This window comes from Bufo gargarizans, chromosome 5 (assembly GCF_014858855.1).
Source record: "Bufo gargarizans isolate SCDJY-AF-19 chromosome 5, ASM1485885v1, whole genome shotgun sequence".
Lineage (NCBI taxonomy): Eukaryota > Metazoa > Chordata > Amphibia > Anura > Bufonidae > Bufo > Bufo gargarizans.
In genome coordinates, this window is record NC_058084.1 from 256,481,948 (window position 1) to 256,554,036 (window position 72,089).

At 43.8% G+C, this 72,089-nt stretch overlaps 1 long non-coding RNA gene across 1 annotated transcript; it reads right to left on the reverse strand.

Moving 5' to 3' along the window:
- Positions 1 to 13,394: 13,394 nt before the first annotated feature.
- Positions 13,395 to 55,674, reverse strand: LOC122937767. Its single transcript, XR_006389913.1, has 3 exons — positions 55,584 to 55,674; positions 34,923 to 35,101; positions 13,395 to 13,478 (listed from the first exon to the last, which is right to left on the reverse strand). It is a non-coding gene; the product is annotated as an uncharacterized LOC122937767 (long non-coding RNA).
- Positions 55,675 to 72,089: the final 16,415 nt, after the last annotated feature.

Genomic DNA, 72,089 nt, shown 5'->3' on the forward strand with positions numbered 1-72,089 from the left:
ATGACATGCAGACTAATTCTCTGCTGACATGAAGACAGATTCTCTGTTACGGGACCTCCCTCCTCTGCCTGGGTGCTGGGCCTAAATATATGCCAATGGACTGTTGCAGTGGTGGCTGACGTGAAGCCTCATTCTCTGCTATGACATGCAGACTAATTCTCTGCTGACATGAAGACAGATTCTCTGTTACGGGACCTCTCTCCTCTGCCTGGGTGCCGGGGCCTAAATATCTGAGAATGGACTGTTCCAGTGGTGGGTGACGGGAAGCCAGATTCTCTGCTATGGAACCTCTCTCCAATTGATTTTGGTTAATTTTTATTTATTTAATTTTTATTTTAATTCATTTCCCTATCCACATTTGTTTGCAGGGGATTTACCTACATGTTGCTGCCTTTTGCAGCCCTCTAGCTCTTTCCTGGGCTGTTTTACAGCCTTTTTAGTGCCGAAAAGTTCGGGTCCCCATTGACTTCAATGGGGTTCGGGTTCGGGACGAAGTTCGGATCGGGTTCGGATCCCGAACCCGAACATTTCCGGGATGTTCGGCCGAACTTCTCGAACCCGAACATCCAGGTGTTCGCTCAACTCTAGTCCTAATCCAGACTAGGCCGCAATTCAATTTTTTTGGCCCAAAATGACAGTTTTTCCAATTATTGAATAGAATCACAGTATCTAAAGGGTGTATCTCACACATACTGATCCAGACTATGCCAAAATTACATTTTTCTGCCCAAAATGGCTGTTTTTAAAAAACTGAATATAACCACAGTATCTAAAGTGTGTATCTCACAATTAGAGTTGAGCAAACACCTGGATGTTCGGGTTCAAGAACTTCGGCCGAACTTCCCGGAAATGTTCGGGTTCAAGATCCGAACCCAACCCGAACTTCGTCCCGAACCCGAAACCCATTAAAGTCAATGGGGACCCGAACTTTTTGGCACTAACATGGCTGCAAAAGGCAGCAACATGTAGGTAAACCCCCTGCAAACAAATGCGGATAGGGAAATGAATAAAAATAAAAATAAAATAAATAAAAATTAACCAATATCAATTGGAGAGAGGTCCCATAGCAGAGAATCTGGCTTCACGTCACTCACCACTGTAACAGTCCATTGTCATATATTTAGGCCCCGGCACTCAGGCAGAGGAGAGAGGTCCCATAACAGAGAATCTGACTTCATGTCAGCAGAGAATCAGTCTTCATGTCATAGCAGAGAATCATACTTTACGTCACCCAACACTGGAACATTCCATTGTCAGATATTTAGGCCCAGACACCCAGGCAGAGGAGAGAGGTCCCATAACAGAGAATATGGCTTCATGTCAGCAGAGAATCAGTCTCCATGTCATAGCAGAGAATCATGCTTTACGTCACCCAACACTGGAACAGTCCATTGTCAGATATTTAGGCCCAGACACCCAGGCAGAGGAGAGAGGTCCCATAACAGAGAATATGGCTTCATGTCAGCAGAGAATCAGTCTCCATGTCATAGCAGAGAATCAGGCTTCACGTCACCCACCACTGTAACAGTCCATTGTCATATATTTAGGCCCAGGCACCCAGCCAGAGGAGAGAGGTCCAGTAACAAACAATCTGGCTTCATGTCAGCAGAGAATCAGTCTTCATGTCATAGCAGAGAATCAGGCTTCACGTCAGCCACCACTGCAACAGTCCATTGTCATAAATTTAGGCCCAGCACCCAGGCAGAGGAGAGAGGTCCCGTAACAGACAATCTGACTTCATGTCAGCAGAGAATCAGTCTGCATGTCATAGCAGAGAATCAGGCTTCACGTCAGCCACCACTGCAACAGTCCATTTTCATAAATTTAGGCCCAGCATCCAGGCAGAGGAGAGAGGTCCCGTAACAGACAATCTGGCTTCATGACAGCAGAGAATTAGTCTTCATATCATAGCAGAGAATCAGGCTTCATGTCAGCCACCAATGCAACAGTCCATTGTCAGATATTTAGGCCCAGCACCCAGGCAGAGGAGAGAGGTCCCGTATCAGACAATCAGGCTTCACGTCAGCCACCAGTGCAACAGTCCATTGGCATATATTTAGGCCCAGCACCCAGGCAGAGGAGAGAGGTCCCGTAACAGAGAATCTGGCTTCATGTCAGCAGAGAATCAGTCTGCATGTCATAGTAGAGAATCAGGCTTCACGTCAGCCACCAATGCAACAGTCCATTGTCATAAATTTAGGCCCAGCACCCTTGCAGAGGAGAGAGGTCCCGTAACAGACAATCTGGCTTCATGTCAGCAGAGAATTAGTCTGCATGTCATAGCAGAGAATCAGGCTTCACGTCAGCCACCACTGCAACAGTCCATTGTCATAAATTTAGGCCAAGCACCCAGGCAGAGGAGAGAGGTCCCGTAACAGACAATCTGGCTTCTTGTCAGCAGAGAATCAGTCTTCATATCATAGCAGAGAATCAGGCTTCACGTCACCTAACATTGGAACAGTCCATTGGCATATATTTAGGCCCCGGAACCCAGACAGAGGAGAGGTTCATTCAAATTTGGGTAGCCTCGCAATATAATGGTAAAATGAAAATAAAAATAGGATTGAATGAGGAAGTGCCCTGGAGTACAATAATATATGGTTAAGGGGAGGTAGTTAATGTATAATCTGGACAAGGGACGGACAGGTCCTGTGGGATTCATGCCTGGTTCATTTTTATGAACGTCAGCTTGTCCACATTGGCTGTAGACAGGCGGCTGCGTTTGTCTGTAATGACACCCCCTGCCGTGCTGAATACACGTTCAGACAAAACGCTGGCCGCCGGGCAGGCCAGCACCTCCAAGGCATAAAAGGCTAGCTCTGGCCACGTGGACAATTTAGAGACCCAGTAGTTGAATGGGGCCGAACCATCAGTCAGTACGTGGAGGGGTGTGCACACATACTGTTCCACCATGTTAGTGAAATGTTGCCTCCTGCTAACACGTTGCGTATTAGGTGGTGGTGCAGTTAGCTGTGGCGTGTTGACAAAACTTTTCCACATCTCTGCCATGCTAACCCTGCCCTCAGAGGAGCTGGCCGTGACACAGCTGCCTTGGCGACCTCTTGCTCCTCCTCTGCCTTGGCCTTGGGCTTCCACTTGTTCCCTTGTGACATTTGGGAATTCTCTCAGTAGCGCGTCTATCAACGTGCGCTTGTACTCGCGCATCTTCCTATCACGCTCCAGTGCAGGAAGTAAGGTGGGCACATTGTCTTTGTAGCGTGGATCCAGCAGGGTGGAAACCCAGTAGTCCGCACACGTTAAAATGTGGGCAACTCTGCTGTCATTGCGCAGGCACTGCAGCATGTAGTCGCTCATGTGTGCCAGGCTGCCCAGGGGTAAGGACAAGCTGTCCTCTGTGGGAGGCGTATCGTCATCGTCCTGCCGTTCCCCCCAGCCACGCACCAGTGATGGACCCGAGCTGCGTTGGGTGCCACCCCGCTGTAACCATGCTTCATCCTCATCCTCCTCCTCCTCCACCTCCTCCTCATCCTCGTCCTCCTCGTCCTCCAGTAGTGGGCCCTGGCTGGCCACATTTGTACCTGGCCTCTGTTGTTGCCAAAAACCTCCCTCTGAGTCACTTCGAAGAGACTGGCCTGAAAGTGCTAAAAATGACCCCTCTTCCTCCTCCTCCTCCTCCTCCTGGGCCACCTCCTCTTCCATCATCGCCCTAAGTGTTTTCTCAAGGAGACATAGAAGTGGTATTGTAACGGTGATAAAGGCGTCATCGCCACTGGCCATGTTGGTGGAGTACTCGAAACAGCGCAACAGGGCACACAGGTCTCGCATGGAGGCCCAGTCATTGGTGGTGCTGTTCTGTAGTGCGACTGACCCGTGCGTGCTGCAGCTGAAACTCCACTATGGCCTGCTGCTGCTCGCACAGTCTGTCAAGCATGTGCAAGGTGGAGTTCCACCTGGTGGGCACGTCGCATATGAGGCGGTGAGCGGGAAGGCCGAAGTTACGCTGTAGCGCAGACAAGCGAGCAGCAGCAGGATGTGAACGCCGGAAGCGCGAACAGACGGCCCGCACTTTATGCAGCAGCTCTGACATGTCGGGGTAGTTGTGAATGAACTTCTGCACCACCAAATTCAGCACATGCGCCAAGCAAGGGATGTGCGTCAAACTGGCTAGTCCCAGAGCTGCAACGAGATTTTGCCCATTATAACACACCACCAGGCCGGGCTTGAGGCTCACCGGCAGCAACCACTCGTCGGTCTGTTGTTCTATACCCTGCCACAATTCCTGTGCGGTGTGGGGCCTGTCCCCCAAACATATGAGTTTCAGAATGGCCTGCTGACGTTTACCCCGGGCTGTGCTGAAGTTGGTGGTGAAGGTGTGTGGCTGACTAGATGAGCAGGTGGAAGAAGAGGAGGAGGAAGTCGAGCAGGAGGAGGTGGCAACAGGAGGCAAAGAATGTTGCCCTGCGATCCTTGGCGGCGGAAGGACGTGCGCCAAACAGCTCTCCGCCTGGGGCCCAGCTGCCACTACATTTACCCAGTGTGCAGTTAGGGAGATATAGCGTCCCTGGCCGTGCTTACTGGTCCACGTATCTGTGGTTAGGTGGACCTTGCCACAGATGGCGTTGCGCAGTACACACTTGATTTTATCGGATACTTGGTTGTGCAGGGAAGGCACGGCTCTCTTGGAGAAGTAGTGGCCGCTGGGAACAACATACTGTGGGACAGCTAGCGACAAGAGCTGTTTGAAGCTGTCTGTGTCCACCAGCCTAAATGACAGCATTTCATAGGCCAGTAGTTAAGAAATGCTGGCATTCAGGGCCAGGGATCGAGGGTGGCTAGGTGGGAATTTACGCTTTCTCTCAAATGTTTGTGAGATGGAGAGCTGAACGCTGCCGTGTGACATGGTTGAGATGCTTGGTGACGGAGGTGGTGGTGGTGTTGGTGGTACATCCCCTGTTTGCTGGGCGGCAGGTGCCAACGTTCCTCCAGAGGAGGAGGAAGAGGCCGAGGTGGCAGCAGTAGAAGATTATGAGGCGGCAGCAGCAGAAGAGGTAGCAGGGGGAGCCTGAGTGACTTCCTTGGTTTTAAGGTGTTTACTCCACTGCAGTTCATGCTTTGCATGCAGGTGCCTGGTCATGCAGGTTGTGCTCAGGTTCAGAACGTTAATGCCTCGCTTCAGGCTCTGATGGCACAGAGTGCAAACCACTCGGGTCTTGTCGTCAGCACATTGTTTGAAGAAGTGCCATGCCAGGGAACTCCTTGAAGCTGCCTTTGGGGTGCTCGGTCCCAGATGGCGGCGGTCAGTAGCAGGCGGAGTCTCTTGGCAGCGGGTGTTCTGCTTTTGCCCACTGCTCCCTCTTTTGCTACGCTGTTGGCTCGGTCTCACCACTGCCTCTTCCTCCGAACTGTGAAAGTCAGTGGCACGACCTTCATTCCATGTGGGGTCTAGGACCTCATCGTCCCCTGCATCGTCTTCCACCCAGTCTTGATCCCTGACCTTCTGTTCAGTCTGCACACTGCAGAAAGACGCAGCAGTTGGCACCTGTGTTTCGTCATCATCAGAGACATGCTGAGGTGGTATTCCCATGTCCTCATCATCAGGAAACATAAGTGGTTTTGCGTCAGTGCATTCTATGTCTTTCACCGCTGGGGAAGGGCTAGGTGGATGGCCTTGGGAAACCCTGCCAGTGGAGTCTTCAAACAGCATAAGAGACTGCTGCATAACTTGAGGCTCAGACAGTTTCCCTATATGCATGGGGGTGATGTGACAGACTGATGGGGTTGGTTTTCAGGCGCCATCTGTGCGCTTTCTGCAGAAGACTGGGTGGGAGATAATGTGAACGTGCTGGATCCACTGTCGGCCACCCAATTGACTAATGCCTGTACCTGCTCAGGCCTTACCATCCTTAGAATGGCATTGGGCCCCACCATATATCGCTGTAAATTCTGGCAGCTACTGGGACCTGAGGTAGTTGGTACACTAGGAAGTGTGGATGTGGCAGAACGGCCACGTCCTCTCCCAGCACCAGAGGGTCCACTAACACCACCACGACCATGTCCACGTCCGCGTCCCTTACTAGATGTTTTCCTCATTTTAATCGTTCACCACAACAACAAAAATATTATTTGGCCCAATGTATTGTATTCAAATTCAGCTGAATATAAAGTTGAGGCCTAGTATTTAGGCGCTGGGTGACCGGTATAGATTTACTGACAGAATTAAACTTGGAAATGCACAGTAGCGTGTGTGTGAAGTTATTCTGAATGACCCTATGTGCACCTTGAATATTATATACCCTTTTAGGGATAGATTTCAAATAGCTCTGATACAGCAGAAACCACTAAATTATGAAATTGCTAAATTGGGAATTGTATTTCAACCCAGAACAAAAAATGTGCTTTGACGGACACTAAATAACTTGCCCAGCCAGAACAGTACAGCGGTAACGACAGATTTAGCGGGATATAAATTTTAGGCCTAGTATTTAGGCGCTGGGTGACCGGTATGGATTTACTGACAGAATTAAACTTGGAAATGCACAGTAGCGTGTGTGTGAAGTTGTTCTGAATGACCCTATGTGCACCTTGAATATTATATACCCTTTTAGGGATAGATTTCAAATAGCTCTGATATAGCAGAAACCACTAAATTATGAAATTGCTAAATTGGGAATTGTATTTCAACCCAGAACAAAAAATGTGCTTTGACGGACACTAAATAACTTGCCCAGCCAGAACAGTACAGCGGTAACGACAGATTTAGCGGGATATAAATTTTAGGCCTAGTATTTAGGCGCTGGGTGACCGGTATGGATTTACTGACAGAATTAAACTTGGAAATGCACAGTAGCGTGTGTGTGAAGTTATTCTGAATGACCCTATGTGCACCTTGAATATTATATACCCTTTTAGGGATAGATTTCAAATAGCTCTGATATAGCAGAAACCACTAAATTATGAAATTTCTAAATTGGGAATTGTTTTTCTACCCAGAACAAAAAATGTGCTTTGACGGACACTAAATAACTTGCCCAGCCAGAACAGTACAGCGGTAACGACAGATTTAGCGGGAAAAAAATTTGAGGCCTAGTATTTAGGCGCTTGGTGACCGGTATGGATTTACTGACAGAATTAAACTTGGAAATGCACAGTAGCGTGTGTGTGAAGTTATTCTGAATGACCCTATGTGCACCTTGAATATTATATACCCTTTTAGGGATAGATTTCAAATAGCTCTGATACAGCAGAAACCACTAAATTATGAAATTGCTAAATTGGGAATTGTATTTCAACCCAGAACAAAAAATATGCTTTGACGGACACTAAATAACTTGCCCAGCCAGAACAGTACAGCGGTAACGACAGATTTAGCGGGATATAAATTTTAGGCCTAGTATTTAGGCGCTGGATTACCGGTATGGATTTACTGACAGAATTAAACTTGGCAATGCACAGTAGCGTGTGTGTGTAGTTATTCTGAATGACCCTATGTGCACCTTGAATATTATATACCCTTTTAGGGATAGATTTCAAATAGCTCTGATACAGCAGAAACCACTAAATTATGAAATTGCTAAATTGGGAATTGTATTTCAACCCAGAACAAAAAATGTGCTTTGACGGACACTAAATAACTTGCCCAGCCAGAACAGTACAGCGGTAACGACAGATTTAGCGGGATATAAATTTGAGGCCTAGTATTTAGGCGCTGGGTGACCGGTATGGATTTACTGACAGAATTAGACTGGGATATGGCCAAAAAATAACCACACTATTGCTGGTTAAATGCACTTGGTGTGACAGCTTGACCAACCACACTACTGAGGGTTAAATGCACTTGGTGACAGGCGCAGCTTGCCCCTGATGTAGTATATGGCCAAAAAATGAACAGACTATTGCTGGTTAAATGCACTTGGTGTGACAGCTTGACCAACCACACTACTGAGGGTTAAATGCACTTGGTGACGGGCGCAGCTTGCCCCTGATGTAGTATATGGCCAAAAAATAAACAGACTATTGCTGGTTAAATGCACTTGGTGTGACAGCTTCACCCTGATGTAGGATTTAGCCAAAAAACAACCACACCATTGAGGGTTAAATGCACTTGGTGACAGGCGCAGCTTGCCCCTGATGTAGTATATGGCCAAAAAATGAACAGACTATTGCTGGTTAAATGCACTTGGTGTGACAGCTTGACCAACCACACTACTGAGGGTTAAATGCACTTGGTGACGGGCCCAGCTTGCCCCTGATGTAGTATATGGCCAAAAAATAAACAGACTATTGCTGGTTAAATGCACTTGGTGTGACAGCTTCACCCTGATGTAGGCTTTAGCCAAAAAACAACCACACCATTGAGGGTTAAATGCACTTGGTGACGGTCGCAGCTTGCCCCTGATGTAGTATATGGCCAAAAAATGAACAGACTATTGCTGGTTAAATGCACTTGGTGTGACAGCTTGACCAACCACACTACTGAGGGTTAAATGCACTTGGTGACGGGCGCAGCTTGCCCCTGATGTAGTATATGGCCAAAAAATAAACAGACTATTGCTGGTTAAATGCACTTGGTGTGACAGCTTCACCCTGATGTAGGCTTTAGCCAAAAAACAACCACACCATTGAGGGTTAAATGCACTTGGGGACAGGCGCAGCTTGCCCCTGATGTAGTATATGGCCAAAAAATGAACAGACTATTGCTGGTTAAATGCGCTTGGTGTGACAGCTTGACCAACCACACTACTGAGGGTTAAATGCACTTGGTGACGGGCGCAGCTTGCCCCTGATGTAGTATATGGCCAAAAAATGAACAGACTATTGCTGGTTAAATGCACTTGGTGTGACAGCTTGACCAACCACACTACTGAGGGTTAAATGCACTTGGTGACAGGCGCAGCTTGCCCTTGATGTAGTATATGGCCAAAAAATAAACAGACTATTGCTGGTTAAATGCACTTGGTGTGACAGCTTCACCCTGATGTAGGCTTTAGCCAAAAAACAACCACACCATTGAGGGTTAAATGCACTTGGTCGCAGCTTGTGCTGGCGCACCACAAGACACAAAATGGCCACCGATCACCCCAGAAAAAAGTGACTGACAAACGGTCTGGGCAGCCTAAAAACAGTGAGCAATTGAATTTCAGCAGCTCAATGATGCACAGCTGCAGATCGATCGATTAATGAAGTCCTTTGGAGAAGTTAATCTGCCTAATCTCGCCCTACTGTCGCAGCCGCAACCTCTCTCTACGCTAATCAGAGCAGAGTGACGGGCGGCGCTATGTGACTCCAGCTTAAATAGAGGCTGGGTCACATGGTGCTCTGGCCAATCACAGCCATGCCAATAGTAGGCATGGCTGTGACGGCCTCTTGGGGCAAGTAGTATAACGCTTGTTGATTGGCTGCTTTGCAGCCTTTCAAAAAGCGCCAAGAAAGTGTCACAAAAGCGCCAAGAAAGCGACGAACACCGAACCCGAACCCGGACTTTTACGAAAATGTCCGGGTTCGGGTCCGTGTCACGGACACCCCAAAATTCGGTACGAACCCGAACTATACAGTTCGAGTTCGCTCATCCCTAACTGTCACAAATGCAGCAAAGGTATATCTAGTTTATTTCCCCAAATCAGTGTTTTTTTAAAACCAGAATATAACAGCTGTATTTAACGCCTGTGTCTTGCACAAAATGGGTGTTTTTTTTTTTAAAGCCAGAATATAACTGCGGTATTTAAAGCTTGTATTGGACTGTCGCAAAGGCAGCAAAGGCCACAAATCTAGTGTCTTGCACAAAATCTGTGTTTTTTTTTTTTAATACCAGAATTTGCCTTAATACCAGAATTTGCCTTACATATTGGAGGCTGCATTCACATTCAATCATATAGATTACTTATGAGTGTTGACAAGTCAGGTGATGTCTGATGTCTAATGAGCTTTTGTTTGTATCTGAGGAAAAGGTTGTCTTGTTGTGTGTGATAGTGAAGCAGCAGTGAAGCAGTGAAGTTGCATTTGTAACTCCCTAATTTCTAATTTTTGGGTGCCTTTGAGAGCTTGTTCCTTCTGGTGCTGCTTTGATTTGTTTGGCGCCAATAAATTTCTGATGGTGGAAGCACTTCTGTATACAATTTTAGGTTTATTCGGGAAATATTTTTAATGGTGTGCGTCTTATATTAAAATGTGCCAATGTTTTTGTTGAACTTGTAGAATGACGACGTTTGTTGTGCGGAATAGTGTTATAAAGTGGATATCTTTCGGGGCTTTTTGTTATTTTTTGCTCAGTTCTAGGCATTCTGTTTGTGTTAATTGCAAGCTTGTATGATACTGTTGGGGTTAGAGATGGTCTTTCGGTTCGCCCAGCGGTCATTTCGTGGCAAACTTTACTCATTCGCGGTTCGCTGAACATGCGAACATATGGCGATATTCGCCGGCACCATATTTTTTTACATTGTGAGAACTTTGACCCGTGACACATCCATCAGGTGGTACAGGACAGCCAATTAAGACGTTTCAGCACATGGACATACCCCCTACCTTATAAATATCCATCAGGTGGTACAGGACAGCCAATTAAGACGTTTCAGCACATGGACATACCCCCTACCTTTATAAATAGACCTGATTTGGCTGCTATTTTACATTCTGTCTTTTGTCAGTGTAGGGAGAGGTTGCTGTGTGGAGCAGGGACAGGAGGTTAGAGTGTTAATAGTGACACAAATCGCTAGCTAATAGGTCCACAAAAGTCCTTTTAAGGAACAGAGGGATGTAATAACTTATAATATACTTTCTAATATAGAAAGCTTATTATAGTGGATTTGTATTGTGCAGCATTGTGACTTGAGATCGGTTCTGCAGCGATACTGCAACTACAAAGAGTGACAAACGCAATTAGAAAAAAGTATTATAACTCGTGTGAGAGACCAGTAGCCCCCAAAACCACATATTGAAGTGGGGTGTTATCTAAGAATATACTACTCAAATAGTGTCTTTAATTTGTGTGTTGCACAAATTTATCTACTTTCACTGCTTTACTTCCGCTACACACAACGAAAAAATTTAAAGGAAAAACTAAACTGGTGTGAAAGACCAGTGGGCCCCAAAACAACATATAGAATTGGGGTGTTATATAAGAATATACTACTCAAATAGTGTATTTAATTTGTGTGCTGCACAAATTTATCCGCTTTCACTGCTTTACCTCTGCTACACACAGTGAGAAAATATATATATATATATATATATATTTTTTTTTTTTTTTTTTTTTACTGGTGTGAGTATAAACCAGTTGACACCAAAACAACATATAGACGCAGGGTATTATCTACTAATACACAACTGGAGAAATTTTGCCGCTTTTACTGCGTTACCCCTGCTAGACATTTGAAGAGATCACCAAACTGGACAGTCGCAGACAGTGCCATCAGTGACATTGTACCTTTGCCTTCTTTCTGGATCGTGCATTGCGTTGTGTCATTGATCAAGCCGTCGAGGAGCAGGAAGATGAGGAAGTAGCAATGCTGGATGAATTCCCAGGGGAGGCTACTCCATCTGAGACAAGTCAACAACATGAGTCTGAAGAGGAGTCAGAGGAGGATGGTGTCGGGGAGGAGGAGGATCAAGAAGAGCATGCTTTAAACCTTTCTGGGATCCCTCGTGTTGTCCGTGGATGGGGGGAGGAGAACGAGGATGACATTATCCTGGATGATGAGCAGGAGCCAGGCCACTACAACACTTCCAGTTTAGTGCAAATCGGGGCCTTTAAGAGGGACCTCCGTATAAAAAGCATAAAGGGCAAGGACCAGTACTGGGTGGCAACGTATTTAGACCCCCGTTACAAACAAAAAATGGCGGAAATGTTACCACCATCACAGAGGGTTGTCAGAATGCACTTTGAACATATAAGCGTGCACGGTCGCGCAGGACTCCATCAGGTGTCTCCCCACCTTTTTTCACTTTTTTCACTTTATTATTACAACATTTTTTTCACTTCATTATTGCAACACTATTTTTATGTTGATAGTTTAGACTCACGTTTTGTAACACTGTGGATTTTGAAACATTATGGATATGGTTTAATTCACCCTTGATTATTTATACACAATTATTGGTTCTGTATGAACTTGTTTTGTCACTCATCTATTTATTTCATTTCATCACTAGGATACCGCTGCAGCACCATTTTATGTGTCTGCTCCTTCATTAATTATTGCAACGCAATATCTCAATTTGGTTCACACATGGTCGACCAGTTTTATATCATATGTTATTAATATTTTATGATTGCATGCTATTAATTCATTTTAGTGCATTATTTAAAAATTTAACCAATAAATCTGAGTATTTGCCATAGAGTGGGTTGTCAGAATGCAGCACTTCCAGGCCTTGCTTAGAGAAATGCTGCATTCTGCTTTTTTGGGCACTGACAGAGCAGTTTCCACTCACAGAGAAACTGTTGTGGGTACCAATACAACAGCGACTACAAGAAAAGGGCGGTTTGAAGATGTGTTCCCTTCTGATATGAAAACATTCTTTCAGCTGACCCATCGACAGCTGTGCTCCGGATCCAGCCTCAGGGAACACCTAGACCGGCAGGTGTCCGGCTACATCGGTTTAACGGCCGATTTGGACGCTCTGAGAAGTGATGAACCCCTGGATTACTGGGTGGGCAGGCTTGACCTCTGGCCAGAACTTGCACAATTTGCAATGAAACTGTTGGCTTGCCCCTCATCAAGTGTCCTGTCCGAAAGGACGTTCAGCGCAGCTTGGGGGATTGTGACCGATAAGCGGACTCGCCTAGCTCATGACAGTGTTGACTACCTCACATTTCTAAAAATTAATGAGGCATGTATCTCTGAGGAATTCAGCACATGTGAACAGTAGACCATGTTTGTTTAAAGTTCCTCATGACAGCCCATATCAGCCACCACCCATAACAATTTATGGTCCCTGTCTTCGGTAAATACAGCGGCATAAAATGCCTAATGTACCACCAGCAACAGAATACAAAGTTATTTGCTGTCAGGGGAATGCCCGTCGGCTAATTTTTGAGGCCTGCAATGGCCGACACTTACATATGTATCCTGTGAATGCCTAATGTACCACCAGCAACAGAATACAAAGTTATTTGCTGTCAGGAGAACGCCTGTCGGCTAATTTTTGAGGCCTGTAATGGCTGACACTTACTTCTCCGGACACACTTAACAGACGTGTGAATGGACCCTATATGTATTTGACATGTATTTACCGGCTGCTGTCAGTTCTGGCTGATTTAGGCCGAGCTATTACAGTAAAACCAAGCAATATTACAAAAAGCACAATACACGTTATAACTGTACAAACAATTTATATAAATTAGTAGAATCTTTATTTTTTTTTATTAAGGCAATTTCTCCAATAACATGATAATCTCATGCACGTTCTTCATGGCCTTGCGTTGCCTCTCCTCCATGCCCATCAAGCGCTCATTAACGGCCCGCATATCATGGAGATGTGCCCTTTGCAGTTTGGCCAATTTGGCCTTCCATGTCTTCATTCTTGTTTGAAAAAATAAATAAAAATTAACATTATTTGCAACTCTTATTAAACCTTTAATTTGTGGTGGATATGACTTTATGATCGCTTGCTATTACAACTTTTTGTGAGAAAAGCTGTCCATAATTTTAATTTTAAACAGTTGTAAATTTTTGTTTAAAAAGGTGTCCAACTAAGGGGTTATTTGGTATGATATTTTTAGACAGCTGGTTGTTACAGGTTCGGTCAAATCTACTATTTTTCCTTATTTTATAGTAAATTGTCTTTTACACAATAAAAGCATTGTTGAACCAAAAACAATTCATGTTTTACTGTCTCCATATTTTGAGAGCCAAATTGATTTTATGTGGCAACGGTTGGGTCTCATTTTTAGCAGAATGCACTGACCGATTGTTTTAGCTAGCTTGGTGTTGCACTTTTAGTGATGTTAGGTTGAATAAATTAATATTTTATTTTAATAAAAAAAAAAAAAAATGTAATTTAAATTGTTCACCGGGGTTACCACCCGGTGAACAATTTAAATAAAAAATGTTTTTTAAAAATTAAATCATATGATATTTTTATATAGACAGTCGATATGTAGACGGCAGTACAAAATATGTCTGTTTGTCTATTGTTTACCTTTTTTTTATTTTATTTTTATTTAAAGTCTTTATAATCATTATTTGGTATATTAGTTAGCTATATTTCAGTACATTATAATTTTATTTTGTGTGTTAGTTTCATGATAATTCATTTGAGTTTAATATTATTTATTTGTTAAATCAATTGTTTTAAAGAAGATTAAACAGTTATTGGCCAGTGTTCTTTTTTTGTATTACTATAGTGTATGTTGTTGCCTCATTGTTGGCCCTTTTAATGTTTATGTACATGTTATGGATACATAATCATATTGCTATGTGCACATATTTACCTTTCTGCCGGGGGCTGGTAATTATCTCCTCTTCCTCCGAGTCCTGAGATGGGGTGGTGCTGGAGGGTACAGCACTTTCCACCTCCTTCACGTCTCCCACATCTGGTGGGGGTGGCTCAATAGGCTATGAGGGTCTGGCCTCCACCTTCTCTTCCTCCTCTACCTCCACAACCTCCCCCGGTCGCCTTTTAAAATGTTCAGATTTTAGATAAACAACTCCAAAATCTTAAGAACATTTGATATAAAGCTATTCCAATATGGAGGGATCTATATATAATTGCAGTGGCTTCCAGCTTTATGATGCATAACTCAATCCAAAATTAACAATATGAAAAAAGACATCCCCTCCACAGTGTCTTGATGGAACAATAGGACAAGAGGAGACCCATGGGATGGGATTATCTCCTCAGTGTATCATAGGATGATATAATTCTCTACACCAGAGTCTGCTACTTCCCATTCATTTCTATGGGGCTGTGCACATGAGCGGTGATTTTCACGCATCACTTATGCGTTGCGTGAAAATCGCAGCATGTTCCATATTCTGTGTTTTTCACGTAATGCAGGCCCAATAGAAATTAATAGGGTTGCGTGAAAATCGCAAGCATCCGCAAGCAAGTGCGGATGCGGTGCGATTTTCACGCATTGTTGCTAGGTGACAGTCTATTCACTGTATTATTTTCCCTTATAACATGGTTAAAAGGGAAAATAATAGCATTCTGAATACAAAATGCATAGTATAATAGTGCTGGAGGGGTTAAAAAAAAAAAATATATTAACTCACCTTCTCTTATTGATCGCGTAGTTCCCGGTCTCTTCTTTACTTCTTTAATGATGAGCTGTTGGCTAAGGACCTGTGGTGACGTCAGATCACATGCTCCAATCACATGGTCTATCACCACGGTGATGGACCATGTGATTGGAGCATGTGATCTGACGTCACCAGAGGTCCTAGCCGGTAGTTCATCATTAAAGAAGTAAAGAAGAGACCGGAAACTACGCGATCAAGAGGAGAAGGTGAGTTAATTTTTTTTAAAAATTTTTAACCCTCAATTGATCACCTACTAAGCATTCTGTATTAAGAATGCTATTATTTTCCCTAATAATCATGATATAAGGGAAAATAATACAATCTTCAGAACATCAATCCCAAGCCCGAACTTCTGTGAAGAAGTTCGGGTCTGGGTACCAAACATGCGTATTTTTTCTCACGCGCGTGCAGAATGTATTACAATGTTTTGCACTCGCGCGGAAAAATCGCACTCGCCTCTTATCCGGGCCAAAAATATGACGCCCGTGTGAAAGAGTCCCTATTGCATTTATGCATTCACACCATGCTTCTTTAACCCCTTAAGGACACAGCCTTATTACACCTTAGGAACAGGCCATTTTTTGCAAATCTGACCAGTGTCACTTTAAGTGCTGATAACTAGAGTTGAGCGAACACCTGGATGTTCGGGTTCGAGAAGTTCGGCCGAACATCCCGGAAATGTTCGGGTTCGGGATCCGAACCCGATCCGAACTTCGTCCCGAACCCCATTGAAGTCAATGGGGACCCGAACTTTTCGGCACTAAAACGGCTGTAAAACAGCCCAGGAAAGGGCTAGAGGGCTGCAAAAGGCAGCAACATGTAGGTAAATCCCCTGCAAACAAATGTGGATAGGGAAATTAATTAAAATAAAAATTAAATAAATAAAAATTAACCAAAATCAATTGGAGAGAGGTTCCATAGCAGAGAATCTGGCTTCCCGTCACCCACCACTGGAACAGTCCATTCTCAGATATTTAGGCCCCGGCACCCAGGCAGAGGAGAGAGGTCCCGTAACAGACAATCTGGCTTCATGTCAGCAGAGAATCAGTCTTCGTGTCATAGCAGAGAATCAGGCTTCACGTCACCCACCACTGTAATAGTCCATTTTCATAAATTTAGGCCCAGCACCCAGGCAGAGGAGAGAGGTCCCGTAACAGACAATCTGGCTTCATGTCAGCAGAGAATCAGTCTTCATATCATAGCAGAGTATCTGGCTTCCCGTTACCCACCACTGGAACAGTCCATTCTCAGATATTTAGGCCCCGGCACCCAGGCAGAGGAGAGAGGTCCCGTAACAGACAATCTGGCTTCATGTCAGCAGAGAATCAGTCTTCATATCATAGCAGAGAATCAGGCTTCACGTCAGCCACCACTGCAACAGTCCATTGTCATAAATTCAGGCCCAGCACCCAGGCAGAGGAGAGAGGTCCCGTAACAGACAATCTGGCTTCATGTCAGCAGAGAATCAGTCTGCATGTCATAGCAGAGAATGAGGCTTCACGTCACCCACCACTGCAACAGTCCATTTTCATAAATTTAGGCCCAGCACCCAGGCAGAGGAGAGAGGTCCCGTAACAGAGGATCTGGCTTCATGTCACCAGAGAATCAGTCTGCATGTCATAGCAGAGAATCAGGCTTCACGTCACCCACCACTGCAACAGTCCATTTTCATAAATTTAGGCCCAGCACCCAGGCAGAGGAGAGAGGTCCCGTAACAGAGGATCTGGCTTCATGTCACCAGAGAATCAGTCTGCATGTCATAGCAGAGAATCAGGCTTCACGTCAGCCACCACTGCAACAATCCATTGGCATATATTTAGGCCTAGCACACAGGCAGAGGAGAGAGGTCCCGTAACAGACAATCTGGCTTCATGTCAGCAGAGAATCAGTCTTCATATCATAGCAGAGAATCAGGCTTCACGTCAGCCACCAATGCAACAGTCCATTGTCAGATATTTAGGCCCAGCACCCAGGCAGAGGAGAGAGGTCCCGTAACAGAGGATCTGGCTTCATGTCACCAGAGAATCAGTCTGCATGTCATAGCAGAGAATCAGGCTTCACGTCAGCCACCACTGCAACAATCCATTGGCATATATTTAGGCCTAGCACACAGGCAGAGGAGAGAGGTCCCGTAACAGACAATCTGGCTTCATGTCAGCAGAGAATCAGTCTGCATGTCATAGCAGAGAATGAGGCTTCACGTCACCCACCACTGCAACAGTCCATTTTCATAAATTTAGGCCCAGCACCCAGGCAGAGGAGAGAGGTCCCGTAACAGAGGATCTGGCTTCATGTCACCAGAGAATCAGTCTGCATGTCATAGCAGAGAATCAGGCTTCACGTCAGCCACCACTGCAACAATCCATTGGCATATACAGACGTGGACAAAATTGTTGGTACCCTTTGGTCAATGAAAGAAAAAGTCACAATGGTCACAGAAATAACTTTAATCTGACAAAAGTAATAATAAATTAAAATTCTATAAATGTTAACCAATGAAAGTCAGACATTGTTTTTCAACCATGCTTCAACAGAATTATGTAAAAAAATAAACTCATGAAACAGGCATGGACAAAAATGATGGTACCCCTAGAAAACACAGAACATAATGTGACCAAAGGGACATGTTAATTCAAGGTGTGTCCACTAATTAGCATCACAGGTGTCTACAACCTTGTAATCAGCCGTTGGGCCTATATATATGGCTCCAGGTAATCACTGTGTTGTTTGGTGATATGGTGTGTACCACACTCGACATGGACCAGAGGAAGCAAAGGAAAGAGCTGTCTCAAGAGATCAGAAAGAAAATTATAGACAAGCATGTTAAAGGTAAAGGCTATAAGACCATCTCCAAGCAACTAGATGTTCCTGTGAGTACAGTTGCACATATTATTCATAAGTTTAAGATCCATGGGACTGTAGCCAACCTCCCTGGACGTGGCCGCAGGAGGAAAATTGATGACAAATCTAAGAGACGGATAATCCGAATGGTAACAAAAGAGCCTAGAAACACTTCTAAAGAGATTCAAGGTGAACTTCATGCTCAAGGAACATCAGTGTCAGATCGCACCATCCGTCGTTGTTTGAGCCAAAGTGGACTACATGGGAGACGACCAAGGAGGACACCATTGTTGAAAACGAATCATAAAAAAGCAAGACTGGAATATGCCAAACTACATGTTGACAAGCCACAAAGCTTCTGGGAGAATGTCCTGTGGACAGATGAGACAAAAATCGAAGTTTTTGCCAAGGCACATCAGCTGTATGTTCACAGACGAAAAAATGAAGCATATCAAGAAAAGAACACTGTCCCTACTGTGAAACATGGAGGAGGCTCTGTTATGTTCTGGGGCTGCTTTGCTGCGTCTGGCACAGGGTGTCTTGAATCTGTGCAGGGTACAATGAAATCTCAAGACTATCAAGGAATTCTAGAGAGAAATGTACTAGCCAGTGTCAGAAAGCTTGGTCTCAGTCGCAGGTCATGGGTCTTGCAACAGGACAATGACCCAAAACACACCGCTAAAAACACCCAAGAATGGCTAAGAGGAAAAAATTGGACTATTCTAAAGTGGCCTTCTATGAGCCCTGACCTCAATCCTATTGAGCATCTTTGGAAGGAGCTGAAACATGCAGTCTGGAAAAGGCACCCTTCAAACCGGACACAACTGGAGCAGTTTGCTCATGAGGAGTGGGCCAAAATACCTGCTGAGAGGTGCAGATGTCTCATTGACAGTTACAGGAAGCGTTTGATTGCAGTGATTGCCTCAAAAGGTTGCGCAACAAAATATTAAGTTAGGGGTACCATCATTTTTGTCCATGCCTGTTTCATGAGTTTATTTTTTTACATAATTCTGTTGAAGCATGGTTGAAAAACAATGTCTGACTTTCATTGGTTAACATTTATAGAATTTTAATTTATTATTACTTTTGTCAGATTAAAGTTATTTCTGTGACCATTGTGACTTTTTCTTTCATTGACCAAAGGGTACCAACAATTTTGTCCACGTCTGTATTTAGGCCTAGCACACAGGCAGAGGAGAGAGGTCCCGTAACAGACAATCTGGCTTCATGTCAGCAGAGAATCAGTCTTCATATCATAGCAGAGAATCAGGCTTCACGTCAGCCACCAATGCAACAGTCCATTGTCAGATATTTAGGCCCAGCACCCAGGCAGAGGAGAGAGGTCCCGTAACAGAGGATCTGGCTTCATGTCAGCAGAGAATCAGTCTTCATGTCATAGCAGAGAATCAGGCTTCACGTCACCCACCACTGTAAGAGTCCATTTTCATAAATTTAGGCCCAGCACCCAGGCAGAGGAGAGAGGTCCCGTAACAGACAATCTGGCTTCATGTCAGCAGAGAATCAGTCTTCATATCATAGCAGAGAATCAGGCTTCACGTCACCCACCACTGTAACAGTCCATTTTCATAAATTTAGGCCCAGCACCCAGGCAGAGGAGAGAGGTCCCGTAACAGACAATCTGGCTTCATGTCAGGAGAGAATCAGTCTTCATGTCATAGCAGAGAATCAGGCTTCACGTCACCCACCACTGCAACAGTCCATTTTCATAAATTTAGGCCCAGCACCCAGGCAGAGGAGAGAGGTCCCGTAACAGACAATCTGGCTTCATGTCAGCAGAGAATTAGTCTGCATGTCATAGCAGAGAATCAGGCTTCACGTCAGCCACCAATGCAACAGTCCATTGTCAGATATTTAGGCCCAGCACCCAGGCAGAGGAGAGAGGTCCCGTAACAGAGGATCTGGCTTCATGTCACCAGAGAATCAGTCTGCATGTCATAGCAGAGAATGAGGCTTCACGTCAGCCACCACTGCAACAATCCATTGGCATATATTTAGGCCTAGCACACAGGCAGAGGAGAGGTTCATTCAACTTTGGGTAGCCTTGCAATATAATGGTAAAATGAAAATAAAAATAGGATTGAATGAGGAAGTGCCCTGGAGTCCAATAATATATGGTTATGGGGAGGTAGTTAATGTCTAATCTGGACAAGGGACGGACAGGTCCTGTGGGATCCATGCCTGGTTCATTTTTATGAACGTCAGCTTGTCCACATTGGCTGTAGACAGGCGGCTGCGTTTGTCTGTAATGACGCCCCCTGCCGTGCTGAATACACGTTCAGACAAAGCGCTGGCTGCCGGGCAGGCCAGCACCTCCAAGGCATAAAAGGCTAGCTCTGGCCACGTGGACAATTTAGAGACCCAGAAGTTGAATGGGGCCGAACCATCAGTCAGTACGTGGAGGGGTGTGCACACGTACTGTTCCACCATGTTAGTGAAATGTTGCCTCCTGCTAACACGTTGCGTATCAGGTGGTGGTGCAGTTAGCTGTGGCGTGTTGACAAAAGTTTTCCACATCTCTGCCATGCTAACCCTGCCCTCAGAGGAGCTGGCCGTGACACAGCTGCCTTGGCGACCTCTTGCTCCTCCTCTGCCTTGGCCTTGGGCTTCCACTTGTTCCCCTGTGACATTTGGGAATGCTCTCAGTAGCGCGTCTACCAACGTGCGCTTGTACTCGCGCATCTTCCTATCACGCTCCAGTGCAGGAAGTAAGGTGGGCACATTGTCTTTGTAGCGTGGATCCAGCAGGGTGGCAACCCAGTAGTCCGCACAGGTTAAAATGTGGGCAACTCTGCTGTCGTTGCGCAGGCACTGCAGCATGTAGTCGCTCATGTGTGCCAGGCTGCCCAGGGATAAGGACAAGCTGTCCTCTGTGGGAGGCGTATCGTCATCGTCCTGCCTTTCCCCCCAGCCACGCACCAGTGATGGACCCGAGCTGCGTTGGGTGCCACCCCGCTGTGACCATGCTTCATCCTCATCCTCCTCCACCTCCTCCTCATCCTCGTCCTCCTCGTCCTCCAGTAGTGGGCCCTGGCTGGCCACATTTGTACCTGGCCTCTGCTGTTGCCAAAAACCTCCCTCTGAGTCACTTCGAAGAGACTGGCCTGAAAGTGCTAAAAATGACCCCTCTTCCTCCTCCTCCTCCTCCTCCTCCTGGGCCACCTCCTCTTCCATCATCGCCCTAAGTGTTTTCTCAAGGAGACATAGAAGTGGTATTGTAACGCTGATAACGGTGTCATCGCCACTGGCCATGTTGGTGGAGTACTCGAAACAGCGCAACAGGGCACACAGGTCTCGCATGGAGGCCCAGTCATTGGTGGTGAAGTGGTGCTGTTCTGTAGTGCGACTGACCCGTGCGTGCTGCAGCTGAAACTCCACTATGGCCTGCTGCTGCTCGCACAGTCTGTCCAGCATGTGCAAGGTGGAGTTCCACCTGGTGGGCACGTCGCATATGAGGCGGTGAGCGGGAAGGCCGAAGTTACGCTGTAGCGCAGACAGGCGAGCAGCAGCAGGATGTGAACGCCGGAAGCGCGAACAGACGGCCCGCACTTTATGCAGCAGCTCTGACATGTCGGGGTAGTTGTGAATGAACTTCTGCACCACCAAATTCAGCACATGCGCCAAGCAAGGGATGTGCGTCAAATTGGCTAGTCCCAGAGCTGCAACGAGATTTCGCCCATTATCACACACCACCAGGCCGGGCTTGAGGCTCACCGGCAGCAACCACTCGTCGGTCTGTTGTTCTATACCCCGCCACAACTCCTGTGCGGTGTGGGGCCTGTCCCCCAAACATATGAGTTTCAGAATGGCCTGCTGACGTTTACCCCGGGCTGTGCTGAAGTTGGTGGTGAAGGTGTGTGGCTGACTGGATGAGCAGGTGGAAGAAGAGGAGGAGGAAGCCGAGAAGGAGGAGGTGGCAACAGGAGGCAAAGAATGTTGCCCTGCGATCCTTGGCGGCGGAAGGACGTGCGCCAAACAGCTCTCCGCCTGGGGCCCAGCTGCCACTACATTTACCCAGTGTGCAGTTAGGGAGATATAGCGTCCCTGGCCGTGCTTACTGGTCCACGTATCTGTGGTTAGGTGGACCTTGCCACAGATGGCGTTGCGCAGTGCACACTTGATTTTATCGGATACTTGGTTGTGCAGGGAAGGCACGGCTCTCTTGGAGAAGTAGTGGCGGCTGGGAACAACATACTGTGGGACAGCAAGCGACATGAGCTGTTTGAAGCTGTCTGTGTCCACCAGCCTAAATGACAGCATTTCATAGGCCAGTAGTTTAGAAATGCTGGCATTCAGGGCCAGGGATCGAGGGTGGCTAGGTGGGAATTTACGCTTTCTATCAAATGTTTGTGAGATGGAGAGCTGAACGCTGGCGTGTGACATGGTTGAGACGCTTGGTGACGGAGGTGGTGGTGGTGGTGTTGGTGGTACATCCCCTGTTTGCTGGGCGGCAGGTGCCAACGTTCCTCCAGAGGCGGAGGAAGAGGCCGAGGCGGCAGCAGCAGAATAGGCCGAGGCGGCAGCAGCAGAAGAGGTAGCAGGGGGAGCCTGAGTGACTTCCTTGGTTTTAAGGTGTTTACTCCACTGCAGTTCATGCTTTGCATGCAGGTGCCTGGTCATGCAGGTTGTGCTCAGGTTCAGAACGTTAATGCCTCGCTTCAGGCTCTGATGGCACAGCGTGCAAACCACTCGGGTCTTGTCGTCAGCACATTGTTTGAAGAAGTGCCATGCCAGGGAACTCCTTGAAGCTGCCTTTGGGGTGCTCGGTCCCAGATGGCGGCGGTCAGTAGCAGGCGGAGTCTCTTGGCGGCGGGTGTTCTGCTTTTGCCCACTGCTCCCTCTTTTGCTACGCTGTTGGCTCGGTCTCACCACTGCCTCTTCCTCCGAACTGTGAAAGTCAGTGGCACGACCTTCATTCCATGTGGGGTCTAGGACCTCATCGTCCCCTGCATCGTCTTCCACCCAGTCTTGATCCCTGACCTCCTGTTCAGTCTGCACACTGCAGAAAGACGCAGCAGTTGGCACCTGTGTTTCGTCATCATCAGAGACATGCTGAGGTGGTATTCCCATGTCCTCATCATCAGGAAACATAAGTGGTTGTGCGTCAGTGCATTCTATGTCTTTCACCGCTGGGGAAGGGCTAGGTGGATGCCCTTGGGAAACCCTGCCAGCGGAGTCTTCAAACAGCATAAGAGACTGCTGCATAACTTGAGGCTGAGACAGTTTCCCTGGTATGCATGGGGGTGATGTGACAGACTGATGGGGTTGGTTTTCAGGCGCCATCTGTGCGCTTTCTGCAGAAGACTGGGTGGGAGATAATGTGAACGTGCTGGATCCACTGTCGGCCACCCAATTGACTAATGCCTGTACCTGCTCAGGCCTTACCATCCTTAGAACGGCATTGGGCCCCACCATATATCGCTGTAAATTCTGGCGGCTACTGGGACCTGAGGTAGTTGGTACACTAGGACGTGTGGATGTGGCAGAACGGCCACGTCCTCTCCCAGCACCAGAGGGTCCACTAACACCACCACGACCATGTCCACGTCCGCGTCCCTTACTAGATGTTTTTCTCATTGTTATGGTTCACCACAACAACAAATATATTATTTGGCCCAATGTATTGTATTCAAATTCAGCGGGATATAAATTTGAGGCCTAGTATTTAGGCGCTGGGTGACCGGTATGGATTTAGTGACAGAATTAGACTTGGAAATGCACAGAAGCGTGTGTGTGAAGTTATTCTGAATGACCCTATGTGCACCTTCAATATGATCTACCCTTTTAGGGATAGATTTCAAATAGCTCTGATATAGCAGAAACGACTAAATTATGAAATTGCTAAATTGGGAATTGTATTTCAACCCAGAACAAAAAATGTGCTTTGACGGACACTAAATAACTTTCCCAGCCACAACAGGACAGCGGTAACGAGAGATTTAGCGGGATATAAATTTGAGGCCTAGTATTTAGGCGCTGGGTGACAGGTATGGGTTTAGTGACAGAATTAGATTTGGAAATGCACAGTAGCGGGTGTGTGAAGTTATTCTGAATGACCCTATGTGCACCTTGAATATTATATACCCTTTTAGGGATAGATTTCAAATAGCTCTGATATAGCAGAAACCACTAAATTATGAAATTGCTAAATTGGGAATTGTATTTCAACCCAGAACAAGAAATGTGCTTGAACGGACACTAAATAACTCGCCCAGCTACAGCACTAGGGACAGATTTAGCGGGATATAAATTTGAGGCCTAGTATTTAGGCGCTGGGTGACAGGTATGGGTTTAGTGCCAGAATTAGACTTGGAAATACACAGTAGCGGGTGTGTGTGAAGTTATTCTGAATGACCCAATGTGCACCTTGAATATTATATACCCTTTTAGGGATAGATTTCAAATAGCTCTGATATAGCAGAAACCACTAAATTATGAAATTGCTAAATTGGGAATTGTATTTCAACCCAGAACAAAAAATGTGCTTTGACGGACACTAAATATCTTGCCCAGCAACAACAGTACAGCGGTAACGAGAGATTTAGCAGGATATAAATTTGAGGCCTAGTATTTAGGCGCTGGGTGACAGGTATGGGTTTAGTGACAGAATTAGACTTGAAAATACACAGTAGCGGGTGTGTGTGAAGTTATTCTGAATGACCCAATGTGCAACTTGAATATTATATACCCTTTTAGGGATAGATTTCAAATAGCTCTGATATAGCAGAAACCACTAAATTATGAAATTGCTAAATTGGGAATTGTATTTCAACCCAGAACAAAAAATGTGCTTTGACGGACACTAAATATCTTGCCCAGCAACAACAGTACAGCGGTAACGAGAGATTTAGCAGGATATAAATTTGAGGCCTAGTATTTAGGCGCTGGGTGACAGGTATGGGTTTAGTGACAGAATTAGACTTGAAAATACACAGTAGCGGGTGTGTGTGAAGTTATTCTGAATGACCCAATGTGCACCTTGAATATTATATACCCTTTTAGGGATAGATTTCAAATAGCTCTGATATAGCAGAAACCACTAAATTATGAAATTGCTAAATTGGGAATTGTATTTCAACCCAGAACAAAAAATGTGCTTTGACGGACACTAAATATCTTGCCCAGCAACAACAGTACAGCGGTAACGAGAGATTTAGCAGGATATAAATTTGAGGCCTAGTATTTAGGCGCTGGGTGACAGGTATGGGTTTAGTGACAGAATTAGACTTGAAAATACACAGTAGCGGGTGTGTGTGAAGTTATTCTGAATGACCCAATGTGCACCTTGAATATTATATACCCTTTTAGGGATAGATTTCAAATAGCTCTGATATAGCAGAAACCACTAAATTATGAAATTGCTAAATTGGGAATTGTACTTCAACCCAGAACAAAAAATGTGCTTTGACGGACACTAAATATCTTTCCAAGCAACAACAGTACAGCGGTAACGAGAGATTTAGCAGGATATAAATTTGAGGCCTAGTATTTAGGCGCTGGGTGACAGGTATGGGTTTAGTGAGAGAATTAGACTTGGAAATACACAGTAGCGGGTGTGTGTGAAGTTATTCTGAATGACCCAATGTGCACCTTGAATATTATATACCCTTTTAGGCATAGATTTCAAATAGCTCTGATATAGCAGAAACCACTAAATTATGAAATTGCTAAATTGGGAATTGTACTTCAACCCAGAACAAAAAATGTGCTTTGACGGACACTAAATAACTTTCCCAGCTACAACAGGACAGCGGTAACGAGAGATTTAGCGGGATATAAATTTGAGGCCTAGTATTTAGGCGCTGGGTGACAGGTATGGGTTTAGTGACAGAATTAGACTTGGAAATACACAGTAGCGGGTGTGTGTGAAGTTATTCTGAATGACCCTATGTGCACCTTCAATATGATCTACCCTTTTAGGGATAGATTTCAAATAGCTCTGATATAGCAGAAACCACTAAATTATGAAATTGCTAAATTGGGAATTGTATTTCAACCCAGAAGAAAAAATGTGCTTTGACGGACACAAAATAACTTTCCCAGCTACAACAGGACAGCGGTAACGAGAGATTTAGCAGGATATAAATTTGAGGCCTAGTATTTAGGCGCTGGGTGACAGGTATGGGTTTAGTGACAGAATTAGACTTGGAAATACACAGTAGCGGGTGTGTGTGAAGTTATTCTGAATGACCCAATGTGCACCTTGAATATTATATACCCTTTTAGGGATAGATTTCAAATAGCTCTGATATAGCAGAAACCACTAAATTATGAAATTGCTAAATTGGGAATTGTACTTCAACCCAGAACAAAAAATGTGCTTTGACGGACACTAAATAACTTTCCCAGCTACAACAGGACAGCGGTAACGAGAGATTTAGCGGGATATAAATTTGAGGCCTAGTATTTAGGCGCTGGGTGACAGGTATGGGTTTAGTGACAGAATTAGACTTGGAAATACACAGTAGCGGGTGTGTGTGAAGTTATTCTGAATGACCCTATGTGCACCTTCAATATGATCTACCCTTTTAGGGATAGATTTCAAATAGCTCTGATATAGCAGAAACCACTAAATTATGAAATTGCTAAATTGGGAATTGTATTTCAACCCAGAACAAAAAATGTGCTTTGACGGACACTAAATAACTTTCCCAGCTACAACAGGACAGCGGTAACGAGAGATTTAGCAGGATATAAATTTGAGGCCTAGTATTTAGGCGCTGGGTGACAGGTATGGGTTTAGTGACAGAATTAGACTTGAAAATACACAGTAGCGGGTGTGTGTGAAGTTATTCTGAATGACCCAATGTGCACCTTGAATATTATATACCCTTTTAGGGATAGATTTCAAATAGCTCTGATATAGCAGAAACCACTAAATTATGAAATTGCTAAATTGGGAATTGTACTTCAACCCAGAACAAAAAATGTGCTTTGACGGACACTAAATAACTTTCCCAGCTACAACAGGACAGCGGTAACGAGAGATTTAGCAGGATATAAATTTGAGGCCTAGTATTTAGGCGCTGGGTGACAGGTATGGGTTTAGTGACAGAATTAGACTTGAAAATACACAGTAGCGGGTGTGTGTGAAGTTATTCTGAATGACCCAATGTGCACCTTGAATATTATATACCCTTTTAGGGATAGATTTCAAATAGCTCTGATATAGCAGAAACCACTAAATTATGAAATTGCTAAATTGGGAATTGTACTTCAACCCAGAACAAAAAATGTGCTTTGACGGACACTAAATAACTTTCCCAGCTACAACAGGACAGCGGTAACGAGAGATTTAGCGGGATATAAATTTGAGGCCTAGTATTTAGGCGCTGGGTGACCGGTATGGATTTAGTGACAGAATTAGACTGGGATATGGCCAAAAAATAACCACACTATTGCTGGTTAAATGCACTTGGTGACGGGCGCAGCTTGCCCCTGATGTAGTATATGGCCAAAAAATGAACAGACTATTGCTGGTTAAATGCACTTGGTGTCACAGCTTGACCAACCACACTACTGAGGGTTAAATGCACTTGGTGACGGGCGCAGCTTGCCCCTGATGTAGTATATGGCCAAAAAATAAACAGACTATTGCTGGTTAAATGCACTTGGTGTGACAGCTTCACCCTGATGTAGGCTTTAGCCAGAAAACAACCACACCATTGAGGGTTAAATGCACTTGGTGACAGGCGCAGCTTGCCCCTGATTTTGTATATGGCCAAAAAATGAACAGACTATTGCTGGTTAAATGCACTTGGTGTGACAGCTTCACCCTGATGTAGGCTTTAGCCAAAAAACAACCACACCATTGAGGGTTAAATGCACTTGGTGACAGGCGCAGCTTGCCCCTGATTTTGTATATGGCCAAAAAATGAACAGACTATTGCTGGTTAAATGCACTTGGTGTGACAGCTTCACCCTGATGTAGGCTTTAGCCAAAAAACAACCACACCATTGAGGGTTAAATGCACTTGGTGACAGGCGCAGCTTGCCCCTGATTTTGTATATGGCCAAAAAATGAACAGACTATTGCTGGTTAAATGCACTTGGTGTGACAGCTTCACCCTGATGTAGGCTTTAGCCAAAAAACAACCACACCATTGAGGGTTAAATGCACTTGGTGACAGGCGCAGCTTGCCCCTGATTTTGTATATGGCCAAAAAATGAACAGACTATTGCTGGTTAAATGCACTTGGTGTGACAGCTTCACCCTGATGTAGGCTTTAGCCAAAAAACAACCACACCATTGAGGGTTAAATGCACTTGGTCGCAGCTTGTGCTGGCGCACCACAAGACACAAAATGGCCGCCGATCACCCCAGAAAAATGTGACTGACAAACGGTCTGGGCAGCCTAAAAACAGTGAGCAATTGAGGATCAGCAGCTCAATGATCCACAGCTGCAGATCGATCAGTTAATCAAGTCCTTTGGAGGAGTTAATCTGCCTAATCTCGCCCTACTGTCGCAGCCGCAACCTCTCCCTACGCTAATCAGAGCAGAGTGACGGGCGGCGCTATGTGACTCCAGCTTAAATAGAGGCTGGGTCACATGGTGCTCTGGCCAATCACAGCCATGCCAATAGTAGGCATGGCTGTGATGGCCTCTTGGGGCAAGTAGTATGACGCTTGTTGATTGGCTGCTTTGCAGCCTTTCAAAAAGCGCCAAGAAAGCGTCACAAAAGCGCCAAGAAAGCGACGAACACCGAACCCGAACCCGGACTTTTACGAAAATGTCCGGGTTCGGGTCCGTGTCACGGACACCCCAAAATTCGGTACGAACCCGAACTATACAGTTCGAGTTCGCTCATCCCTACTGATAACTTTAAAACGCTTTGACTTATCCAGGTCGTTCTGAGATTGTTTTTTTCGTCACATATTGTACTTCATGACACTGGTAAAATGAAGTCGAAACAATTATTTTTTTCGCACCCAAAAATACCTAATTTAAAAAAAAATTAAAAAATTTGCAAATTTCTATGTTTCAGTTTCTCTACTTCTGTAATACATAGTAATACCCCTAAAAATTGTGATGACTTTACATTCCCCATATGTCTACTTCATGTTACCACTTCAGGGACCACTACAGCTCTGAAGTCACTTTGCGAGGCTTACATAATAGAAACCACCTAAAAATGACCCCATTCTATAAACTAAACCCCTCAAGGTATTCAAAACTGATTTTACAAACTTCGTTAACCCTTTAGGTGTTGCACAAGAGTTATTGGCAAATGGGGATGAAATTTGAGAATTTCATTTTTTTGCCTAATTTTCCATTTTAACCCATTTTTTCCACTAACAAAGCAAGGGTTAACAGCCAAACAAGACTGTATCTTTATTGCCCTGACTCTGTCGTTTACAGGAGGAGGAGGATCAAGAAGAGCATGCTTTAAACCTTTCTGGGATCCCTCGTGTTGTCCGTGGATGGGGGGAGGAGAACGAGGATGACATTATCCTGGATGATGAGCAGGAGCCAGGCCACTACAACACTTCCAGTTTAGTGCAAATCGGGGCCTTTAAGAGGGACCCCCGTATAAAAAGCATAAAGGGCAAGGACCAGTACTGGGTGGCAACGTATTTAGACCCCCGTTACAAACAAAAAATGGCGGAAATGTTACCACCATCACAGAGGGTTGTCAGAATGCACTTTGAACATATAAGCGTGCACGGTCGCGCAGGACTCCATCAGGTGTCTCCCCACCTTTTTTCACTTTTTTCACTTTATTATTACAACATTTTTTTCACTTCATTATTGCAACACTATTTTTATGTTGATAGTTTAGACTCACGTTTTGTAACACTGTGGATTTTGAAACATTATGGATATGGTTTAATTCACCCTTGATTATTTATACACAATTATTGGTTCTGTATGAACTTGTTTTGTCACTCATCTATTTATTTCATTTCATCACTAGGATACCGCTGCAGCACCATTTTATGTGTCTGCTCCTTCATTAATTATTGCAACGCAATATCTCAATTTGGTTCACACATGGTCGACCAGTTTTATATCATATGTTATTAATATTTTATGATTGCATGCTATTAATTCATTTTAGTGCATTATTTAAAAATTTAACCAATAAATCTGAGTATTTGCCATAGAGTGGGTTGTCAGAATGCAGCACTTCCAGGCCTTGCTTAGAGAAATGCTGCATTCTGCTTTTTTGGGCACTGACAGAGCAGTTTCCACTCACAGAGAAACTGTTGTGGGTACCAATACAACAGCGACTACAAGAAAAGGGCGGTTTGAAGATGTGTTCCCTTCTGATATGAAAACATTCTTTCAGCTGACCCATCGACAGCTGTGCTCCGGATCCAGCCTCAGGGAACACCTAGACCGGCAGGTGTCCGGCTACATCGGTTTAACGGCCGATTTGGACGCTCTGAGAAGTGATGAACCCCTGGATTACTGGGTGGGCAGGCTTGACCTCTGGCCAGAACTTGCACAATTTGCAATGAAACTGTTGGCTTGCCCCTCATCAAGTGTCCTGTCCGAAAGGACGTTCAGCGCAGCTTGGGGGATTGAGTTAATTTTTTTAAAAAATTTTTAACCCTCAATTGATCACCTACTAAGCATTCTGTATTAAGAATGCTATTATTTTCCCTAATAATCATGATATAAGGGAAAATAATACAATCTTCAGAACATCAATCCCAAGCCCGAACTTCTGTGAAGAAGTTCGGGTCTGGGTACCAAACATGCGTATTTTTTCTCACGCGCGTGCAGAATGTATTACAATGTTTTGCACTCGCGCGGAAAAATCGCACTCGCCTCTTATCCGGGCCAAAAATATGACGCCCGTGTGAAAGAGTCCCTATTGCATTTATGCATTCACACCATGCTTCTTTAACCCCTTAAGGACACAGCCTTATTACACCTTAGGAACAGGCCATTTTTTGCAAATCTGACCAGTGTCACTTTAAGTGCTGATAACTTTAAAACGCTTTGACTTATCCAGGTTGTTCTGAGATTGTTTTTTTCGTCACATATTGTACTTCATGACACTGGTAAAATGAAGTCGAAACAATTATTTTTTTCGCACCCAAAAATACCTAATTTAAAAAAAAAATAAAAAATTTGCAAATTTCTATGTTTCAGTTTCTCTACTTCTGTAATACATAGTAATACCCCTAAAAATTGTGATGACTTTACATTCCCCATATGTCTACTTCATGTTTCCACTTCAGGGACCACTACAGCTCTGAAGTCACTTTGCGAGGCTTACATAATAGAAACCACCTAAAAATGACCCCATTCTATAAACTAAACCCCTCAAGGTATTCAAAACTGATTTTACAAACTTCGTTAACCCTTTAGGTGTTGCACAAGAGTTATTGGCAAATGGGGATGAAATTTGAGAATTTCATTTTTTTGCCTAATTTTCCATTTTAACCCATTTTTTCCACTAACAAAGCAAGGGTTAACAGCCAAACAAGACTGTATCTTTATTGCCCTGACTCTGTCGTTTACAGAAACACCCCATATGTGGCCGTAAACTACTGTACGGCCACACAGCGGGGCGTAGAGTAAAAGGTGCACCATATGGTTTTTGGAAGGCAGGTTTTGCTGGACTGGTTTTTTGACACCATGTCCCATTTGAAGCCCCCCTGATGCAACCCTAGAGTAGAAACTCCATAAAAGTGACCCCATCTAAGAAACTACACCCCTCAAGGTATTCAAAACTGATTTTACAAACTTTGTTAACCCTTTAGGTGTTGCACAAGATTTAATGGAAAATAGAGATACAATTTAAAAATTTCACTTTTTTGGCAGATTTTACATTTTAATATTTTTTTTTCCAGTTAAATTGCAAGGGTTAACAGCCAAACAAAACTCATTATTTATGGCCCTTATTCTGTAGTTTACAGAAACACCCCAGATGTAGTCATAAACTGCTGTACGGGCACACGACAGGGCGCAGAAGGAAAGGAATGCCATACGGTTTTTGGAAGGCAGATTTTGCTGGACAAGTTTTTTTTACACCATGTCCCATTTGAAGCCCCCCTGATGCGCCCCTAGAGTAGAAACTTCAAAAAAGTGACCCCATTTTAGAAACTACGGGATAGGGTGGCAGTTTTGTTGGTACTAGTTTAGTGTACATATGATTTTTGGTTGCTCTATATTACACTTTTTGTGTGGCAAGGTAACAAGAAATAGCTTTTTTGGCACCGTTTTTTTTTGTTATTTACAACATTCATCTGACAGGTTAGATCATGTGGTAATTTTATAGAGCAGGTTGTCACGGACATGGCGATACCTAATATGTATACAATTTTTTTTATTTATGTAAGTTTTACACAATGAATTAATTTTTAAAACAAAAAAAAAGTTTTAGTGTCTCCACAGTCTAAGAGCCATAGTTTTTTCAGTTCTTAGGCGATTATCTTAAGTAGGGTCTCATTTTTTGCGGGATGAGATTACGGTTTTGGTATGGCAGTATTTTGGGGTGCATATGACTTTTTGATCGTTCGCTATTACACTTTTTGTGACGTAAGATGACAAAAAATTGATTTTTTTACACATTTTTTTATTATTATTTTTTACGGTGGTCACCTGAGGGGTTAGGTCATGTGATATTTTTATTGAGCCAGTCGATACGGACGCGGCAATACCTAAAATGTATACTTTTTTTATTTATGTAAGCTTTACACAATGATTTCATTTTTAAAACAAAAAAAAACATGTTTTAGTGTTTCCATAGTCTAAGAGCCATAGTTTTTTCAGTTTTGGGGAGATTATCCTGGGTAGGGTATGATTTTTGCGGGATGAGATGACGGTTTGATTCTTACAATTTTGGCGTACATACAACTTTTTTGATCACTTTTATTACCTTTTTTGGGAAATACGGTGGGCAAAATTTCAATTTCATCATAGTTTTTTATTTTTTATTTTTATGGCGTTCACCGTTTGGGTAAAGTAACATGATCAATTTATAGATCAGGTCGTTATGGACGCGGCGATACCAAACATGTGTAGGGAATTTTATTTTTTTCATTTTTAATCAGTGATAAATGTGTTTTTAGATTTTTAATTTATTTTCACTTTCTTTTTGATCCAGTGGGTCTGATGTCTGTATAATACAGTACAGAACAATATATATTGTACTGTACTGTATTTTACACTTTGTCTGAACGGATCTATGCCTTTTAGCACAGATCTGTTCAGCACCATGGACAGCAGGAAGCCTGAGAAGGTGTCCTGTTGCCATGGGAACCTTCCCCGTCTGCTCAGTAGTGGTCAGAACTGCGCAGACGGGGAAGGATAAGGACGGGGCTTTGGGGGGCTGCCTGGGAGCTCTCTCCCTCTCCATTCGGGGGGCAGGCAAAGGCACAGCAGCCATACGGACCACGGTATGGAAAGGGTTAAACGGCTGACATCGCAGCACAGATGTCAGCCGTTTATACCAGGGTGCCAGCAATGTGCTGGCACCCTGGTATACCCACTAGACGCCAACGATTATTCAAGAGGAGGCGGGCGGGGATCGCGATCCCGCCTGCCGCACCGCCCGCCTCCTGCACCCCTGCACCTCCCACCAGGCAAAAATCACTCAGGGGTGCAGGGATACAGATATATTTTAGGAATACTAAAGTTTTTCATCCCCGCGGTCAGGGACCACGGTGATCAGAAACTGCAGAAATCGCAGCAAACCGCAGGTCTGAATTGACCTGCGGTTTGCCGCGATCGCCGACATGGGGGGGGGGGGTCACGGGACCCCCCCCCCCCGCACATTTAGCCTAGGTGCCTGCTCAATGATTTGAGCAGGCACCGGGTTCCGACCACTGCCAGCCGCACGGCAGTGATCGGAAAAACACAGGGCGTACATGTACACCCTGTGTCCTTAAGTACCAGGGCACAAGGGCATACCTGTATGCCCTATGTCCTTAAGGGGTTAATGGGGAATACGAAAAACCTGGCCTATAAACTCCACCAAAAATTCTATGTTTATAGTTCTCTCTCAATCAAATAGGTCGGAGTGGGGGTCTCCATAGTCCTGTGTCCAAAGCCTGTAGTAAGAAGGCTAGGCCTCAGGCTTCTACTGCAGACACAGTGATGGTTCAGTCCGTCACTTGTCTGGCACAAAGCCAACAACACATCACATCACCCAAAGAACATCATTTCCACAATGAAACCTTGCAGCATCTGGCAGCATCATGCTGTGGGGAGGGGATGTTTTTCAGCAGCCGGGACTGGTAAACTGGTCAGAGTTGAGGGAAAGATGAACAGGGATATTATTGAGCAAAACCAGTCCCACTCTGTGTGTGATTTGAGGCTAGAACGGAGGTTCAGCTTACAGCAGGACAATGACCCCAAACACACTGCTGAAGCAACGCTTGAGTGGTTTAAAGGGAAACATATAAATGTGGTAGAATGGCCTAGTCAAAGCCCAGATCTCAATCCAATAGAAAATCTGTGGTTAGACTTAAAGATTGCTGTTCACAAGCTCAAACCATCTGAAGGAGCAGAATCAGTATTGCAAGGAGGAATGGGCAAAAACGCCTGTGGTAAGATGTGGCAACTGCTCATAGAGACTTATCCAAAGCGACTTGGAGCTCTGATTGCCGCAAAAGGTGGCTCTACAAAGTATTGACTTTAGGGGAGTGAATAGTTATGCACATTGACCTTTTCTATTATTTTGTCCTATTAGTTGTTTGCTTTGCAATTAACCAATTTAAAAGAAGGTCAAAGTTGTGGGCAACTACAAATTACCTGATGGTAATCCTCAAACAATCCATGTTAATTCCAGGGGGTGAGGCAAAAAAAAAAAAAGAACAAAGTCAAGGGGGGTGAATACTTTTGCTTAGCACAGTATACATTACAGAGTGTTGGCAAAAAATACAAAAGTTATTCACGTATGTACCTGGGCATTTTTCATTCCGGATACTTTTAATGAAACGTGGCTGTCTTCGCTTCATGTCTGACCATTTCTTTATAATGGCCAGATGGCGGTGTTTGCGACCCATTTCCCTCCACATTTCATAGGCCAACTGCCACACGATCTTCTGTTTCTTGGCTGTCGTAGTCCCGAACCAACATCCGCTGCAAGAGAAAAATGCAAGCATATAATTATAATCCTCATTTTTAAAAATGATAGTATGGAAAAGAATGTAGTCAAGTAAACTGAAATAGTATTGAATGCTTTGAGGTGGAAATATTAGATTTAGGCCACATGCACTGCCAGTATTTGATGGTTCATTTAGAGTTACCCAGGGTGCATCCCGGGGAGACAAACCAGCTGTACACCCCATACCGTAATGTCACTTCAATAGACAGGTACATCTCTGCTTAGCTGGACAGTATCTGATAGCTCAGACCCCACCCACATACAGTTGTAATACAATCCCATCTTCTAACCGTAACAGTAAGGCCGCATGCACACGGTCCTGTTTTATAGACTATAGACCGTACAGACCCGTCCTGCAGAGTGGACAAGCGTACGGCATCATTGGTTGCTATGACGACGTGCGCTTCCAGGCCACCACCGCTTTACTGTGATACACTTGTATGATCTATACAAGTGTATTACTGTACAGTGGTGGCGGCAAGAAGTGCACGGCGTCATAGCGAGTTAGCATTAGCAACCAATGACGCCGTGTCTACACGGTAACCTAACATAGTGGGTGTAATGTCACAGGAATACTTAGTGCAAAAATCAATTATATCTAGTGAGACCTGAAGTTTGGTGCACTTAAGAAAATTTTTTATCGCAGTCTTTATGCAAATAAAGCGATTGTTCAGACATGCAGGTGAAATGTAATCAAATACATTACTTTAATGTAAGATTACTTACAGTCACCAGGAGTTCTTCCTCGTTGAACTTCGCTCCAACCATTTTACCCATCTATTTGCTAGTCGGTGTAAACTAGTTCCTGTACACCATGCCTTCAGAACACATGTGATCTTGCGATTAATACTTTGCCGAATTTTCGTCGAGAAAATAAAATGCTTGCAGACTGTAAAATCACTTAATACTTCTGGTATGTCAGTGTCCATGTGTGCGCATTTACTAAGTATTTTGTGGCTGCAAATATGACCTGGAGGTTTCTCATGTTCGCCTGCCATTAAAATGAATGGGACCCGCCACAAACTTACGGTTCGCCAACATTTGATCGTGTTTGCGCGATCACGTTCGCGAAACGCCACGGCAGATGTTCGTCCATCACTAGTTGGGGTATTGTTTTTCGTTAAATCTTTTTTCTAATATCTTTGCTTGTGTGACAAAATCCTTATGCTTGGTACAGTTTTGCCTGATCCGTTTATACTGGCCGTATGGTCTATTTTTAAGCCATTTTTTTGTGGTGGAAGCTGGTATAATGAAAGTAACTACAAACCGGATTCCAAAAAAGTTGGGACACTAAACAAATTGTGAAAAAAAAACTGAATGCAATGATGTGGAGATGGCAAATGTCAATATTTTATTTGTAATAGAACGTAGATGACAGATCAAACGTTTAATCCGAGTAAATGTATCATTTTAAAGGAAAAATAAGTTGATTCAAATATTCACGGTGTCATCAAATCCCCAAAAAGTTGGGACAAGTAGCAATAATAGGCTGGAAAAAGTAAATTTGAGCATAACGAAGAGCTGGAAGACCAATTAACACTAATTAGGTCAATTGGCAACATGATTGGGTATAAAAAGAGCTTCTCAGAGTGGCAGTGTCTCTCAGAAGCCAAGATGGGTAGAGGATCACCAATTCCTACAATGTTGCGCAGAAAAATAGTGAAGCAATATCAGAATGGTGTTACCTAGCAAAAAATTGCAAAGACTTTGCATCTATCATCATCAACTGTGCATAAAATCATCCAAAGATTCAGAGAATCTGGAACAATCTCTGTGCGTAAGGGTCAAGGCCGTAAAACCATATTGGATGCCCGTGGTCTCCGGGCCCTTAAACAACACTGCACCACAAACAGGAATGCTACTGTAAAGGAAATCACAGAATGGGTTCAGGAATACTTCCAGAAACCATTGTCAGTGAACACAATCCACCGTGCCATCCGCCGTTGCCATCTGAAACTCTACAGTGCAAAGAAGAAGCCATTTCTAAGCAAGATCCACAAGCTCAGGCGTTTTCACTGGGCCAGGGATCATTTAAAATGGAGTGTGGCAAAATGGAAGACTGTTCTGTGGTCAGACGAGTCACGATTCAAAGTTCTTTTTGGAAATCTGGGACGCCATGTCACCCGGACCAAAGAGGACAAGGACAACCCAAATTGTTATCAACGCTCAGTTCAGAAGCCTGTATCTCTGATGGTATGGGGTTGCATGAGTGCGTGTGGCATGGTCAGCTTGCATGCCTGGAAAGGCACCATCAATGCAGAAAAATATATTTAGGTTCTAGAACAACATATGCTCCCATCCAGACGTCATCTCTTTCAGGGAAGACCCTGCATTTTTCAACAAGATAATGCCAGACCAAATTCTGCATCAATCACAACATCATGGCTGCGTATGAGAAGGATCCGGGTACTGAAATCTACCAGTCTGCAGTCCAGATCTTTCACCTATAGAAAACATTTGGCGCATCATAAAGAGGAAGGTGCAACAAAGAAGGCCCAAGACGATTGAACAGTTAGAGGCCTGTTGTCACGGAAGGTGTACAGGAAACAAGACAACACCAAATGAATATATGACTCACTGGATCCAAAACTAAGGAACAAAAAGGGAGACCCCTGCATCAGACCTGGCACTCTCCCTGACTGCTCAGCCTATGCGAAAATCCCAATGGTAGATGATCGCATATCCTCGTACCTCGACTGTATAACACCTGAACACCCTATAATAGTGAGGGGACACGACCACCGGCTCCCTACACTAGACACGGAGGGAGTCAGGGTCACCTGGGATCCAGCAAACAGAAAATCACAAATGAATGTACAACACTTATCTTGTATAAGACTGGGAAATAGGATCAGCATGCACACACACTCCAGGAAGTTGTATAAACCGCACACTAATGCATTATGGGGAGGAGTTTAAAGGGATGCAATCAGTCCAACTGCATGACAGCTAAGAGAGGCTAACGAGATGAGGAACTGAAAACCAAAACAAAGGAAGTTCAAGGAGGAGGTTCTGAAAGGCATCTGTCAGAGCTTCTCAGATGTCTGGTGGTGACAGTACCCCTCCCTCTACGAGTGGACTCCGGACACTCAGAGCCCACCTTCTCAGGATGGGACCTATGGAAAGCCCTGATGAGACGAGTGGCCTTAATGTCCGTCACTGGGACCCACATCCTCTCCTCAGGACCATAACCCTCCCAATGAACGAGGTACTGGAGAGAACCGCGGACAACACAAGAATCCACAATCCTAGAGACCTGAAATTCAAGATTACCATCAACCATAATCGGAGGAGGAGGCAAAGGCGAGGGTACAATGGGTTGAACATAAGGTTTTAATAAGGACTTATGAAAAACACTATGGATCTTCCAAGTCTGAGGAAGATCAAGACGGTAGGCAACAGGATTGATGACAGACAGGATTTTGTAAGGCCCAATAAACTTAGGACCCAACTTCCAGGAGGGAACCTTCAATTTGATATTCTTGGTAGAACACCACACCAGATCACCAACATTCAGGTCTGGACCAGGCACACGTCTCTTATCTGCCACACGCTTATATCTCTCACTCACGCTCATTAGATTATCCTGAATCTTTTGCCAAATAGATGACAAAGACGAGGAAAATCTGTCCTCATCAGGTAAACCAGAAGACCCCTCTCCCGAGACTGTCCCAAACTGCGGATGAAACCCATATTCACCAAAAAATGGTGACTTATCAGAGGACTCCAGATTCTGATTGATGCGCTCTGTCTGGCCATTCGACTGCAGGTGGAAAGCAGAAGAGAATGACAACCAAACCCCAAAGCGAGAACAGAAAGCCTTCCAGAATCTAGAAACAAACTGCGTGCCCCTATCAGAGACTATGCACCAGCGTCTTAGCATTGGGCAAACCAGGAAAAGGGATGAAATGCACCATTTTGCTAAAACGGTCCACCACCACCAGAATCACAGTCTTCCCCGAGGAACGAGGCAGGTCCGTTATGAAGTCCATGGACAGATGTGTCCAAGGACGGGAAGGAATGGGTAAGGGAAGGAGAGAACCTGATGGCCGTGAATGAGGGACATTGGCACGAGCGCAAGTCTCGCAGGCTGCCACAAAACCCTCAACCGACTTATGAAGCGCAGGCCACCAGAATCTCCGAGCAATGAGATCCACTGTGGCTCTTGCCCCCAGGTGCCCAGCAAGGACAGTATCATGGTGTTCCTTAAAAATCTTGTGTCTTAAAGCGAGAGGCACAAACAACCTCCCAGGAGGACAAAGATCAGGAGCCTCTGACTGGGCTACCTGCACCTCTGCCTCCAATTCAGGATAAAGAGCAGAGACCAACACACCTTCAGCCAAAATGGGACCCGGGTCTTCAAAATTCCCAACTCCCGGAAAACAATGTGACAGGGCATCTGCCTTCACATTCTTAACCCCAGGGCGGAACGTGACAACAAAATTAAACCTTGAAAAGAACAAAGACCGTCTGGCCTGTCTCGGGTTCAGACGCTTGGCTGACTCCAAGTAGGCCAGATTTTTATGGTCAGTAAACACGGTAATAGGGTGTCTGGCTCCTTCTAGCCAATGGCGCCATTCCTCAAAAGCCAACTTGATGGCCAACAACTCCCTATCTCCCACATCGTAATTTCTCTCTGCGGAGGAGAGTTTCTTCGAGAAAAAGGCACACGGTCGCCATTTGGCAGGAGAGGAACCCTGAGACAAGACCGCACCCACACCCACCTCAGAAGCATCAACCTCAAGTATGAAGAGTAGAGAAATAACAGGTTGTACCAAGATGGGAGCGGAAGCAAAACTCTCCTTGATATTAGAAAAGGTCTTACGCACCTCTACTGACCAGGAAGAAAAATCTACCCCCTTTCTGGTCATATCAGTGAGTGGTTTAACAACAGAGGAATAATTCAAAATAAACTTCATGTAATAATTGGCAAAGCCCAAAAAACGCATCAGCGCCTTCTGATTCTCAGGAAGCTCCCACTCAAGCACAGCGCGGACCTTCTCGGGGTCCATGCAAAAACCAGAAGCGGAGAGAAGAAACCCCAGAAATGGAATTTCTGGAACCGCAAACACACATTTTTCCAGTTTTGCGTATAATTTTTTCTCCCACAGGATGAGCAAGACCTGACGTAAGTGTTCCTTATGAGTTTTGAAATCAGGAGAAAAAATCAAAATGTCATCCAAATACACTAATACAAATTTTCCCATTAAATGATAAAAAATGCTGTTCACGAAATGCTGAAAAACGGCTGGGGCATTCATTAAACCAAAAGGCATAACCAAATTCTCAAAATGGCCCTCAGGGGTATTGAAGGCCGTCTTCCATTCGTCTCCTTCTCTGACCCTGACCAGGTTATATGCCCCTCTTAGATCTAATTTGGAAAATACTTTAGCCCCAACAATCTGGTTAAACAGGTCCGGGATCAGCGGAAGCGGATAAGGGTCACGAATAGTGATACTGTTCAGCTCCCTGAAATCCAGACAAGGTCTTAAAGAACCATCTTTTTTCTTAACAAAGAAAAAACCAGCGGCAACAGGTGACTTCGAGGGTCGTATGTGTTCTTTTCTCAGACTCTCAGAGATATAAGCACGCATAGCGACCCTTTCAGGTGGGGAGAGATTGTATAAACAAGATTTAGGCAGCTTGGCGCCTGGGATTAGATTAATAGGGCAATCGTACTTCCTGTGCGGGGGCAAATCCTGAACTCCACTCTCAGAGAAGACATCAGAAAATTCTGAGAGAAAAGGTGGTACAGTCTTAGTAGAAACCTCAGAAACAGATGTCGTGAGGCAATTCTCTCTGCAAAAGCCACTCCAACCATTTATTTGCCTCGCTTGCCAATCAATGGTGGGGTTATGTTTAGTGAGCCAGGGTAGCCCTAACACAAGAGGAGTAGGCAATCCGCTAAGGACGAAACATGACACATCCTCGACATGAGCATCACTCACAATTAAACGGATATTGTGAACTATGCCCTTTAATGTTTTCTGAGAAAGTGGAGCGGAATCAATAGCAAAAACAGGAATATCCTTTCCCAAAGTGCATACCTGGAAACCATAAGTTATCGCAAATTGATTATCAATGAGATTGACAGCTGCTCCACTATCTACAAAAATCTCACAAAAAATGTTCTTACTCTCTAGCGCCACCCTGGCAGGCAGGACAAAACGGGAACTACAAGCAAATGGAAAACCTTCAATTTCCACATCAACCCTGCCAATAGTAACAGATGGAACATTTTTAAAAGATTTTTTCCTTTTTGTTTCTTTATTACTCCCAAAAAACTGCTTGAATCTCCTAGAGGGACAAACATTTGCCAAATGATTTATACCTCCAGAACAAAAACAAACATTCCCATGTGGGCTGAATCTTCTATTGTCAGAGGCAATCAACCCCAGCTGCATGGGCTCCTCCTCAGAAGGGGCTGACAGCGACTGAGACCCCTGCACACAGAATGAGACCGCTGCACTGTCCTGGGATTGAGTATGACAGGAAGGAGAGATCTCTCCTCTCTCTCTAAGACGCCTGTCAATAAGAACGGCCTAAGACATAGCAGAGTCCAAGGAGATAGGCCTCTCATGAAAGGCAAATGCATCTTTCAATCCCTCTGAAAGACCATGGCAAAATTGACTTCGGAGTGCAGCATCATTCCAACCAGTATCAGCTGCCCATCTCCATCTGAGCAGTATATCTCTGCGGATTGTTTACCCTGGCATAACAGACATAGTCTAGACTCAGCCAAAGCAATACGATCCGGATCATCATATATCTGACCCAGGGCTAAAAAGAATTCATCCACTGAACGGAGGGGATGTGCCCCCACCGGCAGCGAAAAGGCCCAGGACTGAGCGTTATCCCTGAGCAGCGATATAATGTTCCCCACCCTCCATTCCTCATCACCAGAGGAATGGGGAAGAAGGCGAAAATGGAGTTTGCAAGCCTCTCCGAAAACGTATACGGGAGCGAGATCTTAGGCTCAGAACAAACTCCATGAACGCAAGCTGAACCGGTCACTTGAAACTGAGAAAGAGTCTTACGGAGATCTGCTATCTCCAATGAAAGACCCTGCAAGCGTTCAGTCAAAAGTGAAACCGAATCCATGCTTGAGACGGTTTTGGCGGTTTATAATGTCACGGAAGGTGTACAGGAAACAAGACAACACCAAATGAATATATGACTCACTGGATCCAAAACTAAGGAACAAAAAGGGAGACCCCTGCATCAGACCTGGCACTCTCCCTGACTGCTCAGCCTATGCGAAAATCCCAATGGTAGATGATCGCATATCCTTGTACCTCGACTGTATAACACCTGAACACCCTATAATAGTGAGGGGACATGACCACCGGCTCCCTACACTAGACACGGAGGGAGTCAGGGTCACCTGGGATCCAGCAAACAGAAAATCACAAATGAATGTACAACACTTACTTGTAGAAGACTGGGAAATAGGATCAGCATGCACACACACTCCAGGAAGTTGTATAAACCGCACACTAATGCATTATGGGGAGGAATTTAAAGGGATGCAATCAGTCCAACTGCATGACAGCTGAGAGAGGCTAACGAGATGAGGAACTGAAAACCAAAACAAAGGAAGCTCAAGGAGGAGGTTCTGAAAGGCATCTGTCAGAGCTTCTCAGATGTCTGGTGGTGACACCTGTATTAGAAAAGAATGGGAGAGCATTCCTATTTCTAAACTTTTTTTTTTTTTTAAATATGTTTTATTAATTTATAATGCAAAAATTCATATCCATATTACAATTATAATATTATAAAATCCTTCAGTCCGTAAATTTGTGATTTGCAACATGATTAAGAATAATTTCATGCAAGTATCCATGCTTATGGAGACAAAAAAAAGTACAAATGGAGATCTCACTTGCTGGGGGAAAGGCGGGATACGTCCGTCATCCACAGCCTAATAAGGCAAAACAAACACACAGAGCATCCCACTTGACATATTATTGTCTATACAGGGGAAAAAGGTCAGGGGCCCTCAGCCCGGGCGGCAACCAGGGAGCGAGCGCGCGCCCCGCGCTCTCTCCCCCGATCATAGGCAGGAAATTGACAGGATTGACAATCATGTAGCCATTCATCCAGTGCTCACATTGACCGTACGTAGCGGGCCTACTGTGATCTTTGATCGCAAGCATTTCATAAAACAAATTTGAGGGTCCAGCAGTCTTCCATCGCAGTAGAGAAGGAACCTCTTGCATATTTTGCTGCCTCATCCCCATGTAGTTAAATTAAGAGTTTAATGCCCGACTTAACCGTAGCTCACATATGTCCACACTAGTGTCTCGCATATAAAGGGACTCAACTCGAGTATCACTCGGTGATCACCGGCATTTAGGGAAGATATAAACATGAGCACTACCTAAAACCGGCTCTGTCCCGCTAAGAGAACACCTCTTGGTGCCCATACAACATGTGTCATATCACTGCCTGCAGTCGAGCCACATGTCTGTCATAGAGAGCCGCGTCCTAGGGCACACCCATTCGCCGGGCTGCCCAATATCCCGGGCCCCGGGTCCCCACCCGTAACCGGCACGGTGTCATGGTTCAATTAAAAATTTTGGTTTGTTTAAAATTTTTTAACCATTGTTTAATGCCGGAAGGTCCTGCCATCCCCCAGCATTCCTAGAGATACTCCAGTTCCCAAATGCAACTTCACCTCCTTTACTATTTATGATTCATATAGAAAAAACCGGGCCAATAGGATCATTCCCAACCCACCCCGCCCAGCCCCCCCCCCCCCCCACCTTGCAGGAGAAAGAAGAAAAAAAAAAAAAAAGAGAAAATAAAATAACCCAGATTAATTATTTAAGCTTGTCCCAGTCTGCCCACAGTTTGCCCCACTTTAGATAGGATCCTCTTTGTTTATACAAAATCCTCTCATAACTTTTCACTTTCTCAACCAAGCTTAACCAATGGTTGCAGTCTGGAGCAGAAGAGCAAAACCATAATCTGGAAATGAGAAGCCTGGCCAAAAACATTACTTTAGTCAATAGTTGGCGTTTTATAGGCTGGTAATTAATCTCTGATAAATCTCCCAGGACCCATATCCTGGGGGACAGAGGGATAGCAATATTAAGTTTACGAGCCAAGTTAATTTGGACCGATCTCCAATAGCTGCTCACCATTGGGCAGTCCCAAAACAGATGTAAATGATCTGCCTCGGAATCGCCACAGCGTGGGCAGTCAGAGGAGACTCTAAGTCCTCTCCTATATAACCACAAAGGTGTCACATATATTTTGTGCAAAATATTAAATTGTACAACAGTGTGATTAAAGTTGTGTGAAACAAATTTTAAGCTTTCCCCTATATTCTCCCAATTTGGGGGACCCATCTCTCGAAGTACAGAAGACCAGGATCTTTGTCCTGGAGAAAGAACACCCAAAAAAAATCCTTTCATTAAGTGTCTATAACAATGTGATATTTTAATTCTCGTGACAGCTTTTTTACAGAGTAAGTCATGTAAAAATTGGGGAGTATCTATAGAAAGAAGGTGACTATTCAAAGTACTAGAAAGTGCTGACCTCAATTGAAAGTATGCATACCAAGCCACCTCACCCAGGTTTGTTCTTTGCCTTAGCTCCGTCGGGGACAGGATTTGTCCGCCGCTAACCACCTGGTATAAGTACTGAACATTCTTAGTCCTCCAATACTGCAACAACCCAAATCCCCTAACTCCAAGAGCTTTGAGTTATGCCATAATGGAGTACAGATAAGTGATGCCTTGACTCCACACCAGCTCCTTATAACCAGCCACGTCTTTATAGCCATTCTGCAAAAGAGTGTATACCCAATCTGTGGATTTGATAGGTAATCGGACTCCAGTACAGTAAAAAAATCCGGAAAACCTGAGTCTTTCACCACTCTGTTGCAGAAATGGCTACTTTCCCAATCATTAAAAAAGCAAAGTTGAGAGGCCACAAAATAGCCCTTAAAATAAGGGAGGTTAAGACCTCCCTGATTATAGGGCATGGAAAAATAGAGTGCCTTCAGTCTCACGCGCTTCCTCCCCCATAATAGATCATTAAGCATCCGCTCTATCAATCTAAAATACTTGTCCGTGATCCATACAGGCGAGTTGCGAAGGACATAAAGAACCTGGGGCAACACTACCATTTTTATTAGAGAGATTCTATCCGCTCTTGCGGGCAAGATTTTTTGCCATATCTTAATTTTGGCCCTCAGCTTTTTCAACAGGGGAATCAAATTGAGTTGTAGGTATTCTTGAGGTTTGGCAGAAACTGAAATCCCCAGGTATTTTATTAAATCAGAAATTGTTAGCTGATTGTCCCAGTCGCCTCGCAACTCATCTATAGGGAGGAGAACAGTCTTCTCCCAGTTAATCTGCAAACCAGACGGAGCAGAAAAAGAGCCCACCAAATCCATTATTCGAGGAAGAGTGGTTTCTGTTTGATGGACAAAAACCAAGATATCGTCTGCATAGAGGGATACACGATCATGCTTCCCCATTACACCGAAGCCAGACACCTGCAAGTCTTGCCTAATACTAACTGCTAAGGGTTCAATATAAATATTAAACAAGAGGGGGGAAAGAGGGCATCCTTGACGAGTGCCTCTTCCTAGGGAAAAACTCTCAGTGATCGTATCATTAATCCTAATCCTGGCAACTGGAGAGCCATATAATAACTGCACCATCGACATAAATCTCGGACCAAAACCCATTTTTTTCATCACCTCCCAGAGAAAAATCCACTCCACCCTGTCGAAGGCTTTAGTAGCATCCAACGACAGGATGGAGCGGGAGCCGCACCCCGGGGACTGAATATTCAAAAATAACCTATGCAAATTATGATGGGTGCCTCTCTTTGGCATAAAGCCATTTTGGTCTGGGTGGATAATGGTGGATATAACCTATTTCTAAACTTGAGAAACTGGTCTCCTAGGTCCCCAGACGTCTGTTGAGTGTTGTAAGAAGAAGGGGAGATGCCCCACAGTGGTGAAAATGGCCTTGTCCCAACTTTTTTGGCATTTGTTCACACCATTTTCTCAGTTTAAACTTTCGTTCTGTGATTTATGTTTTATTCTGAATTAAATATTAGAAGTTGGCACCTCCACATCATTGCATTCAGTTTTTATTCACGATTTGTATAGTGTCCCAACTTTTTTGGAATCCGGTTTGTATTAGTGTCAACAGCTTTTGTCATTAGGGTGTTTTCTTGATTAGTGATAACGATTAGTAATGAACGGCAGGGGTCATATTCAAATCGATTGATTGTGATATTTCATAAATATTTTGTAAAATATTTGTCATATATTCACAAATTTGTATATTTGTTATATTTTACATTCTTTTTTTAACGGTAAAATCGGCAAGGTAATGATTGCATAATATGTGAATATTACACACGCAATACATGGTGTGGGTCAAAAACTAATATATAGCACTATAGAATATAGTGCTATATATTCGTTTTTAGGATATTTGTCATTTTTTACATCTTAACACATAATTCCTCCCTGCTTCTTGCTTGTGGGCCAATGAGTCATTGGCCCACAAGCAACTTAAGCATGGAGGAATCATGACTTCAGATGGAAAAAAAATATTCAATATAGTGCTATATATTTGTAATGACAAATATGTGTCAATTTTTTCCATCTTAAGTCAGGATTCCTCCTCGCTTAAGTTGCTTGTGGGCCAATGACTCATTGGCCCACAAGCAAGAAGCAAAGAGGAATCGTGTTCAGATGGAAAAAAATGACGAATATTCATCATTACGAATATATAGCACTATATTCTAAATATTTGCAAATTCTCGAAGTGCCAATATTCGAGATTAAAATTCGCTATTCAAATATTCACGCTAAACCCTAATAACGATGTCTAAAAATTCTATCATTTCCTTGCAAAATTTTGAGGTAAAAGTGATACCCCAATCTGTGTGGTTTAGGCTATTGCAGAACTGTAGAGCCGACTCCTTGTATATATCCTCTGAAGTGGATGATGTTGTCCTTAAAGGTTTGGTGGCCCCAAATGTGTATCTCTTTAAATTCTCCCATAAAGAGGTTTGTGAAGGATGGCGCTACTCGCGTCCTAATAGCAGTCCCAATGCATCGGTGGTAAATATTATTATTGTATATGAAATAGTTGTTTTTCAGGATAAATAGGAGACCTTCACATACAAAGTCTATATGTTGTGGTTTGAGGAATTAATATTTTTGGAGGGTGCTCTTTACGCAACTGATGCCTAATTTGTGATGCATATTAGAGTATAGAGCAGTTACATCGAGGGTGAGGAGGCCATAACTGGGTGACCATTCTATTGTTTGTAATTCGCAGATGAGTTGGCTGGAATCATGTAAATAACTGGGTAATTGTTTTACATATGGTTGTCAAGGTATTATGATAAATTGCTTGTGGCGCACTTAGTATTGGAGACTATGGGGCGTCCGGGCGGATGTGCTGTATTTTTGTGTATTTTTGGTAAGTGGTAAAAGTATGGGGTACATGGAGTTTTTTGACGTTAGGAAGTTTTTCTCTTTTTTGTTTATGTATTGGTTTGTGAATGCTTGTTTCATTAGTGTGTTCAGTTTTTTAGTTTGCTCTGGGAAGGGGTCTTCCATGGTTTTCTCATAGTAGCAGGTATTGCCTAGGATGTTCTTGGCTTCTTGTTCATAGTCTTGAACGTTCTGTAGTACAATTCCACCCCCTTTGTCAGCTGGGAGTATGATTATGTTATTGTTCTTTTTTTAAGTTATTGAGGGCTGCTCTCTCTCTTTTAGATACGTTTCCTTTGTAATCTAATGCATTTATATTATTTGTTTTTAATTTTAATTCCTGAGAGATTAATTCAAAGAATGTGGGAATAATGTGTCCCTGACTTTGTATGGGGAAGAAATTGGATTTGGGTCTGACATCCAAGTGCCTATATGTGGGGCTTTCGGGGATGTCTAGATTGTTTTTTTATGGTCTTGTTTGGAATATTTTTGATCTGTTCTATCTCAAAATGTCTTCTGAGGGTAAGATTTCTCCTGAATTTCTGTATGTCAATGTATAGTTCCATGGGGTTTACCCTATTGTCGGGGCAGAAGGAGAGAACTTTCTATAGTAATTTCATTTCATAGGGTGGTGGTGGTGGAACTCATTGGTGTTTTTCAAGTTTTTGTTTTCTGTATGCCTCACCTTTTTCCACATAGTTTTTTTCTTTTTCCTGGTGTGGGTTTGTAATACTGGGTGATTTTGGAGTGACAGCGTTTTGGGGGGCCTGGGGTGGGGCTGTGGTTCGCATTTGCCGAGCATAAAAAAGGCACCAAAGTACAAGACAATATTGTCGACAACAAAAGTATTAGTTGAGAAAGCGGATGAGGTTGCATGTTAATGGGTGGGTGGAACTTGAGGACTAGTGGGTGAGAGGGTAAGGTCTAAAGTGAGGTCATTGATGTCAGCGGATGGAGTCTCAGTCGCTGAATTTGTTTGGTTGTCTAGCACAGTTGCCTGATGAGAAGCGGTGAGTGATCAGAGCAGGGTGTTTTGGAGCATTCTCAGTATCTGCTTGTATTTTGTATATAAGGACACTGCACAGTACCACTTCTCCTGACAAATATGCGCCACAGCATTTCATAATAATAGCAAAAGTTGTTTTCTACCAGGGATTCTGTTGGAATTTCCTGCTGCCTGTCTTTCAGCCAGCATGAATCTCCTGATGGGTCCCATTCAAATAAATATGAAGACATCAGAAGAAATTAACGATGGGGGGCTGCACGGGGCCCACCAATGCATTTAAACAGCCCTCAATCTGAAGGCACCATGTTTTAGAGCAGGAGGAGCTGAGTGGGGCAGATTGATTTTGTTAAACTGAATATTCTGTGTATGCGTATACAGATGTAGCTGTCAGTCAATGATAGCTTTACACGGCGCTGGTCTTAAGTTAAAAAAAGGAGGTTTTAATATACGAATTACAAGTTTTACAGATCTCCCCCCCCCCCCTTCACAAAACTATAATATATATCAACCTGCTTAGCTTCTCCTGCTCTATAACATGCTGCCTGTAGATTGCATTGCACCTTGTGGTTATAGGTCCTCTTTAAAACATTGTTTCATTACTTGTTATGAATTAGCAAATCAATATTCAGTTTTATTGCCTTTGGTCATTAGTTGTGAGAATATAAAAACAAAAACAAAACCTGTAAGATGAGGAATGTAAGACTCAAGAATAGTAAAAGTTAGAAGATTTAATTTGATGATAGTTCCTATTAGTATTATATAGGGCTTGAAGTCTTTCAATTGTGCAGTTTTTCCCTTTTATATAAAGGTAATGGAGCACTCTTGAAATTAAAACTTTTGAGATTTAGAAAAAAAATATTGTGATAGTGTCACTGGTAAATTTCCTTTGAAGAAATAAAACATATTGAGACATACAAAGATTTCATCAAGCTACTTTTCCCCTATTAACATAAATAGTTTTCTTCTCAGCTGGAAGTAGACATGAGCCAGGTAAATATTTAACAGAAGATGAATAAAAGCATATGGGTAGGAAAAACCTACAAAGTTTGGTCCGCCAATATTGTGGAAAGCTTTCTGGTGAACCACCACCTGCACACGGTGAACACAGGGATCTGACGATGACATTGATCGATTTAACAGTAGGAAGGTGTTAATGATATGCAGCTGTGATGGCTGAGCCACTTCACACTAATTAGCATTTTCATTCATCATCTTAACATTTATCATTATGAGGGGAATGCCAGATCTAATTAAAGTCTTGGCTAACAGGTTGACATGGGAGCTCAGTCACTACTTACAGTGAAGAAAATATGGGGAACTTTACAGAAGGAAATGCACCAACCTTATACCAAACCCAATTAACTTAATTTCTGAACTAAACCAGTTGAGGCTCCTTTATTTTAATTAACTGACTCCTTTAAATAACATCTATGTCACCCTCTTTAAGAAGCATCTACCATGGGACTGTGGCAGTGTGTTAAGTATAACTAGTACATTTTTATTTTGTTTGTGTTAGAGCCTTTTAGAAGTCTGGGCAAAAAGAGACAATGTGATAATATATGGTTATTGTTAGAGATGAGCAAATTTCTAAAAAATTAGATTTGTCCAGTTCGCTGAATTTTCAGAAAAAAATTGCTTCGATCTGAATATATTCAGGATAAATCGTGATAAAAAAACGGTTATTTATGGGCTCCATAGAGCCTTTATACGGGTGTAGAACACTATGCCTTGCAGTAACACGCATAGGGAGTGTGCTTGAGTAGTGAAATAATACTGTCAGTCAGTATGACATGCAGATGACAGGTTTCGCTATTAGAATCACTGCACGCTTCAATTATTTGGGCAATCACGGGGCCAAAACTGACCAAAAAACTCAAGTATTAACTCAGCCTTACAGGTCCTTGTTAGCGTCAAGAAAAAGTGCACTCCTTTTATACCCTTGTCAGCTGATTCCACATACATGTCTACAGAACCTGTTCTAGTACACGCCTGTGATGAAAGCACCTTCGTCACTGGGAGTTGGAGAGGCCTGGCTTGCCAGCCTCTTGCCCTGTGACTATTGTCCCTGGGACACTATTTGGGCATATTAAATTTTAGAGGGACTGTTTCTGCCCCTTGGACTTTTTACTCGAACAGAGTCAACATGTGGCGGCGGCCATCTTAAATTGCCCAGCAGTGTTTTGCTATTGAGTGTATGGAACTATTTTTAGCATGGGACCATGTGCACGGTGGGGCAAAAATAGGACTTCCAGGAAACTCCTGAACCCCTGAACCAATCTGGGTGATTTTTGGATAGTTTTTTCACCCAGTTCGAGGCTATTAGGGGATGTGACTTTTATGGGGATATGTGGTGTTTTGGGGTGTTTTCTGTGGTTGGGAAAAATGTGTGTTTTCTGCCTGTAAATGATTAATTCCATTGTGTTTGTTAAATATATCACAGGCATAGGTGCATTGTGTTTGTTAAATATATCACAGGCAATACCCATTGTGTTTGTTCATTGTGTCACAGGCAATGCCATTGTGTTTGTTGAATGTATAGTTTTTGTGTTTAAACTGTAAAACTGTAAAGGATTGGCTGCTATGTTATGTCCTCAGTTCCCAACCAGGTCCACGTGGGTGGTAACCTTGTGTGCTTGTGTGGTCATTAAAGAGTTCCTGTTTTACCGTCAACAAAGAGCCTCGTATCATGTGTGCAGGGATTGCTATACGCTGTATACTCCCCTGGCTATAACCCCTAGCTCTTGTAAGAGCTGTTCCTGTTCCTTGTTCTTGCATCGCTCTCAGAAGGAAGAGAGGTTCACCCACTGGAAGCTGAATCCCGGTCTTGGATGCAGCGTGGGTGGAGGACGGCGAGACTCAAACCAAGCTGCAGTGGTTCTTGGGGTCTGTGGTGGTTATGTTGTCAAGTGGAGTACTTGGAGCCCTCGGGAAGCACTAGGAGCATCCATCAACGGAGATACCCAGTCGGGGTGCCAGGCGCTCCGTTACAACGCCTATTCAAGTAGAGCCCCAACAGAGTGAAGAGGGTGTAAGCAGTCACTGATTATTGTGCCCTTCCTCTGATCCGACACAACAATAACCCACAAAAAACTGATCCTGTCTGGGGAGCATATGCCTTCACTCAGTCAGCATTTGCTTTGTAATCCATGAGTATTGGTAATGCCCAAAAAACAGGAGTGGATCTAAAACAGAGATGACACGTGAAGGTAATATTTGCATGTCTTTGTTTTGTACCCACTCCTGCTTTTGGCTACCAAATCATAAGCCAATTATGATGCTACTATACGGGCCTTACAGCTGCTACAGAGACAGGATCCGTTGTGCATCTCTTTTTTCCTTCATTCTGACCGATCAGAAGAAAGGTAAAATAAATGGTGATTTCAAGAAGGCCAAACAAGGACAATAGCAACCCAGTCATAAAGTGGGGAGGATGCAAATAGCATGAGAAGTCAACACAGTGGCCCTATGTGGTGAAGTGGAACTAGCATGTTGAGACCACCAAGTGGCACAATGACAGGGTCTGGAGGTGCCGGCAGCATTGCACAATGAGAAAATGTGGAGGTGAAAGCAGCAGTATGATTAGGCTACAGGGTGGCACGGCAACATAGTGTGGAGATGGCAGTATCAGGAGGCCACAGAGTGGCAAGGTGACATAGTGTGGAGATGGCAACAACAGCAGAATGATACCACAAAGTGGAAAGGTGACATAGTGTGGACATGGCAGCATTAGGAGGTCACAGAGTGGCAAGGTGAAATAGTGTGGAGACTGTAGCAACAGCAGCAGCATGATACCACAGAGTGGCAAGTTGACATAGTGTGGAGATGGCAGCATTAGGAGGCCACAAAGTGGCATGGTGATAAAGTGTGGACATGGCAGCAACAGCAGCAGCATGATACCACAGAGTGGCACGGTGACATAGTGTGGAGATGGATGAACTACGTAATCTGATGCATCCGGCATTGGTGGGTGGAAATCCTGGCTGATCCACGCCTGATTCATCTTGACAAAAGTAAGTCTCTACACATTTTGGGAGGGTAGGCAAGTTCTTTTTGGGTAACTATGGCCCTTGCCGCACTAAACACCTGCTCTGATGCCACACTACTGGCCGGGGAAGACAGCTTTTCCAGGGCAAACTCGGCCAGTTGCAGCCACAAATCCAGTTTGGCTGTCCAGTAGTCCAGCAGATCTTTTATGATGGCTGGCAGGGTGCTGTCAAAGTATGCCACCATCTGCTGGTTCAGGTCCTGCTCCAGGTCTACCTGCTGCTGGTGAGTAGTTTCTTCATCCATCAACCAATCAAGAACTGCTGGGTTGCTGGTTAAGACACGACTGCTAGCTGACATGTGGACTTGAGGCCTCGGGAAGAAACCCCTGCTGCCACGCCCCTTTACTCTGCGACCTGTGCCTGCGTCAGAATCATTTACACCTCTGACACTCCCCTGTGCAGAGCCTGGCACTTCTCTGTCTGACATACTTTTATTTAAACTAAACAAATTCAAAGCAAATTAAAACAACTCTAAAAGCGCCAAATATATATATACAGTACATTTTTTTTTTTTTACTGAGATAGGCAACTAAACTAAAATTTCTAATTGGAAACAAAATTATTTCAGCGTAAATAACAGCAAAAGTAAACTGCGTATATATTTCTCGTATTGGACTAAAATAGGCCGCTAAACAGATTCTAAGAAAATAACAGAAAAGGTGAACTGCTAATATTTTTCTCTTTTTTTCTAGAAATATGACAAGAAATGATTTCAGCACAAATAACACCAAATGTGAACTGTGTCTATTTTCTTGTATTGTACTGAAATATGACAATACACACTTTTGGTGCAAATAACATCAAATATGAACTAAGTCTATTTTTCTCTTTTTCTCTAGAAATATGGCAATAAACGCTTTTAGTGCAAATAACACCAAATGTGAACTGTCTATTTTTCTCGTATTGCAGTGAAATACGACAAGTGCTTTTAGCGCAAATAACAGCAAATATGACATTAGTCTCTTTATCTCTAGAAATATGGCAATAAACACTTTTAGCAAATAACACCAAATGTGAACTAAGTATATTTTTCTCTTTTTTTTTCTAGAAATATGGCAATAAACGCTTTTAACAATAAAATTATATTAGCAAAGACAGGTGCACTATGTGGTCTTACTAAACCCTCAAACTGATGTAAAAGCTTTTAGCGCAAATAACACCAAATATGAACCAAGTCTATTTTTCTCTTTTTCTTTAGAAATATGGCAATAAACGATTTTAGAGCAAATAACACCAAATGTGAACTGCTTCTATTTTTCTCGAATTGTAGTGAAATATGACAATAAACTCTTTTAGCACAAATAACACCAAATGTGAACTGCATCTATTTTTCTTGCATTTTAGTCAAATATGATAATTAACACTTTTAGCACAAAAATAAAACCAAATGTGAACTGCATCTATTTTTTCGTATTGTAGTGAAATATGACAAGAAATGCTTTCAGAGCAAATAACACCAAATGTGAACTGTGTCTATTTTTCTCGTATTATAGTGAAATATGACAATAAACGCTTTTAGTGCAAATAACAGCAAATATGAACAAAAGTGACCTGCGTAACTATCTCTCATATTGTATTGAAATAGGCCACTAAATTATATCAGTGCAGTTAACAGCAAAAGTGACATGTGTATATATTAATCTTTTTCCATAGATAAAAGCCACTAAAGACTTTTCAACATGGCACTTGCACCCCAATAACTAATTGCTGGAATGACAGAGCTGTATTATTAGACTATCTGGATCCCCAAGTAATGCTTCCCTGCACTTGTAAATCACTTTTTTTCACAATGAGGATTTTCCTATGACTCTCCCTAGCATCTGCACACGTCTGTCCCTGCTTGTGAAATGATTCCTCTCACTATCCTTTCCCTGCACTAGTAAATCACTTCTTTCCTTTTTTTTTAACAATTTGTTTTTATTTCACTCTCCCTAGCTCCTGCATACACATCTGTCCCTGAACAAAGTACGATAGTGAATGGCAAACTCTAATATGGCCGCCGTATTTATAGGGCTGTGACATCACCGGGATGGCTGGTTGCTGATTGGCTGCATACATGGCATTATGGGCTATCCTGCATTCACAGAGTTCCTTGCCCCATGTCCTCACACGTGTAGAAGCAATTTTAGCCGCCATTGTAGCCAGCTAGCCGCCATGTTAGGAAACATTGTGATTTGTTAGCACGAAGCACAAGGAAATTCTCTTTCATTTAGAATCAAAATTTTCATGAAATTCGGAATGAATTCGACTTTGTCAGCTTTGATTTGCTCATCTCTAGTTATTGTCACTGGAAGGTGTAAGAATGTGTATATGAAAGCATGTAGTTACTATGGAAAATGCAAGAAGCACTGGTGTAAAACTACTGCACACATATGTGAACCCATTAAATGAATGCCATGTCTGTGGTTATAAATGGTTATCAGATGCATGGTGCTGGAGGATTGACATGCCATTATGGTTGTCAAGCCAATCAGATGTAAAAGTATGTCATGAAACATATTATCTGTTAAACCACCACATTTGTTGTGAGATATGACTTCAAAGTTGATAGTTATAAAACACCGGACAATAAGGTGGAGTTTTAATAAATCGCCTCCTAAGTAAATATTTGCATGAATTTTTTAACCCTCTCCTTTAACAAAGATGTACTTACCTCTAGTACTACTGGCTTACATTACGTTCAAAAAAGGGCAATGGTGGAGGGAATGTACTTTAAAAAGAATGTATTACCTTGATTTTCACTAATTTAAAATAGTAAAATGTATTATTTTTCTTTAACCTGATTTTATTTTCTGATTTCCTTTAAAGACCAGCTCTCTTATTGACATTGCATACCTAACTAATTTAATTCAAATTTACACTTAGTAGTCATTCGATTAGTAAAAAAAAAAAAAATATTAAATACGTTTTCCAGGAGTTTAGGGACCTACTTAAAAAGGGACCAAATCCTGGAAAACCCTGTTAAGGTCTGTGGTTATAAATCTTTTTCGCTCCAGCCTTGGTTTCAAGATGATCAATAACCTATATAAAAGACAAAGATAGTAGAATTGGTGATCAATAATTGCTTTGCTTATGTTTAGTAATCTTGGTTACTCCAACCCATCACACTGCTAAGCCCTAATCCCATCATCCCACTAGGACCCACCATCAGCTGAGCAGTGCCATCTGAGATATTCTGCTCCTGCTCTACAGCTGGGAAGGGCCTTCCCCCAGCCACTGTGCAGTTGGACTGACTACACAGGTAGCCAACTGCCCTGGCCAGCAGGGGTCCTCCCTGATCTCTGGGGTCCCAAGCACTTGCTTGGTTTGTGAGGCTCTAAAGTCCCACCTATAAGCAGGCAATATTATTGTGCATTTAAGTGTTTAGAAAAAAAAAAAATATATATATATATATATATATATTTACATAACCCACCCTTGTATTACCATATTTTTCGCCCCATAAGACGCACTTTTTCTTCCCCCAAAAGGGGGGAGAAATGCCCCTGCGTCTTATGGGGCGAATGCTTGCAGTTTTACATCGCAAGCTGCGATGTAGGAGCGAGCGGGGACTCTGGGAGGGACTGGGAGGAGGATCTGGGGGCTGGCAATAGCGGCGTCGCGGTGCAGTCACTGTACTATAGCCCCGCCCCGCCGCTCAGGTATACTAATATAAGATGTCATATTCAATTAATAGTTATTAAACATGCCCCATCACTCCTATTACTACCTTACATCCTAATTGCTTCTGTAGAATTCAGGCAGGCAGGTCGGGCAGCCGGAGAGTCTCTCACTGACGTCACTTGCCTGCGCCGCCTGCTTCATTCATAAAGTAGGCGGCGCAGGCACGTGACATAACAGTGTCCGTCATCCACAGATCCCCCCATAACAGTGTCCGTCGTCCACAGATCCCCCCATAACAGTGTCTGTCATACACAGATCCCCCCCATAACAGTGTCAGTCATACACAGATCCCCAGTAATAGTGCCATCCACAGACCACCATTAGTTCCAAACCCACCAAACACAGCACACCTTTTGGTTAAAAATATTTATTTTCTTATTTTCCTCCCCAAAAACCTAGGTGCGTCTTATGGGGCGAAAAATACAGTATGGGGCGAAAAATACAGTAGATTATTATACACAAGAACTGCAAAAAGGTCACTATGAATAGGAAATACTGAACTTGAAAGCTGTTTGCTAGGGTGCCATTTCATCTAGTAGCTTTAAATCAGCTGCTTGTAAACACTATCAATACCTTTGGCTGTCATAGTCAACAGCCCCATGAGTGTGTAAAGCGAAGCTTTTTATCTTTTATCTTGGTATTTGTGTCCACACAAGTCAAATAAATAATGCAATAAAACCTGAGAAAATCAAAACACCATCCTCTGCCAAAAAAAGAGAAAAAAGATGCTATCATACAAAATAAAAAAAGAAATGCAGGTTTGTAGATAAGTACCATGTCTATCCAGAATGTAAATTATACTGGCTGGTACTTTACTCTGTAGCTGTGGTTGTGCAGTCATTAAGTTTAACAAGCGAGGGGAAAAAAAAACAAAAAAAACGTACAAAGTCTGGCATATAAAAGAGAAAAAACTACTTTAAACAACTTGTTTTCCCTGCCTGCTTTTTGTGATAAGGGAATTGTCATGTGAATGCTGTCAGCTTTGTGCCATATGTTCCAGGAAACCAGGGACCCTTGAAGAAGAACCTCTGAATTATTGATCAATGATTAGCAAATGCAATCGAAATTGTAGACTTGATGTTGTGCAGGGATTTATAATTTATGAGTGGACAAAATAGGAGGTAGCAGAGGTAGCGGTAGGTGATTTCAGCCCCCATATTGATTACTTAAAACATCAGGAGGTAAGTGTAGTGTGACAGACAGAACAAAACCTGACAGCTTACTGCCTGTCCATCACCACAGATGGAGAGCTAAGGGAATAAGCATTCTACAGAAGCAAATACATTTCTATTGTGTGTCTTTGATCATTATGCTGTTCTGCTAGACCAAAGGACATATTAGTAGGTAATTTATGTATTCACTTACAATAAAAAATTGATAGAGTCCGATTAGGTACCACTAGAGCTAAATATCCAGGCAGTTTGTTTCCTTAACAGCTGAACAAGCATTACTGTAGAGGTATTTTGCACTGACTTGAAAAGGAGGGCACATAGTGGCCTGTTAGTGAATGTTAAAATTCACTGCATAATTGATAGGTGGCTGACGAAAAAGCAATTGTTTTACTTTCCGTAGAATTTAGAAAAGAACAAACATTTGTACATATTTTTTTCCTTTGAGGAGGATCACTCTGTCAAAATCAATTACTATTTTAGAGGTCACATTAACTGAACCTGGTGGGATAGGAGAAACATAATCTGATAGATGTTGTAGTACTCTTACTAAAAATAAAATCTTTTAGGGGTTTCTCCATCTCATAAATTGGGGACATATTGCTAGGATATACCCCCAATGTCTGATTGGTGCGGTTCCCACCTCTGGGACTGGCACCTATCTCTAGAAGGATCCCGTAAAGTGAACTAAAGCAGACTGCGGATGCATGGCCACCCTCCATTTATTTCAATGGAACTGCCACAAATAGCCGTCAACTGCACAGAAGTAAATTAAACTGTGATTTTGCTTGTGCAGCGTGCTTCCAATTAATTTCTAATGGACTTCCAAAAATAGCAAAGTGTGCCACTCAGAATGAATGGAGGGTAGTCTCTTTAAGTATTTCTCCTAATTTCACCACACAGACAATAGCCTACCTATATTTAGAGCATGGTACTTGGCAATGAAACCAATGTTTATAGCATGCACAATAAATCATTTTATTCAGGTGTCCTCCTAGAAAGTATTTTTGGAAATTAAATGACTAATAAAATTCACATATTGAACAAAGGAGTTGTAAATATATACATTCATGTTTCAAAACTGTCCTTGTTTTCTGAAGTTTAAATACATATGGCCCATAGTGCCAATAACAGTGCCAAAATCTGAGTGGAATCCACATTTAGTTTTTTCATATTTTTTTTTTCATGTGTTTATTATACACATTTCTTATGTGTTTTTTAATGCTTTTTTTTAACCACTGGGTGTTCACTTCAATACAAAACTGCATTTTCAGCTTTTGTTTTTAGTGTGGATCTGCAAAAATGTTTTTTTTTTTCAATGTAACCCATGCATTTCAATGGGATAGTCAGTGCAGACTCTGCGATTCTTCCCCAAGATATGGCATGTGTAGAGTCTGTATCTGCTACCTCTCCTATCCTTTACCACTTTTATTAATAAAATATTAAGGCATAAAGCAAAAACACTTGTTTAATAAAAATAAAATAAAAGGTTAACAAAAGAAAAAGAGAGTAAATGACAAAATCTCCCTTCAATCTCCTATACTTGGAAATATACAAGCATTACTAAACATAAAACATACAAAAATACATAAATCTACATACATACAGTGTGAGGAATATGTGGAGTTATAATTTAATGCCTTCCCATTTGCTGTCCAGGTGAGGGGTAGTTGGCAGAGGAAACGTGGCCCTGCCTCAAAGCGATAGTCTTTACATTTCACACTCACAGCAGCCAGGCTGGAAACAAGCTACTCTGAAAGAATGAATACCTGCTGGAAGGCTGAGCTTCTTACCTACAACAAAATCAATTCCTCAGACATCATGGAACTCGAAGTTCATAAGGAATTATAAAATGACCGCACATCTTGGCCATATACCGGTCACATTTTTGAGACCCTGGGTCTGAGACAGAAATTTTCCTGGACTTTGTGCATTTGTGGGGCACAAGGAAAGGGAAATACAGAGAACTCCTAGTAGGAACCAAATAGCAACGCCATGTTTGGTCTTCAAATGCACCAGGGTTCCGGGCAGATCAGTTGGTGCCAGAACCATCTCCCTTTGACCTTCCAGTGAGGAGCTATGATCCATAAGGTTTTTTTTTTATTTCTAACTGCCAGGCCAAAGGGAGGGGCAGTAGGATCCTCACAGGAAGAGGGAGGAGCCTGACCAACTAATGGTTAACTGCCCATGCAAGGCAGTGGCCATTGTCTTCCTTTGAAGGGATGTCACGCCGTGCATCATGTTTGCAGAGACCTGAAAACCTGATGACATTATTGCCTCCCATGTGAACACAGCTTTAAAGGACCATACCCATATCTGATAACTGACTTTTATCTGCTAACTCTGATTGTACCATCACCTGTATTTGCATATCAGACCATTGTATATAATCTGTGTGCATATCGTGTAGTGTCCACCCTTAAAGGGGTATTACCATCTTGCTATTTCATTGTCACCTTCAGCCAGCTATGCTGTTCACTTCCTGGTTTCAAGCTTCTAAGGCTGGGCGAGCTTAGGGAGTTTGAGTGAAGGCCTGCCACGCCTCGTTATGACATCACTCTGAGAACTCAGTCCTTGCGTGTTTGTTCATGTGGATTGTCATCAGCAGCCTGTAAACTGCTTTTCGATGTGTCCCTCAAATGCACAATGTCCTCCTATTCCCTAAATGTGGACCCTTTGTTCTATCCACTCTATATTTGTCTTCCCCCTATGTTCTTATATTCCATAATGGAGTTCCTCAATTCCTGTTGATTCTATTTTATTAGCATATATTGTTGTAATGTTATATCGTTGGTGAATTTGGTGGTGCATATAGTATTTTAATAAAAAATAATACTCACCTCTTCTGAACTTGCCTCCGATCCTTCTCCGGCATGTCCTCACGCTCCTCTGTAGTTTTGGAAGTCTTCGGGTGGCCGCGCTTGCGTGGATGTGTGTTTCTTGGTGCCGCTGCTAGAGTTGAGCCACGGCATTGGGAAATGGGCGTCTGCGCATGTGCGGCCGCCCTGCGCCATGCTCGATCGCGATAACACGGAGAGGCCTGGCACTGGATGGAGCTAGTTCTTCTGTGCAAGCGTGGCCCATGGATGCGGCAGCTAAGAGGTGGCCGTATCTAAGGGATACCAAACATATGCAATGAGGTAGGAGGCAACAAATTTTAGGGGGAACGCTTGGAAATTTTTAATAAGATAAATTTACTAAAATGCTCAATGGGACATATTTATTAACTAAACTATGATCACTGAAATGGTAATACCCCTTTTAAGGAGATTAAATATATAATTTAATCTTGCAATGTTCTTTTGTCTCAGTCCCTGAATCCCACACGTCCTTGTCTCAGTATTATATTACATTCTACCTGGTATAACAGCGTCTGCTGTGCGCCTCTGTCCCCCTGCTTACCTCTGAGGTCCTTGGCGCTGTGTTCAGTGGTGATCTGCTGCCAGTGTTTCTTTCAAACCTAGCCACAGCATGCTTGCTGCTTGTTTCCTGCAGCATTTCCTTAAGGGCCAGCACATCACTTCCTGTGTTTTATGTGTAGAGATGCCGCGAACATAACATTTTCCGTTCGCGAACGGCGAACACAAATTTTTGCAAATGTTCATGAACGGGCGAACTGAGCGAACTGCTATTGACTTCAATAGGCAGGCGAATTTTAAAACCCACAGGGACTCTTTCGAGCCACAGTAGTGATGAAAAAGTTGTTTCAAGGGGACTAACACCTGGACTGTGGCATGCCGGAGGCCCTTAAGGATCCATGGCAAAACTCCCATGGAAAATTACATAGTTGAGTGGATTTTAATCCATAAAGGGCATAAATCACCTAACAATCCAATTTTTTTTTGAACAACGTGGTTTAAAACATCCAGTGTGTGTATACGATCAGGTATAATGTTGTATCGATCAGGTAGTATAAGGGTTACGCCCGCTTCACAGACATTGACAGACCAAACTCTCATTTTAATGCACCGAAAAAAACGCAAACAGTCTATTTGCCCAACTGCAAACTCCCCATTTGCACAAGGTTGGATACCCAGCTAGCCATGTCCCATTGATGTCATTGAAGGTTTCTTCCTCCACCCAGCCACGTACAACACCAAGGGTCCCCGAAAGGTGAATTGAATAGATTTTTCGAACGGGGAGATGGTTAAAAAAACGCTGGCTCCCTCCCCTTTGTTTGAATCCACGGTCACTGTGTCTGCGCAGTGCAATTTACTGTCACACCACATATGAGTGGTATTTTCTGTAGTTCTCTTCTCATCAGTTTAATCCTTGTTACGTCCCCAATCTGGGGTCCATTTATTGAATTGATTTTTCGAACGGAGATATGGTTAAAAAAAACGCATGCTCCCTCCCCTTTGTTTGAATCCACGGTCACTGCGTCTGCGCCGTGCAATTCACTGTCCACCCGATAAGAGTTGCATTTTCTGTAGTTCTCTTCTCATCAGTTCAATCCTTGTTACGTCGCCAATCTGGGGTCCATTTATAGAATTGATTTTTTGAACGGGGAGATGGTTAAAAAAATGCTGGCTCCCTCCCCTTTGTTTTAATCCACGGTCACTGCGTCTGCGCTGTGCAATTTACTGTCACACCTGATATGAGTGGTATTTTCTATAGTTCTCTTCTCATCAGTTTAATCCCTGTTACATCCCATATCAGGGATTGCCTTTTGTGAAAGAAAATTTAGGCTGGGTACCTTCGACTGCCTTCACAGTGACAGACCAAACTCTGATTCACCAAACTGAATTGATTTTAGGAACCGGGAGATGGAAAAAGCAGCTTGGTCGGTCCTCTTACTCTCAAGTTGGGGCACTGCGCGTGCACGGAGCAATGTGCTGTGACACCCTGACCCTATATGAGTGGTGCCGTAACTAGTACTATTCCTATCAGTTTAATCTCTGTTACGTCCCCTATCCAGGGACATGTGTGAAATTGATTAACCATTGTTGAATTAACGAACCATTACGACATCCTGAAATAATTTCGTTCTGAGCTCTGCACTTGATTTGTATTGGATTGGGTGGGGATTTTTTAAATTGTCTGCATTATTTCTAATAAACTATTAAGAGACTTTATTATGATTTTATGATTTTTTTATTTTATGTATTAAAAACCCATACAACAAAAAAAAAAAGAAAATTAATGTTTTTTTCTATGAAAAATTATCCAGCTGATTGCTTTTAGTCTGATCATAATAAAGCAACAGCCTTATCATCTGGGGTGTGGCAACATTGCCAACACACTCATAGAGGTGATGATCGCTTCATTGTGATACGCAAGCCCCTTCACCACAACAAGGTACCGATCACGAAGGGGAATTGACACATGTATGTGCCTTTTTTTGTTTTGTTTTTGCAGCCACAGTGCAGCACCAGAGGCCAGAAAAATTAGGCATGTGCACATGCCTGAAAAATGAGGTATTGTTGCAGCCGTTGCTGTAGCAGCGGCCGGAAAAATTGATGTTTTCCAGGCAGAAAGGTGACTAAAACAATGCGGCTTGAACCCTAGTTGGTGGCGGAGAATTCACGAAAGTCATACGGTATGCAGACATTAAATACAGCAGCATAGGGACCATTTTGAGGCCAAGGCATGTCATCAGGCCTTTTGTTAGTCAAACGTATCCCCCACTGTCAGTCCCTTCGGGATCCATGCCTCATTCATCCTAATGAAGGTGAGGTAATCAACACTTTTTTGACCGAGGTGACTTCTTTTGTCAGTGACAATGCCTCCTGCTGCACTGAAGGTCCTTTCTGACAGGACACTTGAAGCAGGGCAGGCCAGAAGTTCTATCGCAAACTGGGATAGCTCAGGCCACAGGTCAAGCCTGCACACCCAGTAGTCAAGGGGTTCATCGCTCCTCAGAGTGTCGATATCTGCAGTTAAGGCAAGGTAGTCTGCCACCTGTTGGTTGAGTCGTTCTCTAAGGCTGGATCCCGAAGGGCTGTGGCGATGTGTAGGACTGAAAAAGCTCTGCATGTCCTCCATCAACAACACATCTGTAAAGTGTGCTGTACTTGCCACCGTGGTCGTGGTAGGAGGAGGATTACTTTCACCTCTTCCCCAGTTAGATTCCCGTTGTGCTGTGACATCCCCCTTATAAGCTGTGTAAAGCATATTTTTTAGTTTGGTTTTGAACTGCTGCATCCTTTCTGACTTTTGGTAATTTGGTAACATTTCCGCCACTTTCTGCTTATACCGGGGGTCTAGTAGCGTGGCCACCCAATACAGGTCGTTCTCCTTTATCCTTTTTATACGAGGGTCCCTCAACAGACATGACAGCATGAAAGACTCCATTTGCACAAGGTTGGATGCCGAGCTACTCCTTTCCCGTTCCTCATGCTCATTGATGTCATTGACAGTCTGTTCTTCCCCCCAGCCACATACTACACCACGAGTCCCAGATAGGTGACAACAATGAGCACCCTGGGATGCCTGCTGTGGTTGGTCTTCCTCCTCCTCAAAGCCACATTCCTCCTCTGACTCCTCTTCCTCATACTCCTTTTGCAGCATTGCCTCAGGTCCGGCAAGCAATGATTAGTGATGTCGCAAACATAAAACTTTCCGTTCGCGAACGGCGAACGTGAATTTCCGCAAATGTTCGCGAACGTGCGAACCGGGGGAACCGCAATAGACATCAATAGGAAGGCAAATTTGAAAACCCACAGGTACTCTTTGTGGCCACAATAGTGATGGAAGTTGTTTCAAGGGGACTAACACCTGGACTGTGGCATGCCGGAGGGGAAATCATGGCAAAACACCCATGGAAAATTACGTAGTTGACGCAGAGTGTGGTAAGTTGAAATCGCAATGCGATTTATAGAACTTGAATTAATCGCATTGTGATTTTTCAACTTTCTCAAATCCGACAGTACATTCTAGCATGGAGTCGTTTCCATGGTGATGGGGACGCTCCATGAGCATGGAAGTCAGCAGAAGTTCTGTTGAAATCGCAATGAGATTTATAGAACTTGAATTTATCGCATTGTCATTTTTCAACTTTCTCAAATCCGACAGTACATTCTAGCATGGAGTCGTTCCCATGGTGATGGGGACGCTCCATGAGCATGGAAGTCAGCAGAAGTTCTGTTGAAATCGCAATGCGATTTATAGAACTTGAATTAATCGCATTGCGATTTCAACTTAGAGCTTCTGCCGATTTCTGTGCTCATGGAGCGTTCCCCTCACCATGGGAACGGCTCCATGCTAGAATGTACTGTCGGATTTGAGAAAGTTGTAATCGCAATGTGATTTATGCAGGTTATATTAATCGCATTGCAAATTCAACTTAGAGCTGCTGGGTTCCTAATGGTTGTATTGCTAGAATATAACGAAGATTGAGAATATAGTGCTATATTCGTTATATTCGTCAATTCTAGCAATACAACCATTAGGAACTTAGCTTGCATTCGGTAGCTTGAATTCGCAATGCGATTAAAATAACCTGCATTATTCGCATTGTGATTACAACTTAGATCTGAGTTCCTAATGGTTGTATTGCTAGAATTGACAAGGAATATAGCACTATATTCTCAATCTTCGTTATATTATATCATACCATTAGGAACCCAGCTCTAAGTTGTAATCGCAATGTGATTAATATAACCTGTATTAATCGCATTGCGATTACAACTTTGTGACACTGCAGCTTCAGAATTAATCTAAGCTGGAAGCTGTCCTTGCTTTTTGATAGGCGGTGGGAGGGTCTGGGAAGGAGAGTATGCTGATTGGCTGGAATGTGTCTGCTGACTGTGAGGTACAGGGTCAAAGTTTGCTCAATGATGACGTATAGGAGGCGGACCGAACATTGCATATGTTCGCCCGCACCGGCGAACGCGAACAAGCTATGTTCGCCGGGAACTATTCGCCGGCGAATAGTTTGGGACATCTCTAGCGATGATGACAAGGCTGTTTCTGGTGGTGATGGTGACCACAACTCTTCCTCTTCACGCTCATCTACAGCCTGATCCAGCACTCTTCACAGGGCACGCTCCAGGAATAAAACAAATGGGATGAGGTCGTTGATGGTGCCTTCGGTGCGACTGACTAGGTTTGTCACCTCAAAAGGACGCATGAGCCTACAGGCATTCCGTATGAGAGACCAGTAACGTGGCAAACAAATTCACAGCTCCGCAGAGGCTGTCCTAGCACCCCCGTCATACAAATACTCGTTGACATCTTTTTCTTGTTGGAGCAGGCGGTCGCAAATCGCAAATCAAGCGCCTCACTGGCATGTTGTTGGCGCTGAATGTCTGAAAAGTGCGCCATGGCCGGGTAGGAACGCCTGAAATGGCCCCACACCTTCCTGGCCTGCTTGAGGACGTTCTGTAAGCCTGGGTACTTAGACACAAAGCGTTGTACAATGAGATTCAACACATGTGCCATGCACGGCACATGTGACAACTTGCCCAAATTCAATGCCGCCAACAAATTGCTTCCATTGTCACACAACACTTTGCCGATCTCCAGTTGGTGTGGGGTCAGCCACTGATTCACCTGTGCGTTCAGGAGTGCTGGTCCGGTGTGGCTCTCTGCTTTCAGGCAAGTCAACCCCAAGACAGCGTGACACTGTCGTATCCGGGATGTGGAATAGCCCCTGGGAAGCTGGGGGGATTCAGTTGATGTGCAGCTAGACGCCGCAGCAGAAGAGGACTCAGCTGAGGAGGTTATCGAAGAGTATGGAGTAGAGGAGGTGGCAGTAGGCCTGCCTGCAAGTCGTGGCGGTGTCACCAACATCGCTGCAGAGCCATGCATTCCATGCTTGGCAGCCGTCAGCAGGTTGACCCAATGCGCAGTGTACGTGATATACCTGCCCTTACCATGCTTTGCAGACCAGGTATCAGTGGCCAGATGGACACTTGCCCCAACACGGTATGCCAGAGAAGCCATGACTTCCTGTTCAATCACTGAGTAGAGGTTTGGGATTCCCTTTTTTTTTTTTTTATTCGTCCGGATACCTTCCACTGTGGTGTCCCAATAGCGACAAATTTTTTGAAGGCCTCAGACTCCACCAGCTGGTATGGTAAAAGTTGGCGGGCTAAGAGTTACGTCAAGCCAGCTGTCAGACGCCAGGCAAGGGGGTGACTCTGTGACATTGGCTTCTTACGCTCAAACATTTCCTTTACAGACACCTGACTGTGGGCAGATGAGATGGAACTGCTGAAGGTGAGAGGCGGAGTGGCGGGTGGTTTAGAGGGGGCAAGGAGGACAGCAGTGGTTGACGTGGCTGAAGATGCTGGACCAGGAGGAGGATGGTGGCTTTGAGTTTGTGTGCTGCTTGTACTCATGTGTTGATACCATTGGCGTTTGTGATGTGAGATCATGTGCCTTTGCAAAGCAGTTGTACCGAGGTGGGTGTTGGACTTCCCACGACTCAGTTTCTTTTGGCACTGGTTGCAAATGGCATTGCTGTTATCAGAGGCAGACACACAAAAAAAAATGCCACACTGCTGAGCTTTGCAAAGACGGCATTCTGGTGGTGGCAACAGCATGCGTTGATTGGCGTGCTGTCTGGCTGACCCCGGGTGCCGATACATGCTGTCTGACTGTGCCACTAGCTCCTTGCGACGACCTCCCCCTGCTTCCAAATTGTCTCCTCCTTCTCTCATCGTCATCATCAACCGCTTCACTTGTATCTGACACCTCAGCAAAGGAAGCAGCAGCGGGTACAACATCATCATTATCATCACACTGTACACCCATGTGTGATGCTGCCTGACTGAGACATATACCTGTTATCTACATCCTCTGGCAATAATGGTTCCTCTAATTTCATCCAACTGGTGTGTAAATAACTCCTCTGAGGGATCAAGTGAAGCGGCTGTGGTGGCTGTGGTGGTAGTGGTGGTGGTGGCGGCGGGTGGGAGAGTGGTAACTTGAGAGCAGGTGACCAAAACTGAGCTGGAGGAGGATGGTGCGTCAAGGTTCTTAGCGGAAGCTGTTGAAGATTGGGCGTCCTGTGTAAGCCAGTCAACTATTTTCTCCAAATTTTTTGGGTTCAGGGTACGTGGCCTCTGAACACTGGGCATTATTCCAGGGCCAGTGGAAATCACAGCACCACGACCACGACGGCCCCTGCGGGGTTGCCTGCCTCTGCCTGTAATTTTTTTTTTTATAAGTGGTACTATAGGTGCAAGGTACTGTGCCAACCTATATAAGTGGTGGGCAGTGGGCACAGCCATTCTGTATATTGTCCTGACGAAGGGGGCAATTCGCCCTTGAAACGCGTTGACTTTAATAAAAAGAATCTTATTCAGCTCAAGGACTTTCTATGCCTGCAGCGCCGGATAGTGGTCTGACATTTTTAAGATTTTCTGATTAAGTGGTGGGCAGTGGGCACAGTACAGTCTGTGTGGGCCTGACACACACTGGCTTGCAACTGCGATTATATCACAGATAAATAATTTCAATTGAATTTTTTTTTATCTGCAAGGTATTGTCTGTGACACCCTGTATGGATGGTGTGCACACAGTACTGTCTGTGGGCCAAACAGTCACTCATTGGCTTGTAACTGTGATTATATCACAGATAAATTATATGATTTTTTATTAAATTTTTTATCTGCAAGGTATTGTCTTTGACACCCTGTATGAATGGTGTGCACACAGTACTGTCTGTGGGCCAGACAGTCACTCACTGGCTTGCAAATGCGATTATATCACAGAGTAATAATATAAATTGAATGTTTTTTTTATCTGCAAGGTATTGTCTGTGACACCCTGTAAGAGTGGTGTGCACACAGTACTGTCTGTGGGCCACACAGTCACTCACTGGCTTGCAAATGCAATTATATCACAGAGAAATAATATAAATAGATTTTTTTTTTTTTATCTGCAAGGTTGCCTGGTCCTCTATACTATATATATATACTGTATATATATATATATATATATATATATCCAAAAACGGAACAGCACCTCCTGAGACAAATTGCAGATGCAAGCTACCCAGCATAATACAGCAAACAAAAAATAGTAGCAGCACACCACTATATGCGCTAAGACTAAGTAAACAGGTGAATATGTGAACAGGGTCAAAAATACATGATGCCATATAGTTACTGCAAAGCAGTGGAGAAGCTCTTAGCGCATATTATTGATCAAAAATATGTCGGGCCCACCTACCGGGCCCGATATATAAAAAGCAGACTGATGTACCAGCCCTAAAAAGGGCTTTTTGGGGTACTGTCAGGACGCTGTCCTTACAACAGATGAGTCTGTGGACACAGAACACTGCCCTAGCTAACGCTTTCCCTATTGAATCAGCAGCAGCTACACTCTCCCTCCTCCCACTAAGAATGCAGCTTCAGAATGAATCTAAAATGGATGCTGTCCAGGAGGTGGGAGGGTCTGGGAGGGAGGGTCTGCTGCTGATTGTCTGGAATGTGTCTGCTGACTGTGAGGTACAGTGTCAAAGTTTGCTCAATGATGATGTATAGGGGCGGACCGAACATCGCATATGTTTGCCCGCCGCGGCAAACGCGAACAAGCTATGTTCGCCGGCAAATAGTTCAGGACATCACTATTTATGGGTCAGATCATGTGACCTCGCCAACCAATCCTTGCCCTTCTGCACATATATAAGTGGCTCAGCCCTCTTTTCAGATGCCTCAGTGTCAAGGTCCTTGTGTACTGCTAAGGTTCCTGATATTCATCTTTGTTCTTGACTCGCACTTGTGTTCCTGGACTCCGCTACCTCTTTGATCCCTGCCTGCTTGCTTTGATTCTCCTGTTACCAACCCAGATTGCCTGACCTGTACCTGTTCTGCCTGCCCTGACCTATTGCCTGTCTGACTTTGCCTCTGCATCGATCCTGCACTGTTGCTCCTGGTAGACTCAGCCTGCTGACAACTCCTGTATCTCTGATACCTTTCTCAGTTACCTCCTGCTCTGCCTGGACCAGCTGCCTCGTGTGCCTATTCTCCTCAAGAGGTAGAGACCTGGTGTCTCTATCCCCACCATCAGAGGTACTGTGAAGATCGAGGGGTTCACTTTGACAACGCCCTTAGAGGAGGTAGGACATATGGCACAGTCATGGGTGTAGGAACCCAAAAAAATCTGGGAAGGACAGCATTTTTGCTCGCCGGGTATATCCTTATTCAGTAAACTGCGAGTTGTTTATAGCGTTAAATTTTAAGTATGTGTGTGTGAAAAATCTCACAACAAAAAAATATGCAAAATGAACAGTTCTTTGTTTATCAGGTCTCAGAATTTAACCAAACATTTGGCATATATTTCAGTTATTCCGGGTACTTTCTCTGCCCCCCCTTCCCCCCGCCGAAACAATAATCTCCCCATATATATAATTTACTTACAGTTCTGAAGACTCAGGGGTGCTTGCTGGCTTGGCCTCAGGGGTGCTGGCTGGCTTGGCCTCAGGGGTGCTGGCTGGCTTGGTCGGGCAGAAGGAGTGTGGGAGGCCTTCTTCTCCAAGCTGCTCCGGATCAGTGCTCTGGGCACCTGGGCTCCGGGCTGGAAGTGGGCGCAATAAGAAAAAAATATTTGTCATTACACCTCAGGTCAGACCACCAATCAGACCCCCAATGTTAATCAGACCTCAGCTAACAGCCCCAATAAGATCCCCAATGTTAATAAGACCTCAGATTAGACCCCAATATGAATGACCCCCAATCAGACCTCAGATAAGAGCCCCATGCATCATGGCAGCCCCCCGGTGCCTCTCATCAGTCCCCCAGCACCTCTCATCAGCCAGTAATAACAGTCCCCCCAATCATGTGGCAGTAATAACAGGGCCCCCCAATAATGTGCCAGTAATAACAGCCCCCCCAATCATGTGCCAGTAATAGCAGGACCCCCCAATCATGTGCCAGTAATAACAGCCCCCCCAATCATGTGCCAGTATTAACAGCCCCCCCAATCATGTGCCAGTAATAACAGCCCCCCCAATCATGTGCCAGTATTAACAGCCCCCAATCATGTGCCAGTAATAACAGCCCCCCCAATCATGCGCCAGTAATAACGAGGCCCCCCCATTCATATGCCAGTAATAACAGACCCCCCAATCATGTGCCAGTAATAACAGGCCCCCCGCAATCATGTGCCAGTAATAACAGGGCACCCCCAATCATTTGCCAACAAAAAAAATTAACATTTATACTTACCTCTTTGGAGCGATGCAATGCAGGCCTCTTCTGGCCTGTGTCCCAACTCCAGCACTGTACGGCTCAGGCAATGCAATGACATCATCACGCTGCCTACGCCGACTTCTGATAGGCTGCCGGCCTAGTAGTGCAGGCAGCCTATCAGAGGAACAGGAAAGGGACACACCTCCCTGCCCTGCTCCTCCACACAGCCTTCTGTTTGTATCGCTGTCCTGAGGACGTGATACAAACAGATCACTATGGAAATGAGCGCTTCGCTTCCACAATGGAAGCACTCATCTCAGTACCTGCCCCGCTGCCGTCGCACACATTCCCCCACTGCCGCTGGGGGATTTGACCATACCTGTCCCCCCCGCATTATTTCCTGGGGGGATCCGTCTAAGGAGGAATCGGTGACAGACTACTGCGCTGGCAGGGCTCTGCTACACTGGGGCAGTGGGACCACCCTCTCTCAGTCCCTGTGCCTCCCTGTGCCCCTGTAAACAGGAGGTGTCTGTGTGAAACCATGCCAAGCTGACCTTACGCACTATCAGGGGGGGAATGCATAACGTCACATCTTCGTAGCAAGTGACAAAACCGTATCACGTGATCCCAACGTAGGGTTCATCACATACAGTATCTTACAAAAGTGAGTAAACCCCTCACATTTATGTAAATATTTTATTATATATTTTCATGGGACGACACTAAAGATATGACACTTTGATACAATGTAAAGTAGTCAGTGTACAACTTTTATAGCAGTGTAAATTTGGTGTGTCCTTAAAATAACTCAACACACAGCCATTAATGTCTAAACCGCTGACAACAAAAGTGAGTACAACCCTAAGTGAAAATAGCCAAATTGTGCACCAAGTATCAATATTTTTTTTTGGCCCCAATAATTTTTCAGCACTGCCTTAACTCACTTGGGCAATCCTCTTCCACTCCTCCATGATGACATCACAGAGCTGGTGGATGTTAGAGACCTTGCGCTTCCGTTTGAGGATGCCTCACAGATGCTCAATAAGGTTTAGATCTGGAGACATGCTTGGCCAGTCCAGCAGCTTTACCCTTATTTAGCAACGGTTTTGTTTAGCGATACATTTTAAATTTTAATTTCTTTGCATTTTTTTATTTGTATATTATTATTTTTTTCTTATGCAGTATTTTTACTTAATTTTGGAACATAATATGATCCCCAAGAGGTCATTAAAAGACCTCTGGGGAACACTGAATTTTTATTTTATTTTTTACTTGCACTGTTTCCACTACAATTGGGGAATCCAAAGGAGCCCTAGTTAAAGGGGAAAACAGCCCAGAGTTGGAGTTAGAGCCAACCGGGGTTTCCCAAGACCCTGCAGCTTTGCTCCTGCCCCGAGACACCCGGCGGTCATGAGACTGGTGGATCCAATAGAGAAATCGGCTTGGCCGCTTCCTATTCTTGTTCCCTGCGTTGGTACAACACTTTCCTACCAGCAACAGAGAAGGCAAGATCGGTAATAAA